Below are 72,089 nucleotides of genomic sequence, written 5' to 3'. Positions count from 1 at the left end.
TAATTCACTGCTGTCGCGATTGGTTATGGATAAAAATTACGTGCAATAAACAAAAAAAAATGTATATAAACCGGTCTAATTATTTCACAGATTTTGATTTCTGTCACCTGTAGTAACATATGATATTCGGAATTTCGGTTCGATGGGAGATTAATAGTTTGAGTTTACATAATTTGAACTCGGTGAACTCGGATTCTTATCTCACCATACAAAGAACTATCCCTTCCATGAGCATCGCTAGGGAACCGCGCTATAGAGGCGACCCCTCGGACCGCGAATATCATACTAACATTCCTTCCCTTCTTTTGTGTGACTGTTAGGACGTGGCCGGCGTCGTTATTGACTATTTAAAGCTCGGATAACTGAAACTTGCACAATGAAAATGGTTTGCTACGCCCAAGAATCATTCAGTGTGTTCTTTTTGCAATTTCGCTGGTTCAGGTCAATCACGGAGAGCAAGTACGAAGTGTATAGTCTACCCAAACTCAAGCTCAAGTACCAAGTTCCGAAAAAAATCGTAGAAAGTCGGATCAACCGGCCGCTGTTGATTTGACATGGGATTGCTCCATATTTTTCGCGTGTACACTTCACACTTCCGCCACAACCGACTGGTGGCATGTGTTGTCGGGGTTGGTTTCTACTGGTGCTCAAGCGCGGCGAGGGGTTCTTTTGAAGGTGACATCCCGTATCGGATTGCTCCGTCGGGAGGGGGGAACACACTCGTGTTCTGGGGCAGCGTCTTATCGGTGACGTCGTGATTTGTTGTTCTTTTATTCCTCCACCTATCTCAAATTGTTACCGCCACTGAGACACTCACTAAAACACTATTTACACCAGATTTCATTTGCGTGAAATCTCATCTTTATCTTGATCTCATTAGATGGATGGGTGTGAAACGGAGCTAGACATGGTAAATGGGTCGTTGATCGAGCCAACAGCTGCGGCGGGGCCGATTAGGGGAAAATTGAATCTAAAATGTAAACGGCTCGGGTGGTTACGTGAACTGAATCCAGAACGGATCGATAACGGAAGCCGACGCGCGGAAAACGCGAGCGTTTGCATATAGAGTGTTATATTAGTTTGATTTGCCAGGATGGCGTTAATAATTTAATCTACTATTAAAATATATATCGTTCTGTTTTCGTCGTTGGGAATAGCACTCCCGTAGCCTCCTAGCCCTGGGCGGAAACAGGAAATATTCCGTTTTATCTTTCATTAAATCACAAACTTAATTATGTTCCGTTTGATTCCAATTGGAGTTAAGGGCCCTTCGTGCAAAGTCCATTGATTTCGTGTCCCTCCGAAAAACAAAAGCATGAAAAATCTTGGAAAAAAGTTGCTCTTTTGTACGTCAACTTTCCGCCGGTACAAAAGAGAAGGATCTCTGGGACTGGATGATGAATTTCCTTCTTGGAAATTTTCACAGCAGATAACATACACACTCGATTTGTCCGTGTTATGCTTCTTTTCTCCCCGACAAAACCCGCATTTGCCTTCGAGGAAAACTGAGGGACAAGCCAGCCTAAAAACTTTCCACTTCTCTAATCTTGCCAGCCTAACGATTGAGCACTCTTTCCAAACTCAATGATGAAGGTGATTTATTCGGGCACAGTACATTTTCAAAGTCATTTCGAGTTGAAACTTGAAATACATTCGGAATGGGGGTTGAAAAAGAACGGCAAACAATTTATACGAGATAATTTCTTGGGTGCCTTTTTGTGGGGTGGTGATTCTATTTGGCAAAAAAAATAACCCACCTCCGAGAGCGCTCCGTGGTGCCAAATTTTTTAAACCTCAAACGGATATCCGCTGCCACGCTTCGCTACTGCTCATTTGCTTCTCGGCGGTTCCGACTCCAAACGATTTCGTACGCTCTTAAATTACCAAGCACTTCGATAAAGCAACTTTTACGGCCGTGTTACCTGCCGTCATTTACTCCGCACTGTGAATGGGGAACATTGGTACTGTATATTGCGAAACTCAGCCGCCGGAACGGGGGCGGCACATCATTCATCTTCTCCTTGTCAGGCGCAGAGAATTAACCGCATAAAATATGAGCCGTTCGACGGAGCGTCATTTTAATCATAAATAAAATAAAAATGATGCCGCTTTTCTCAAACTCCTATTAGGGATCGCGCATCTCTGTGTCGAGATTTTTTTTTCTGAGGATAGAATAAAAAAGACACACAAATTTGCCCTCTTTCTGTTCGCGCGTTCAGGCTTTCATTTTCATTAGAATGACTGAGAGTGTATGTGCGCTTACATCAGGAAATGTGGGTGCCGATTTCGCAGGAAGAAATGCTGTAGTAATGGGAAAATGTAGGCCTGGAAAAATAGCTTCGGAGAAGACTCGGTACACTCCAGCGGAAGAGGATTCCTCTAATCTGCTTTATTTATGCCAAGCGTAATTTGTTTCGGAAATTCTGTCGAAAATGGTTACCGCTTTAATGAATTACTGTAACGGTCACGTGGGTACGAGTCAGGCCGCGGATGATGCGGACCCTGCAGAGACCGGCTCGTTGGTCTAGGGGTATGATTCTCGCTTCGGGTGCGAGAGGTCCCGGGTTCAATTCCCGGACGAGCCCAGTTGTATTTTACTACATTAAAAAAAAAGACAAGAAAAAGCTAGATGAAGGAAAACCGCAGATCTGTTTTGAAGACGGGGTTAATATGCCACAGTTATTTGATCCGGAAGATGATCGAACAATGATTGATCGAAATTTTACATTGACTAGCAACTTATATTTTTTCATAAAAATGGTAAAATATATTCTGTGAATATAAACTATGGATCCAAGAAACATGTCAGCAGTGTTGCCACATTTTAATATGTACTAGAGGGGTTAAAAATCTTACTCATCTGTACTATTTCTTCCAAAAATCTGTGCCATCGAAAATATTCGTTGTACAGAAAAATCCATTTTATTAGCATAAAAAATACTCATTTATTTACTACAAATATCACATCTGCATTTTAACCGTCATTCGTGTGTTTGATGATGCTTATACATAGTTTTTCTGAATTTATCTTTCATACCATCATTTATTAAAAGTTTCAAGCTGCTGCACCAAGCGATACTGCGGCGTAAAAGTCGTCATGTAACTTAATGTTGCTTTGTTCGAATGTAAATAAAAACCTGTACCAATCTGTACTTTTTGACGAAAATCTGTACTCTGTACAGTAAAGAATATGTACCAAAAATAACGAAAAACTCTGTACCTTTCCAGATGAATCTGTACGCATGTACGGCAATACTACATGTCAGACTTGTTCAAATGTATTAGAGTAGCCTTAATTTTTTGTTCAAGATAACACTGTGTACACTGTGAATAAATTAATCTTCTCGAAATCCAAACTAAAGGCCGAAGCGAAAGAAATGCGTTTTAGTGAGATATGTATAAATATATATAAATATGTATAAACATCAAACTGAAATTTTCCAACTCAATTGATTCCGTTTTCCTGTTTTTCACATCTGTCAAATGGCCAGGCGAAACAAGTTTTACGCACCAGCATAGTTTCGAGGAACGCTAAATATGTCGATCTTTGATGTGATCGAAAGATACGTTTTGAAATCAGCATCAAAGACCCTGTATATTACTACACTGCGTTTCATAATTATACAGGGTCTTTCAGATTAAACGCTCATGCAAAAAAAAATCGAATAGCTCCTTATAAAAATTTTGTTTCGCTCCGTCGATGGTAACATTGCATTCCCCACTTCAAGACGATAATATTCGGCTACTCGTTCAGTCTGATCGAATGGTTTTTAGTGTCAAGATGTAAAATTTACAACAACGTGTATTTTTAGTGAAATCGTATTACTCGAGCAACCGAAGCCTTAATGAAACTTTGTCCTCTTATGGTAAGCATTTCAACATTTCTCGTCGTCGAAGTCGTACGTCGTACTGAAGGATCGTTGCTGTTTTTTTATCCCATTTTATCTATTTATTAGGCTCATTTGCATTTCAGCTGTAACAGAGCTGGGTTTTAATCGTATACATGTACATATGTTTATGTTTCTATAAATTGTAAATTACACAGTAGTTAGTAGTAGAAAATGGCGTTAAGTTTTCTTTTCCATTACATTATGGTAAATTGGGGGCCTCCGTAGCCACATTGGTCGCGCGTTCGCTTAGTAAGCGATCGATCGTGAGTTCGAAACTCAGGGCCCTCATTGACCATCTTTGTGTTGTTACAGAATAACTACGTCCACGCAACAATCATCAGCGATGGAGATCGATCCACGGTCGAAATATGATCGATTCATCCATACAACTGCTCTGCTCTGCCAGGACACATTGGGCTGCTGTTCTATAAATAACTCAACAATGATCAATCAACTGTCTCCGCTGTCCGGTCTAACTGAATAATGGAAGAACAGATAGAAAACTCTTACGCCTAAATGGCTGCTACTGTGTACATGTGTGTACCATATGGAATGGTATAGAAGGGAATATTCTAACGCCGAAAAATGGCAACTGTGTAATGTGCTAATCATAGATATGATAAATATGTGACATGTACACGATTAAAATTCGGCTCTGTTACAGCTAAAATGCCAATGAGCCTGAAATAAATAAATGGGGCAAAAAAAAATTATGGTAAATTACACTGTAGTAGCCATTTAGGCGTAAGGGTATTCTTTCTGTTCTTCCTTTGTTCAGAACCGGACAGCAGAGACAGATGATATTGAACATTGTTGGGTTATTTATAGAACAGCAGCCCGATGTTTCTTGCAGAGCAGAGCAGTTGTATGGATGAATCGATCTTATTTTGACCGTGGATCGTTCTCCATCGCTAATAATTGTTGCGTGGACGTAGTTATTCTATAATAACACAAAGATGATCAATTGAGGGCCCTGAGTTTGAACCCACGATCGATCGCGTAACCAAATGGCTACGGAGACCCCCAAAGTTGCTATGTTAATAAGCCACAAAATTTGGAGGAACTTAAAGAAGAAATAATTTGGATTTTCAACACCATCGAAGTCGTAATGTTAGAGTTGTGCATGAAGAATATTGTTCACCGTTTAAAATGCGTTATCGAAAAAAGGGGTGGTCACATCGAAAATGTCCTAAAATGAGATTTATTTTCGTTTTTTGAAAGAACAAAATCGGTTCACTTTTGTAGAAGTTATTAAAATTTGTTGCGTGAGCGTTTAATCTGAAAGACCCTGTAGAACAGCTCCATTTTTTTGAATTTCCATAGATATGTAATAAGTCGGTTGAATTGCAGTATATGATGTAGGATATAATAACTTCATTTGAAATCCTGACCACTTGAGTTTTATTGTTGTGTTCAGACGCGAAACATTCAAAAAACTAAAATTCCAGTGTTTCATCACTATAGAACCAGATGGAAAAACTCTCACTCATATACAAAAATAACGTCAATTTCACATGAATTACAATAAGTTACTAATTCGTAGGTCATCTTTAGTTCTCAATCGGATCAAATATCCCATTCGGGGTGGTTTCGATCCAGCTGCGCCATGTTGTAATGTGTATTTCGCTCTACGCAGAAGATACTGCTCGTTTAAGCTCTTCAAATCATTCATACTGCTAATAAGCTGCATCTATTATTCGTACGATCACTCCCCATAAGTTTTGAAGCTCCTATTCATCAAACCATGCCCTGACTTTCTGAATCTCATGAATTGATGCCAAATTAACCAATTATCACATTGTTTTTGATGCAAAAACGGCAGTAAATGATTCTGAAGTACTTCGTTGCATTTCTGACTGTTTATTCGTGTTGATAATAAGCTATCTGAACCAGGCATTTTTGAGAAAAATCTCCCCAAACCATAAAAATTGCATCTCCAAAACTGTGGATCCAAAAACTAATGTGGCAGCTAATTGCATGAGTTTCACTATTTCAAGAGATCTTGTCTGATGAAAAGAAATTCAACTTGGATAAAAGAAAGTTCATACTAGAAGGACTTAAGGAACGTGTCATGTAATTTTTCAACTTGTAACTTTGCAGGCGGCAGTTTGATGGTTTGAGGGAAATATTTTCAAAAAGGTCTGGTTCAGATAGCTTTTCATCAACACGAATGTACAGTCAGAAGTGCAATGAAGCACTTCAGAATCATTTACTGTTGTTTTTGCATCAAAAACAATGTGATAATTGGTTAATTTGGTATCAACTCATAAAATCCAGAAGGTCAGGGCATGGTTTAATGGATAGGGGCTTCAGATTCTGGACTTGTCTTCTTGTTTACCAAAACAAAACGCTGTCAAGAACCCATGAGGGGTGATGTGATGTGATGTGATCATACGAATAGTAAATGCAGCTTACAAGCAGTATGAGTGATTTGAAGAGCTTAACTGAAAAAAAAGAGTTTACTGTAGAATCCGATAGATGAGGTTCTGATCTATCTTCCACATTGTCAAATACAGCTGGGAATGTGTTTGTCGCTAAGTTATGACCAAAAGAGAGAGGCTATGTAGAAAAATCGATGAATTTCAATAAAATTTTCTTCTCCATCACCTCCTCAAAGATTCCGAACATGTATTTTTTTTGTATGAGGAAGATATTTTCTGAGGAGAATGGATCAAAAATTTATGTCTTCGTTTATATTAAAAAAATATGTAGTTAGGTTTATCGAGGGATTAAAAAAAAACTTTTTTTCACTTTTTTTTTTGGGTATGCACTATCGACGTCTTGTCGGTCTGGGAATTGAATTCTAACCGACTAATTCCTACCACTCTTACTATCTAACTTGCTAACAGGGCACATCCGTCCAATTGCTGCGCCAGGGATTCCGTCCGTCGGTGTGCGATGTCAACTGTCCTGCTGAGCCAGGGAAACCGCATCCGTTTCGCTGTCAGCAAGATTGTGCACGCTGTTGCCAGGAATACCACGTTGGCTTCTTCGTCGTTGGTGCTGTTGTCGGGTTGAAACAGGAGAAGAGCCCACATGTTGTGTACGTTTCATTCATAAGGTGATGGCGATGTCCATAACTATATATCTATAAAAAATAATATTTAAAAAAGTTTTTTAATTCGATTTTATACAGTGGAAAAAAATTGGAAACATAATCAAATCTAATCCACCATGTATTGATAAAACATATTTTTTGCATGGTCCATTTTGATTAAATCTTGCTGCATGTGTCTTGTTTTCAACAATTTGAGCGTCTATTTTCTATTTCCTCCCATTTTTTGCCAAATCAATCTTCATTTTTTGGACGTTCAATCTGCGGAAGGAAATCTAGAACATAAAGATACATAAAGGATCTCCAATGGTTAGGCTTGGATTTCGTTCTACATGCAATAGTGATATTGATACATCTTGTAAGATGATCCCATCAAATTACAATATATGGAAAAAACAACGTGTGATGTGTGCTGCAAAAATACAGAAGCGCTCTTCACCAGACGGTATGATATGCGATGAGGTGCCTCCACCGAACAAACTTGCACTGCTGTTGGCGTCATTCTCCGTTATTCCTTTGTATCGAGTGAAACCTCTATGTGTAATCAGCATTTGGAAAGAATTTTATCGGCATTTAATCTCCCTAATACATTAATTGCTCGTTATTAACGACACAGGAATTCACAGTATAGAAAAATGGGAATCCGTTTACCTAATGTATAAAATATTGAACAACAAATTCTAGCGTTTTACCGTTTCGATTGGTATGCAAATTATTAAAATTCGTTTGTATTGAAAATTGTTATTAATTTTAAAATTATTTCATAAAAACATCACCTGTTGTCTGATTTGGATCCTTTATTGAGAGACGTAACCCTACGTCAAGAATCATAGCTTAAAATTTAAGGCAGTCTGCATTCTGACTAAATACGACGAAGTTTCTGGAAATTTCTTGGAAAAATTAAAAATTAAACTTGTAGCACTAGTTTTGTCACCTGTCATTAAAAAGACAAAAGCGGTATAATATTATCCAGCATACTAAGCATACTGCTCCTGGCCCGACTGGCTCAGTACTTTTTATTTCATCTTATGTTTACAATTACAATTTCTTATTTACTAACTTAATTTTTCGGGTCGCGCTAGAATCGTACGCACACGTTTCCGTGGTGCTGACTCTGCGCGAACCCCCGTTGTACAATCAAAACCGCTATGTTGAACTTGCCCCTGGAAATTTGACGAATAAACTAAACTAAAGTGGGGCCGGTTCGACATAAGCGGGACTTATAAATTAAATAAGGGCGCTACAAAAGAATATTTACACTGAGAATACTTACTCGAAATTCGAATTCAATATTTTTTTTTACATTTTCATACATTTAACCAAACACCTCCTCTTTGATAGTTTTTATATATTTTTATTAGAATACTGGTGCAATGGTATACAGTTTGACTGCTAATGCTGCTACTGTATACTAGTGTTCCATGAGCAATTCCACGCCAAATCAGCTAACCGCTGATCTGACCCTCTTCGATCAAAAATCGAAACTTGGCACTTCTGATGGAAACTATTTAAAATAACAATTTTAATTATTATATGACCAATTACATTACGACTGATTTTTTAGAAGGGCGTATGCAATACCATTGAACTTTTTTTCAAAAAATCTTAACTCAAAATCCAGATGTCTGATTGAAATATGATGTTCAACAAATGTGTTAGAAAATCATTTTACTATTTAGGAATAATAACATTTTCAATGCACTTTAAAAAACTGTTACTCAAAAATAAAATTATTATTAAAGGCTTTTATATCTCAAAACACCCCCTTCGATATTTTTTTACATACTTTTATTGCACGACTCTTCTGATTTAACAAAGTTTGACGTATATTGTTGCCATGTCGAACTAGCTAAAATGGAAATACGAATTTTTGAAAATTTATAAAATTTCAATGCTCTGTTAAATCGTAAAAATATAAGAAAAGTAACATGAAAAATATAATATACATGCGATTCAATATGAAAAACTATGCATAATATTTTATCCTAGGACTAACCTTTCGCGGTTTATGACCAATTCAATATAATTAAAATCATGTTTGTGAAATATTATTAAAAGCAGACTGCTACTAGACACTATGACTGAGGTTACGACATCTTACTATTTAACAAACAATTTGGACGGAATGTCGATTCAACATGCACTGTTAATTCCTCACTGTCGAGACCGACACTGAAATCCATTCAATATCCATGTATTGGGTGTGCAACTTAATTCGTTTCGTTTCCACAAGATGGCCCAAGATGCAATAAACAGCCAATGGCGACCGCTGATTTATGCTAAATCGTGAAGTGTCGTCATCTGTCACCCAAATGTTGCTTACAAATCCTCGAGTTTTGCACAACATGTTAAATTTTTACCACGTTGAAATTGTAGAGCTTCGTTTGCCGGAAGTTTTGATTTTTTGTATCCATTGGAAGGTACAGATGAAGCGCATCGAATGTTTGTGGAAGTTTATGATAACTCTGCACCGTCCGACAGAATTTGTAGCGAATGTTGAAGACAGAAAGTATTCGGGTCAACCGAAAAAGTTTGAAGACAAGTTTGGCAGAATAATTGGAAGTAACGCGACAAGCTTTTCTAAACAACTAAGAGCCGAAGGATACATTCAAAAGCAAGGAAATTATGTTCCATACTAATTTAAAACGAGATATGAGGAACGGTGAGTCTTTGTGCATCGAATCATTACCGGGGATGAAAAATGTATTCATTATGACAATAAAAAGCTCAAAAGATCGTATGTAGAGCCCAACCAACCAGGAACATCAACACCGAAGCCGAATATCTACAGTGCCAAAGTAATATTCTGTGTTTGGTGGGATAAAAAGGCTGTGATCCACTATGAGCTGCTAAAACCTGGCTCATAATAGATTATTCCTCTATTGGACGACCAATAGACAAACGATGCGTTCAAAATTGGAATTATCATGATCATACAAGCATTGTTTGCTGAAAGAAGAAATAGAACATTGTGGCTAAAAGAGCTCGGAAGATGAAGTAAGACGGTCATTTTGGGTTTACGTAAACAAGTCTGATATTCCGGATGAGAATTCCAAGTTTACGTTACGTAACGTTTTCGAGCCTGTGGATTCGAAGATATTCAGATACGAGTGTCAAAATTTCATTTTAGAAAGTGAATATATGATTGTTCTTAACTACCCAAATTTTTTAAAACAAATCAACACAATCCCGAAAATAATCTGATTTTTTAATTCCAAAATCTTACTGAGTATTCAATTTCAATTGCATTCGAATAGTTGGTTTACATTTAAGAAATGCGGCTGTTAATTGTATTAATTTATGTGCCGAGATTTTCTGAAAATTTTGTAAAAAATGTGGGTGTGAGCATCCAGATTAGGTAAATAGGAAGCCGACAATTCAAAATTTCATAATACTTTCCTATGCTCAATAAATCATTACCCAACACAGGTATATGATTTAATCAAGTCACATTCCAATTGTTTTAGTATCTAAGAATTTATGTTTTGAATTTAAAAACGAACCTAAGTTAGAAGGAGGTGTCGTACAAATCTTTCTCTTTTCTGGAAACGTTACCATGCCCATGCAGTTTTAATATGCCCAGTTCACTTGGAAATAATTAGAAACACATGTTTCATCTCTAATTTTGATGGGATATGATTCCATAAATGCGTAACACTGCTATGGTGGTACTATAGTGTTGGTTAGGTACTCTTGTTCGACCAGAAGAAATATCCAATTTGAGATGTAATTTCTTGCTGCTGCTCAATTTGGAATAATAAGAACTGATTCCGTGAACCACAACTTTGATGTAACAAGGATGAGAAGCATACTTAAGGAATCTCCCTGACAGACCGAGTTTCGAATACTCTTATTAGTATTAGTTATCAAGATTTTTATCTTGCTTCCAGCGTTATATTTTCTAGAAGTTCGATCCAATTCTTATGAAAATTCGTTCGCCGCATTATGTCCAACAGAAAATTCTGATCAACGCTACCAAAGGTGTACTCTAAATCTCTAAATTTCTAAAAAGAACAAAGTTTTCCTGGTTTTCTTCTGCAGTTTAATTGAACTATTATGTCTTTGATAGAGTTATCAGCCCGAAAAATATTATTTCTGTTATTGATGCAATTTTGACTGTTGTTAAATATCCATCCTTTTACATATCTGAAATATCAAAATTTATGTCAAATATTTATAGTCATGGTCAGGGCTTGGAAATATTAAGCTTGTTAAGTAATACTGAAAATATATTTTTAACAGTCTAACGCGTTTATTTTGATTGTCGATGTCGCTGTCATTCATTCGATGGCTGTGTTCATTCATATTCATTCTGTGCTATCTGAACTTTCCTTAAAGTTCAAGTCATGAGAATTCATTCACATTTATTCATTACCATTGAATTGTCAGGAATGTTGTGACTGTTCATTTTCAATACCCCGATATGTGTGTGATTTTCTCATTGAGTCAGTGCATTGCTTATTCAGTTATTTTTTAAGTTACTCCGAAAGGGCAACGCAAATCCCAACAATGCCAACAAAAGAGCAAGATCTGCATGCACACTCACAGCTAAGGATTGCATAGGCTTTGATGGCGAGCAGGCATTCTGCAGAATCGATCCGGGTAGCGAACGCAAACTCTGTCAGCCAAAGCTGGATGTTGGCAATTTCATCCGCTAATCCTATATCACAGTTTGATCTGTTTGCAAAAGGAAGCTCGAAATATTCCCATTGCGGTCGTGTCTTGGACACCACCATTTGATGTTCGTCTGTTCGGAATTTGGCTCAAAAAACTAAACGTTTGAAATTTGAGTCAAGACGGTATTTTTTTACATCGGTCTTTTGAAGCATTTCTGACAAATGGAATAAGAATTGCATCTTCACACTCTATATATATATATATATGTCTGATTCTTATGGACTCAGAAACTACTAAACCGATCGACAAAAAAAATGGTTTGTATGGGTTTTTGGGGCCGGGGAGGTTTTCATGTTAGTTTGAGAACCCTTCCTCCCTCTCTAAGGGGGGGGGGGTCTGCCATACAAATGAAACACAAATTTCTACATTACTCGAGAATTAATCAAGCAGATGAAACCAAATTAGGCATATGGAGGTTTTAGAGTGCAATAAATGTTTCTGTGGTGGTTAGACACTCCACCTCCCTCTCTAAGGGGGGCTTCCATACAAATGATACACAAATTTCTGCATAACTCGAGAACTAATCAAGTAAACGAAACCAACTGTGGCATGTAGAGGTTTTAGGATGCAATTATAGTTTCTATTGTGGTTCGACACTCATCCCTCTTTCTTAGGGTGGGCTATCATAAAAATGAAAAACAAATTTCTGCATAACTCAAAAACTAATCAAGCAAATGGAGCCAAATTTGGCATGTGAAGGTTTTAGGGGGCACGAAACGTTCCTATGGTGAAAAGACACTCCTCCCCCTCTATATGGGGAGAAGATGTGAGGGGTCTTTCTTATTCTATCATATTTCCTGTATCAAACATTTATTCCATGTAACGGAGGAACATGTCATTTGTAAGTGGTTGAAAAATCAGACACAACGAGAATTGTGTCTGAAAATAATCTGATATATTATAATGATGAGTTTTGGTAGAAGTACTAGGAATTTTATAGTAAAAGGTAAATTCAACGGGGTCGATTAGAAGGTCAATCAATGAACAGTTCTGCGATTGGACCCATGAACTTGCTCATAGTAAGAAAACGTGAATGTTTGAAGGTATTTATTACAAAAAACTAAATTTAGGCAGGACGAAGTTTGCCGGGTCAGCTAGTGTAAAATGAAAGCAATTCAACTGAAACGGAGACCTTGCATGCTTGAACAATTTAATTTATTGTTACTATTATGAGCATTCTGTACTTCGTTATCTTCCTCAACGAATTTATCCGTTTCGTCAGTGTCCGAGAACGATGCTGATAGTGAGTGAACTGGTATATTAATATCAATGAATGATAAAACTAGGGATATTTTCTTTTGCTCACATTCTGTGAACGCAGAACTGAACGAAAAAGAGAATGAACATAACTGGATGAATCAACTATGAGGAGCTCGCTGTGATTGTGAGGTTTGGCGTTGGTTCATTTTCGGAATCCCGAATGCAATGGTATAATGATCGAATCTGGTCGGAAATTCAGCTGAAAAGATTGATGTGATACAGATATTTCCAAGCACTGGTCATGGTAAATTTATTCATCATCAAATTTTGTCGGTCTATAATAAGTTAAAATGTTTTATCATGAAATGCTTTAGCATATTTATCAAAACCATGAGATTTTCATAACGCATATGACTTGATACAGTAGAACACGGATTATTCGGGACAACGAGTCCCGCAATAAATCTATAGCCCTTTAAATAAATCTATAGCCTTTTTAAACAGAATGATAAAACATACTAGAAAAAAAAATCTTTGCAGAATAGTGATTCGAGCTCGATAAAGCATGAACGATGAATATTTCTATACAACCACTAATTGTTTCGGTAATCACTTTTGTGTCCTGCACATACAAATAGATAAATTGTGATTTTATAGTTTAAGTTAAGTTTTTATAGTACCTCTATTGGATTCAGATATAACATTCGTTATATCAGTGTATCCCCGAAACGAAAGAGTTGGTTTGTGAACATCTTATAAAAGAATTTATGTAAATAAAAATGATTTGGTGTCCGTTCCTCACGATTTAACTCGGAGCAACGGAGCAACGGATTTGGAAGTCAGTATCAGGTTCGATGTGTCTTAGTCTGCGTCAGGCTTAAATGCCAAATACAGAAATTAGATACTGCGAATATAGATTGCGTATAAAAAATATCAATATCAATTGTGGGCGCGACGAAGTTCGCCGGGTCAGCTAGTAATATCTTAAACCATGAGACATACGATTGAACAAAGCGATTGAACATTGTAGCTATAACTACGTTAGAACTTGCAATGTTCTGGTTGGAGAAAAACAATAGGAAAAAAAAACAAAAAACAATATTCAGGTTAGTCCTTTGAACCATAAACCGTTGAAGCAATTTTTTTAACTCATTGATGCCATAACTCAAGGTTCATATTTATTGTTTTTACTGTATTGGAGAAATACATATGGTGGTGAATTTCAATGACTCGGTCAAACATAAGCTTCTGAAGATGCAAAAGAGATTACCTTCTTTGGTCTCTCGCGAGGCATTCAAGGAAAACCAAAAAACTGTAGAACCAGACGTTACTCTTCCTTTAAAAATATAACTACTTCACAAAAATATGCTCCTCCTTGCTCCTCGCGGTGAAACACCCGATTGAGATTTTTTTTTGGAACTTATCGCGCCGGACCAAAATAGTTAGGATTGTAAAGCTAGTGTTATAGGCGAAGATAGTTACTATTTCCCACTCTAAACACATCATTTCAATCGAGCTTTATGTATCGCTGGAAACTCAATAAAATTGAGTGGTTCTAACGTCTTGAAACGTGCTGCATATAAGCCACGATGAGAACTGTTTATCATCCAATGGTAATTTAAGAAAACAAATCATACTGTGGAATGTGATTGCTATTATTGTATTTTAGGTTCAATGAATGCTTTCTATAAATATAACCCATTTGTTCCGACTCGTCAATGATTTTTTAATTGTGTTTATCAAAACTCAACCCGACAATATGACGTCAAATCAACCCGCGCTAATCCGATCGGAAAAGCGCAATGAACGCCGGGAAAAATAAAAACAGTCCCAATAGCATACGAATCCAGAAATAACAAACCAGAATGAAATTAATTACATCCGCGGTCAATGTTTGTTCAACTTTCCACGCGAGAAGAAAACTACCTCGAGTACTTTTGCACCGATCTAACTAATCCCGAACAAAACCGGGTGATGGCCGTATTTGCTCTCGCTCCTATTTCTCGATTCTCGATTCTTGTTTTTAACATCCAATTAACTTTGTCCGCGCGGCGAGGTGGAAAAATCAATTTAGTGTGAAAAAATAGAACCCGAGAAGCTGCTGCGTCATGAGAGAGTGAGGATGAAACATTCTGTTTTTCACCGATCAGCAGTTTTCCATTCCACCTACTCACCTGCCCAGCCCTCCCACGCGCATATACACTTCATTCAGTCGAGGAAGTCAACGAAAGAGTGGACAGAGTTCATCGTTCTCCGCAAACCGAAGGAATACATTCACTCGCTTTTCCCGAACCAAACTGTGAGAGCAGTTCGGTATCGAGAGAATGTCAACTGGTTGTGGAAATGTGGTGGGCTCGTCAGGCGCTCAGCTGTTTTCCACCTCTGCTCTCACTCTATCTCACTTGCTCCTTGGTGCATCACTTTTCCTTTCCGTTTTCATTCAACGCCTGCACAGCTGCTCCCGTCGTCAGCTGATCTGCGCCACAGAGGAAGACGTGACATCCTGCTGCATCGCACTCAGTGGCCCCATCTCGCTCGCTCTCGGTTTATTTTCACCTGTGCGGGAAGGTGAGAAAAAGAAAGTGAACCGCAATAGGGTGAATGTCCCACGCTGATGGCTTCTGACACTCATGCGGATGCACTTTCCCAGGATGCCGGCTATCGTTGTGTGTGCGAGGCTGTACATGACACTGTTGATCATGCGCACGGTGGAAAACATCGCGAAGGAAACATAGAATACTCTGAGGTGTTGTTGGAGACAGTGTGTTCAGTTCAATTGGGTTTGTGCAAAACTGTGTGTTCGAACCATTTATGGGAACATCCACATGATTCCTGAATCAGGATTGGATTAGTCTTGGGGAATTTATTTTGATAATTTGTTTGCCCGATTGGGATCGGATGCAGTACTCTAAAATTCTTGATAATTCTTGATTTTTCTCAATATTCATAGCTGATAGTGCTCGAACACAAATTAGGAAAATTCAAACACTCGAAAATTAATTAGCACAGCAGTTTTTATTTTCATAATTTGTTCTGCGCTGAGAATTATAAGAAATACACTCGACAAAAAAATTAGCGGAACAGAGTGCGAAGTCGGAAATTTTAAGTGATTTTTGACATGCTGTAACTTGTGATTAAACAAAATAATGTACTAAAAGCTTAAAAATAATTAGGCAAGTAGCAGTTAGCAGTTATCACACCTCTCCTTAATTAGTCTAGGGCATTGATTAGACAAAAATAAAATCGTGTGACATATGATGAAGTCGCTAATTGTGGATAATGGAAATCCAACGTGCCCCACGATTTTATTTTAGTCTTATCAATGCCCTAGACTAATGAAGGAGAGGTGTGATAACTGCTAACTGCTACTTGCCTAATTATTTTTAAGCTTTTAGTACATTATTATGTTTAATCACAATTAAACCGTTTAACTTAAACGGTTTTTTTACTTATTTTGTTTCCTAGTTTTTAGTACATTATCTGTTTCATTAGAATATTGCATTTTTCATGAATAACTGTGTTCTACTAGTCAAGCCCCTTTCATTTGATACCCATTGTTGCCGCAAGTCTACCGATCCACAATAGAGACGGTGGCTCTAGTCACCCGGTACCTAAAAGCGACGCTTCAACGGAAACGTTACCCGCTGTCAGGGAGAATGATCGTGACGCAGACTCGATCGATCTGTCAATCGACCAGATCCGGCTGAATCATACGATCGACCACATTGATCGCGGCGTTAAGTGGAGCGGAGTGAATTGATTAATATTATTATTACTACCTAAAGATTTGTTACTACCGTATGAATTTATATAATTCGGAACGGAAGTGGGATCTAGAATAATAAATTATATAATAGAATTATAAATAATGTACACTACACTAGTTGAATACCTAGTGTAGTGTACATTATTTATAATTCTATTATATAATTTATTATTCTAGATCCCACTTCCGTGGCGATAATTAATTATTTACGTTGTGCGGTTTCTAACCCCAAAAATGAACTAAATGCACTAAATTGTTAGATGTGAATGGAATACCCTGAATTGTTAAAAAAAACCTATTAAAATTCTTTCGCAGCTTTGAAGCAGATAAATACACGCTATTAAACATTAGTGAACGGGATTTTACTTCCGCCAACACCCGGGGTTTTGACATAATATGTAATCCACCATTTTGTAGTGACAACCATCTTGGATTTGCATTTTTCATAAATAACCGTGTTCTACTAGTCAAGCCCTTTCATTTGATACCCATATTAATGAGGTTTTGAGAAAATATGTAGCCCGCCATTTTGTAGTGGCAGCCATCTTGGATTTGCATTTTTCATAAATAAAAGTCATCTTGGATTTGCATTTTCCATAAATAACTGTGTTCTACAAGTCAAGCGCTTTCATTTGATAGCCATATTGATGGGGTTTTGAAAAACCCATATCGATGAGGTTTTGAGAAAATATGTTATCCGCCATTTTGTAGCGGCCGCCATCTTGAATTTTCAAGATCATAAAATACGCAGTTTTATAATGACTACAGAGATAAAGGTGTGTTCCAAATTTCAGATCAATCGGTCAACAGAAAGGAGGTTAAATTTCTATAATTGTGTGTCAGCGCTACAGACAAACACGTTACAAAGTTACAAACATACGAAGAGATTACAGGGCAAGCTAAATAAAACCGTTTAATTACCCCTTCGTATTTGATAATGAATAATTCAATAAACCACAAACCGAAAGGCAGTTTTGAAAACTACAATAAATTCTGCACAAGAATAATTTATTACTTTGACAAAAAAAAATATATTTAAATTTTTGCATCGATTTAAAAAAATGCCAAAAACGGGATTCTTATAGTGCTTTTCAAAATTTACTGTAATTCTGCAAATATCCCAGTAAGTTCTAATGTTTCCAGGCAAGTTTTTAGTCTAGTGTATTCCCTAAACATCTGTGAACGTTTCATATTGATACGTTAAGCCATTTTTTCTAGAAAGTTTTTCAAAGTTTGGAGTAAATTTGAGGAGCATTTAATCGCAAATCGTATCAGAAGTACAAAATCCTTCGCGACTCTCAGAATGAACGGTAAATTGGATTTGCTATTGAGTTGGTTAGCAAAAAATTGTGTTAGTCCAGAATATTCTTGAAAAAACTAAGAAAAATCGATTGTTCATTTCCTCTCGATATTGTTGCGCACTACACTTACACACACTAAGCGTGGAAACACACTAGACGGCTCTCCCGCGCGATTCTCGCAATGACAAGTCGCAGCAGGAGCTCGATGAAAAACACATTCAGCGGCTTTCGACGGCTTCACTAGCGGCCATTATCATATTTTTATAGACGGATGCAAGACGAGTCTATGGTACAAGGTACAACTGTTTGGACAGTAAGCGGATTAGAGGGGAGGTATATAAAGACAGAATGGTGGAAAACGGAAGAGGGATGTTTACCTGAGCGAGAGGGAGAAAGAAGTTGATCGCACACGTCTGAAATATTGCATTTCTCGATAATTTGGGTAGTATTCGAGAATCCGCAGCTACATGACCGCAGAGTGATTTTCACGTATTGGCTCACCGATAGTACATTAACTATTACCTTGCTTCATGTGCACCGCATAAACACTAATACTATCACAAAACCGTTGCGGCGCATCATCTCCATCGAGCCACCGCAGAGAATGAGGAACCTTACAACAGTGACTTTAGAACCGGCCGTACCCGCTCCGCCTTGTGTGTTTTATCTCATTCACATTCCATTATCGAGGCCCCGCGGCGGTCTGTCATTGCAAAATCCGCGCGGGGAAGCCGTCCAGTGTGTTCTTACGCTAAGATAAAAATACGTACGTAAAATATTCTAATACCTCAAAGGGTTAGCTTCAAAATGATGCGCATCGCATCGATATGCGTTGATTTTTCACGAAGTTACAGCATGTCAAAAATCACTTAAAATTTCCGACTTCGCACTCTGTTTCGCTATTTTTTTTTGTCGAGTGTATTTTAAAATAGCATTTGGGAAGGTCTATTTTTAATGGTCAAAATAAAGTACGTTTTATAAATATTCATAGTTAAAACTACTGAACCTTATATAATAAACGGCGTGACTAATCTTCCCCGAGATTTTTAATATGTTGGTTTTTACTATTTATACAGGCCTTTGTCAAAGCATCAAAAGTTTCATCTGTTCGTTAACGCTCTGCGTGCGTGCAATTAACAATAAGAAAACAGATTGCGGCAGATAACCAGCTTGTGTATTGTTCACGCGAGGACCTAAGCCCCTTTTAAGGGCATTAAAACCTTGACTAAAATTTCAATCATTCCAAAATCCATGTAAAGGGCGAACACGAAATTATTGCAACACCGAAAATGTCATGCCAATTTTCTTATAATGTTTAGAATCAAACCAAAATTTTAGGGTAGTTTTATACATATATTTACTTCAAAAATCAAAAGAAAAGTTAATCGATGGAGCCTTGAGTGTAAAATTGAACGCATTTTCGCTTGGTGCCCTCCATCAAAGTCTTTACAGTGTCATCCGGTACCAGTTTCTCAGTTTTTTCCATTTTCTTACCATGTCCTTCTCGTCTTTGACTGTCTTCTTGCTCTTTCGAAGTTCCCGCTTCATTATTGCCCAGTTTCACTACGATATATCAAACTAATGGTCGCAGTGGTACAATGCTCCTACAGAAGATTGCCCAGTACTGCTCCACCGGGCGCAGCTCCGGATAGTTTGGCGGGTTCATGTCCTTTGGAACAAAATGGACAGAATTGGCCTCATACCACTCCACACTTTTAGAATAGTGGCATGATGCCAAATCTGGCCAAAATAGCGGAGCTCACTCCTCAGTCCGCAAGAGCAGATGGCTTGCCAAACGAGATATTTGGAGGCGAACTGCGACATTTTCTTCTTCTTAAATTTGTCGTCCACATCGAACTTGCTCTTGCCGGTGAAAAACTCCATCCACGGAATTTGCTTAAAATCGGCTTTTATATACGTTTCGTCGTCCATCACAAAGCAGCCATATTTTATCAGCATCTTCTCATAGAGCTTCCGTGCCCGAGTTTTAGCCGTCGATTGCTGCCGTTAATCGCGGTTTAGGAAGTTCTGTACCTTGTATTTATGTAGTCCAGTTCTCTTCTTTGCATTCTGGACGTAGCTCTGCGACATGCCGATCTTTTTAGCCAAATCACGGCTTGAGACGTTGGGATTTGCTTTAATCTACCGTTTCACCTTTCCCACCGTCGTTTTGTTCTCCGGTCCCGGTTTTCTTCCAGCTCCTTTGCTGTGGTCCAACGTCAACCGCTCCTGGAACCGCTTCAACACTCTGGAGACGGTTGAATGGTGAATGTTCAACATTTTTCCCAACTGCCGGTGCGACAGGTCAGGAAATTCCAGGTGTTTGGAAAGAATTTGTTCTCCGACTCGCGTTGGTTCACCTCCATTTTCGTTGAATCGAAAAACACGACTTCGAGTTTGACAGCATGTAAACAATACACATCAATGAGAAAGTGTGCAAAATTTGGTTGATTTTTACCCAATGGTAAAAAAGTTATGCCCTGTTGAATGTGTCGCAATAATTTCGTGTTCACCCTTTATACCACGCTGTATAATAATGTGACTTCTGCATGAAGTAAACTACTTGGAAAATTACTCAAATCAATTTTCTTTGGATTTGGATCCCTCGAGTCAACGAGACGAACCACGCTAGATGTGGAGTGTACACTAGGGTCCAACATTTTCGAAGACGAAACATGAAAATCGACTCTCCTTTCAGTCGTTTCGCTTCAAGTAGGACTACTTCGGCAATCGCCATCAGCATGACTAGTTCATCAGTCATCCTCGCTACTAACGCTTGCCAATTCATTTCTAGCTAATTCAATTCTAGTAAATGGTTATTCTAATTGACGTGAATGAATACAAATTTGCCTCTTCGTTCAACCTGATTTCAATCCACCAGTACTACTTCACCCTGACATGTATCCCATTTCCCGCGTAAATAATCTTAATTTGACGTCCATATGAAGTGAAACAAATACTTGATTTCTGATGCAAAATAGTAGTTACACCATTAATGGGCGGCTCCATTATTTACTCACCGCGAACTGAAACTTCGATACATGCATACATGATACATGAGAGAGAGAAATTAATTCAGTCTGAGGGGAGTCACTTCAATATGCCGTGAAGTCCATTTGACGGTGAAGAATGAAATGAGTTCGGAGTCTCGTAGAGGAGAAGGCAACGAAAACGCCCGAATGACTGTCGATTCAGGTTGACAGGGAAACTGCTGGAAGAAGCAAAAACTCATTCCCAATTGAATGCGAAGGCCGAGGGCTTCATAGTCCCCTGACTATCCTCAGTTGAATATAACTTTGCCGAGCCCTGGTATAGACTAGGGTGGCGTTGCTGATTGATGGTCAGCTGCATCCCAATTAAAAGTATCCCGCATCGGCTACGCACAGAAAAACCTATAAAACATTGTAATTCCAACCGAGAATCAACCGCGAGTAATCGGTTATGTAAGTTACAATTTCAGCTGGTGGAGTTTCTTTTTAAAAAAGGGAATCACACCTGCTGTCAAGGGAGTCTAAATCAGAACTGACTTTATTTGTTGCTCGAAATGAATTTACAATAAAATGCTTATTCTACAAAAACCTACACCTGGCGACAAGTCGATCGGACGATCGATTGCGCTTGCCTAACTCAGCACTAAATGTGTACTTTGGTGCACTCGTGCGATGAGTTAATCGGGTCAGCAATATTATTTTTGGTGCCATGTGTATCTGCGTGTAACTGCCCTCCTCCTAAGTGTTGATCCTCCTGGTTCAACGGTCCGAAGGGTCAATGGTCAGACTCCTAACGACTGGGGTTGGAATAAAAAAGTAGGTTTATTGTTGCTAGCCATCTCCGGTTCGTCTGCTCTGGTTTCTGTTATGATAACTGTAGCTGACTGACGTCTGATCCTGAATAAGACATAAAAAGTAAACAGAAGCATTATTGTTGATGAGGAGGTTAATCCTCCAATGAGTGTCCAATGATGTGTCTCCGATGTCAATTGCAGCTTTTCCAAACGTTCCAAATTCTTGTGGTGCAACTTGTTCAATGTATGAATATCCATGGGATAATCGATGTGGTGCTGAGAGATTTCTAAACCTATAGAGGGTAGGTAGATCGGTTGGTTTATTGTTTCGATCACTTGGTTTGTGAACGAATAGTTTCTTATTGATACCGAACAATTCTGATAAGTGATCAAAAATGATCCTGTTAGGTTTCTGTTCGATATTCCACAAGTGTTTCGTAATGTGTCATTCACCTCATTCAATAACAGAGTTGTTTGACTCATTTCGGTTACTATTGGATGATGTAAAATTTGTTCGTAATTGCATCTGCTGTTTTTGCCAGATATTATGTTAAAAATGCAACTGTTTTCTGGGACGTCTTCAAGATCAGACAGATTACATAGGCTCCAATTGCCTAATTTACGACAAATATCAGTTTTAATGTAGAGTTTATCGTCACCGTAGAGGTATTCGTTGCCATCCAGTTTTATGCGTTTCGAGTTGGATATTACGGGTTCAATTTTAAGATGTTGGTACGTTAGGTTTCCAAAGTGGGGGATGTTGATGATGTACAAGATGATCTCTCCGTTGGTTCCAATGGTGGTGGTCGCAAAGCCGAGTGCCTCATCCAAAAGTACTGGGGAGATTCCCTGCTTGCTAAGAATCTGACCTATCAAATCGATCTCTTTAGAGTTGAGCAGTTTTCTGTTTATTATTTCTAGTCTTGCTAGTAGTATTGCATCGTGAATGTTACTGATTTCTTCATTTAGAATGTCTAAATTCATTATAATGTTCAAAAGATCTATTGCTGTATTCGTTTTTTCGTTAGAAATAATCAATTTGTTGATGCTATCCGTTATATTATCTACCCCTTGGTACAGTTCGTCATTTATATTGATTTGTTTGTTGTTGTTGTCCGAGATATCACTTAAATCTTTATTTATAATGTTGAGGTCGTCAGCGTCTGGGGAGCCGGACATCCATTTCCAGGCTCTGCCAAGTGCATCCCAGCGTTTCATTCGTCCGGGTTTGATTTGTTTCAGGTTGTTCTCGAGTTCGAGGATTTTTCGTCTTAGTATGGTTGTTATCTCGTTATCATTGTCTTGTCGAATAAGTACTTGGTCTTTTATGTCCAGTAGTGTTTGTTGTATGAAAGTGGTATTTATCTCATGAACTATCTTCTTATAGCCCTCTATAATCTTGCAATTTTCTAGATGGACAACAGCTACATGGTCTTGATTTACATTCCTGATAATAATATTTCCAAGCGCAGCTTGAACCCTGAAAGATTAAGATTTCAAACTAATATTTTTTACATTCGTTTTGTGTAATTTGGAGTTTCTCTCATTTTTGAAGGTGACTTCGTTATTTTCTTGCACATGGGTTTTTTAAACAATTTTTTTATGTTTCGGCTTTATAATTTTATCCTTAGTGTAAACCATTTGACCTACTTCTAACTGTGGGGCGGATTTTCTATTTTTATTGAACTTTTCTAATTGTTTTGTTTGGGCTTCTTTGATTTTTACTATAGTTTCGTCGTACATTTTCTGTCTAATTTGTTCTAGTCGATCTGGGTCGATTGGTACGTCTGAGTCTTGTCTTTTTCCAAATAGAATTTTTTTAGGTTTCTTTAAAGTAACTGAGTGGATCGTGTTATTATACTTTTCCACAACTATGTGAATTATGTTACGGGGAGGTAGACGGGGGGTTAGTTGTTTTTGGATTCTGTAAAGTTCGATGATGGTAGAATGAAATCTTTCTACCGGTCCGTTTACTTCGGATTTACTATTGGGAGTTAGGTATACCCTTACATTTAAATCTATCAATTTTCCACGAATATCGGGTGATTGGAAAGCACGTTCGTTGTCAACAACGATTGCATTTGGGACTATGAAGGTTGTTACTGTTTCCCATATTGCTTGACCAATATGGACAGCGTGTCGGGATTTGATGGGGATCATTCGTCCAAACTTACTAAATTTATCAAGGCTTGATAAAAAGTAGTTGGATTCGATTTGGAAAACGTCTATGTGAAGAATTTCATATGGAAGATTAGGTGTTGGTGTTTCTTGAAGTGGAATCACAAGAGGCTGTCTGTCATATTTGGTTTCATTGCAGAGATCGCAAACACGCACATACTGACGAATTTTATCAGTTAATTTCGGAAAATAATATTTCCTCAAAATTTGTTGTTTATTTTCGTCGATACCACGGTGTGCTCTCTCATGTGTCTCCTGTATTATTCTCTGTTGTACGTCCGGGTCGGTTATGTCTTGAAGAATGTTTTGCGTGAATCGAATTTTCAAAAGGCCGGATCGGCTGAAAAACTTTTTGTAAATTTCTTGTAGTTGGCCTAAGATTGCTTCGGTTGTGTGTAAACCAATCAGTTTTGAAGGTGCAAAAAATTCTTTCATTAAAGCTGTTAAAATTGGTTCGTCGTATCTAGTCCTTTTTATCGTTATTCTTGTGAAACCGGGAAAGGGGTTAGTGATTATTACGTCGGGTGCTGTGTCTGTTGTTTCTAAAATTATTTGTAGGCGAAAGGCATTCAAAGGGGCTTCTGTTGAGATGATATAATTATTATCATCATCATCGGCAGAGTGTTGCGTCGGTGTTAATGAGTTGACCTGCAAACGACTCAATGCATCAGCTAATAATTTTGAAATCTGTTTATCAACCTCTTCTCTATAAGCTGCTGGATAGAGATAGGATTTCTGATATACGGGTATATCATCTTGTGTTCTTATAGTGCATTCGACATTCGTAGTACATGTTAGAGAATTATCAGGGCAGTGAAATACCTCTGGACATGAATTAATGATGGAAAACAATGATTGTTTTTCAGTCGGTGTTAGATGTGATGTTCTAACAACTGTACTCAAATTGTTGACATTGTTTAATCTTCTTTGTGAAGGAGTTGGGGAATAAAAGTATAGAGGAATTTTCAAATTTTGTTTTTCTCCTGAAACATATAAATTTTTTTTATTTGTCATGAGGTTAAAACTCTCATTGAAGATTATTTCGGTTCCGATTAAACCATCGAAGAAGGGATGAAAATCGAAGACTAGAAATTCAAATTTGTTGTCTACGATAGGTTGAAAAATGTCTAATTTAACTACTTCGGAAACGTAATCTTTACCTGTTACACCCTTTACTGGTTCATTTGGAATTTTATGTACGATTTTTCCAGAATTGTAAGCCCATTTTCTAGAGATTAAATTTATGTTAGCGCCACTATCGACGAGAAGTTTAATTTCACCTCTTGTCGTGGGCACTTTTATGTAAGGTAGTGGAGAAACTTGTGTTCTTAATCGCACCATTTGCTCATCCATTTCATGTCTCTTTCTAAAAAATTGACAGTGTTTTCATCTTCTGATTCGTTGGAAACTTCTTCTTGATCATAATCAGTTTTCACATCTTCAGTTTGAAGAAGATATTCTTCTTCTGTTGGTAATTCTTCTAATTGATGCGCTACTCGTTTTGGTTCCGGTAACTGATATTGCATCGAGGCCGATGAGGGCCTAGAAAATTTTTGCCGATTACCGTAATCAACCATTCTAGAGCGTATGGACTGATCAACGTCCATCGGTTCTACTTTCTGCTGTTGGGTGTTGTATTTGTTGGGAAAGTTTAACTTGGGAGGAAGATTTGGCTTTTGTTGAAAGTTTCCTTGATTAGTGGGATGTTGGAAATTCCTTTGGTTCATAGGTTGTTGAAAGTTTCTTTGGTTTATTATTTGGAATGGCTTTGAAGGCCGTGGTGGTGGAAGCGGTTGCGGAATATTAGATCTGGGAGCAGGAGCCGGTGCGTAATTATGTCCTTTGAAAGGAACATTTCTTGCGTCTAAATTTTGATAGTCTATACAATAGTGATATGCTCTTGCGAGGCTTTCTGGTTTAAAATTTTTGCAGAACATCGAAAGAGGTTCCCCTAGACCTCTTATAAACGTGTCTAGGGCGATCATATTGTACAGTTTTATTAGAGTTGACTCGTGGCCTTTCCATGCTTCGTCCATGACAATTGCTGAACTGATCAGCGTTACAATTTCGGTGATCTTGCTGTAGTAAGATTCGATTGATTCACCTCGAGATCTGGAAGTAGATTTTAGTTGGTGATCTAATGTCATCAGATCACGTTTATCAGAGTAATAAAGGCGAAGAACTTCCTTTATACTCCTCCAATCATTTGGGGTGTTGTTCGTGATCAAAATATCACTAGCTTCACCTTTAATTTTTCGTCGAATAGTTTTTAAAATGAGATAATATTGGAAGGAATCTTGTTTGTCTTGGAAAAGTTCCAAGATTTCTTCCACATCAAGAATGAACTGGGATAGATTTCTGGGGTTTCCCACAAAATCTGGCAGATCGGACACGATAGCAGGAATTTTGCCTCTCTCGTGGAATGACAAGGAGGTATCGACCACGAACCGTGGAGAAAAATTTGAGGTTGAGGGAATTGGTTCGGGATCCGGGATCGGGTTTGCCATTGTGGTTGTTAAATGGAGGGAATTTAATGAATTAATCAATTCGTCTATTTTTAAAGTTTGTTTAATTAGTGTTAGTTGAGCACTTTTGTGATATTCAGCGTTTCGATTACGGGTGCACCCAGGTGCTCCGGTCTAGACGCTCGTAATTAGTAAAGCGAGTCGCGTTTAAAGTTTAGTTTTTAAATGATTGGGATTTCACACTTCTTAAAATTAATTTCTTTCTGTTCTTTTTATTGTACTCACAATAATATCAGGAAACGTCTCATTGAACGTCGCGGGACAACGCCTTGGTCCTTGGTCCTATTTTGTTGCTCCGGGTAGGTTCCTTAAATTGGTGCACTGCTTCGCGCCTTCACCCTCAAATCCTCTGGTTGACAGTGGACGGCTCTTGGTCCGGAATGAAAGGTTCCTTCCTCAGGATGCTCAGCGTGGCTTCGTTCAGCTCGAACTTATACTTTTACCAAATATAAAGGTCCCGTGTGAGGGCGCCAGTTACAATTTCAGCTGGTGGAGTTTCTTTTTAAAAAAGGGAATCACACCTGCTGTCAAGGGAGTCTAAATCAGAACTGACTTTATTTGTTGCTCGAAATGAATTTACAATAAAATGCTTATTCTACAAAAACCTACACCTGGCGACAAGTCGATCGGACGATCGATTGCGCTTGCCTAACTCAGCACTAAATGTGTACTTTGGTGCACTCGTGCGATGAGTTAATCGGGTCAGCAATATTATTTTTGGTGCCATGTGTATCTGCGTGTAACTTGTATTATTAATATAATTTATAATTTCAAATGTTAAAAATATCACTCTCGGCTCTGTGAGGCTAACGCCAAAAGAGTCTAAATAAATACACACATGGGAAAAAATATAATTTTTATTATTTTGGACATTACTTTAGATTGCATCGAACTGTTGCATTGAATTGCATTAAAGTAACTCAATAATTTAATGAAGGCAGCAAAAGATGCTTGAATAATGGATTCGTTCTTCCTCTCGCGCGAACAAGCCGGTCATACATCGATATTTGTGTCTTTATTACCAATGTACGTAAGGCATCGCTTCTTCTAACAATGCACAATGGTCCAGAAGATGCATTTTAGTGGAAATTAGCATTTAGACCTCGACAGTTATTCCCTAGACAAAAACTGTCTTCGACAAAGGTGTTATATATAATAGAACGCTCATTTTTATGTTATCATAAATAGGGTGACCAAAATTGTTGATGAAATAAAAAGTCTAACTTTCTTATCTTTGTAGATAGAGATAAACATAGTTCGACAATATTATAGCACCAGTTATTTCAAACAACTTTGTTGAACAAAGCTTTTTTTTTATCTTTCAGTATAATCGATTTAGAGCTTTTTTTTCTAAGTTGCATTAGGGTGACCATGAAAAAACGTTTTTTTTTTTTGCTTTATCTTTAATATTTCAAATTCTACATCAAAACTGTCTTCGTACGACTTTTAGAGCTTAGCAATACCAACATTTTGCGATGCTCAACTTGTCAATATCTTAATCCTACTCAAAGTTATTGATGGTTTTTTACCCAAAAACTCATGATTTAAATTTTAATTTACTCGAACACGAAAAATAACATAGTTTTGAAAATAGCACATCATGTAGAGTGAAATATGCTCTTTCAAATGCCGCCAATACACTTTGTTTGTGCTTTTCCCAGAAAGAATGACAATCTATTGAAGAGAGCGTATTTTTTGGGAACAAATATCAATAACTTTGAGTGAAGTTGAGATATTGACAAGTTCTGCATCCCAAAATGTTGGTATTAGTAAGCGCTAAAAGTTTTTTGAAGACAGTTCGTATGAAGAATTTGAAATATAAAAATCAGAGGAAGAAACAGTTTTTTTCATGGTGACCCTAACGTAACTTAGAAAAAGGCGCTATATCGATTATATCAAGAGATAGAATAAAAACTTTGTTCTACAAAGATGCCTCAAATTACAGGGACTACAACATTGTCAAACTATGTCTATCTATAAAGGTAAGAAAGTTACATTTTACAATTTTGGTCACCCTATTTTTGGTAACATAAAAATGAGCGCTCTATCATATGTAACAACTTTGTCTAGGACAGTTTTTGTCTAGGAAATAACTGTCGAGCTCTAAATGCTAATTTCCACTTAAATGCACTTCCTGGACCATTGTGCAATGAATACAGTCACAGTCGTTCCTACAGCTGTACCAACCTCACCATCACTGTTTGTGTTGAAGCGATAATAAGAAAGCGATAGGTCACTGTTCTCCTCTGGATGCCAGAAAAATTGAAACCTGTTTGTTGCTGCTTGTACTGTTACTGAAACCTATGTTGTTGCTACTTTGCTACCGCTTCTGTTGCTGATATACACTGCTTCCTAGGTGGAAAAAAAATGATCGCTTCTGTGTGGAGCAGCGAATTTTATCTGTATTGACTGGCTAGAGTATGCAACAGGGGTGGAGCTTGCGACACAATGTTTCTCTTTTTTACAAGCAGATAACAGCTCGCGAGCAGGTGCGTTCGATAGTACCGTTGACTTATTTGTCGTATTGAATAATATGCACGGTGGATAGCTATGATAATTATTGCAGTGGTATTGATGTATTCAAATTGTATTTCGCTCCTTTTGGTCGGTAGAATTTGAGAAGCATAAATTGGACCAATCAAAACGTAGCACTTAGCACGTTTAGATAATGCTCGTCTTTTCACACATCTTTACGATCTATTAAGAAATAGACGAGTTATAAGTGTTCGATTTTTTTTTCATTATTTCCTTCATGGTCAGTGTTTAGATTTTACGATTTTACTTGGAGACCCTTTCGAAGAGCATAGTAGACACACCTGTCGGATTTGAGACATCGAGATAAATTTGTCGTGCTTACTGGCGAATCCCAATCATGAGTTGAAATTCGTGGCCATTCGTGTAAACCAGATGTCCGGATCCTCTTAGAACATGAGAAACACGCCTTTCCTTTATGAGTGGATCAAATCTCTGTGCATTATTCCCGAGACGTTAAGCTTTTTTGTATTTCCTAGCTGTATGATGCAGCTTCGATTCCAATATGAAATTTTGGAATAAGAAGTATTTCCCCTAATGCCATCGCTATCGTCTTTTTTCGAAAAAAAAAGTCGCACCAATATTTCTCCTATATCTTGCTCGACCCGATATCTATCTCGATTGAATATATTGTCGAAACGCACAAATTGCAGTTATCACTACCGATTAAATCTATTTTCATTTATGTAGATCACGCTTGACATAGCTTTACCGCCAGAATAGTGTTATTGGATAGCGTATTCAAACAAATGCACAGCGAAACGTTTGCCTCTGAGAAAAATTACAGAGGTTGATGTCCAAGATACAACCACACTGGTTGACGTAGGACTACGAATTTATTTATTTGTATACAATTTTAGAATGTAACGAAATTCAAGAATAAACTCAGAAAGATTTTTTCACGCAGTGGATTCGCGTTCACGTCATTGGGATTTTCAGATGGAAACTTTTTTTTGTAAATTAACATTATAAATGTAAACCATGTTTTTCGTCCCGAATATGTATACTATGTAATTGAGTAACACATTTTATACGGATAGTGTGTATAGTAGGGGGTCTTCCTAACCACATTGGTTGTGCGATCGTGAGTTCAAAACTCAGGGCCTTCAATTGACCATCATTGTGTTGTTATAAAAGAACTGAATCCCTCGCAACCATCATCAGCGATGGAGATCGATTCATCCATACTTCTGCTCTTTGCTCTACAAGATACATCGCGCTGTTATGCTATTAACCCTTTAACGGCTACTAGCAACTATATTGCTACAAAAAAAAATTCTTTACGCTGCCCTTGGAATATTATTTCAATACAGTAGAACCCCGATTATCCGCGAAATAGTTGGGCTAGGCCATCGCGTATAACGAAAATCGCAGATAATGCAATACAAGACTAAAAATGAGGTACAAACACGAAAAATATATATTTTAGCATGAAAACTCATCAATACAGAAATTATTGAATCTGTAAGGTCGTGTACATCAGTGATCAAATACTGTGAAGGCCATGACCAAAACAAAAAAGCAAGACTCTACCACTCACTGACAAATTTCGGGGAGGGTTTATAGATTTACTAGGGAACTCACTTTCGCGGATCAACCGCTCGCGGATAATCGAGGTTCTACTGTATTTTACTTAGCCAGAACGACGATTCGATGCCTAGTTTACACGGCCCGTTAACCCTCCAACTTCAGAGAACATAATCCTTACATGAGGAATAAAGCATATCTACCTTTAAATTTTTTTTTAACTATGGTGGCAATTGCCACTGCTTGTTAACCCCAAAAACACTGCCTTGAAAATTCACTTGTTTGCGCCTTCGATTATGCAAAAATCAAAGCGATATTTCTAGTGCAGCGATACCGATTGTTTCAGCGATTTACAATATTTCTAGTTCAGCGAAAACCCTGTTTCTTTATATAGAGTTTCAGAGAAAAAATAAAAATTTCAAATTTTTGTCAAATATACCATTTATTTTATTGAAAAAACTGCATGATCTTACACAGTAGATCCAAAATAGTAAGTTTACTGCGAAAAACTTTTCAACTTGTTGCATCTTCAACGAATTTGAACAGAATTTCCTGCCGGCGCTCTAATATCGTGGATTTGTTACATAAAAATGACTCCCAAATTAATATCGTACATTTTCAGCAGCCAAAAAAAAATTTGAGTATTGCCAGATAGCTTTAGAAGGTTCTGGCTAAGTAAAATATTGAAATAATATTCCAAGTGCAGTGAAAGGAATATTTTTTTGGTGGCAATATAGATGCCAGTACCCGTTAAAGAGTTAATAACACAACGATGATCATATTAACTGTATCCGCTGTCCGGTGGTCTCACTGAACAATGGAAGAACAGAAGAAATACTCTTACGCCTGAATGACTACTGTGTGATGTACAATTTATAAATACGATAAAACATATAAAGGGTACACGATTTTATCCGGCTCTGTTAGTGCCAAAATGCTAATGAGCCTTAATAAATAAACAAATTGAATGACAAAAATATTTATATGATAATGATTTTATTGATGAAATTTTAGCTGAAATTTCAGGAAATATATAGCTTATTAAGGGTCAAGACGGTCAAATTTTATCATAAAACATGTTTCATTCAATTTTAACTGTTTAAAACTGTGCACATCATGGAACGATTCATTTTATTATATTCGACCGTCGCAAAAAATGCTAACGGGCGACGCTTATGTTGCAATAGTACCCTTCAGCTCAGTGCGAAATACGTCTATAGCGTGTCTATGACTTCACTATTCTTTTCCATGGAAGGCAAACCCCGAGACTTGTTGCCAAAAAATAAAAATAAAAACATTCACCTCATTCCGGAATCCGAACGAATTTGAAATTAGCACAATGTTTTATCCGGTAGTCCAATCAAGTCAAATCCAATCGGGTTGTGCAAATGTGACAACCTCGTTCCACAATCTTAGATTGACGACTTTGAGCTTGCATTTCTTCGAAGTAAAAATGGTAATGGATTTTCGGGTGGAATAAACTGGCTTTTAAAATGAAAATATGAATGGATTTTTTGTTTCAAATATATGTTGCTTGTGACAAAGTAACACATTTTGTGAAAGCATCAAACCAAAATTGTGCCTGATATTGTGATATATTGTAACGATAAATATCTGGTCAATGGTCAAAACGTAGTATTTAAGGTATTCAAATAACATCAATTAATAACTTCCATTCAAAAAATAATTTCTTTATTTCTTTATTTATTTATTTCGTCAAACTATAGTAGACAACAAATTACATACATTACATTACAATTACAATACACATCAATTACATTACTGTACTTATTGTACGTTCTCATCATTCTATTAAGTGGACCATTCATAACATATAAAGTTCGAAATGAAGTTGGTTTGAACAAATTCCGTGCACGCAAGGCTCGTGTTGGTGCATAGTAATTTAGATTTTTAAGTAAGTTTTCAGAGCTAATCCTGTGTTGAAACTAAGTCAATTAAACATTAAATTGTGGCATTTTCTCTGCGTTTCTCAAGTGTTTCAATATTTATTAACATACAACGAGCTTCATATGGGGGAAGGGGATATGTTGTCCGGCCTATCTTTCTCAGGGCAAATAATAAAAATTGTTTTTGTACTGATTCTATTCGATTGGAGTGCAGTTCTTGATAGGGTGCCCATACAACACTACAATATTCTAAAATAGATCTTACAAAACTTATATACAATGTTTTTATTATGTATGGATCACTGAAATTGTAACTAAACCTTTTTATGAAACCGAGCATACTATTTGCTTTATTGATCATTGTATTGTAATGTTCGCCAAAAGTAAGTTTCGAATCAAGAATTATACCTAAATATCTAATTTTGACGCGTCTCTCTACAGTTTCAAATCCTAGAGAACATATGAAGTCATAAGTTTCATGTTTTCGAGTATACGATATAATATTATATTTTTTCACATTAATATCTAAAAGACTTTTCACGCACCATTCGAATAAAACATCTACTTCTAGTTGGAAAATCATAAGGTCACTACATTTGGTTACTTCCATGTACAATTTCATTTCATCAGCATATATTAGAATGTTGAGGTTAGTTAATACTAGTGACACATCATTTACGAAAAGGATGAAAGGTAAAGGCCCTAAGTGAGAACCTTGTGGAACTCCGGATGTGACATGCACTGAACTAAAGATTTTTCCTCTAAAGCGAACAAACTGTGTTCTATTGGTGAGGTAAGATTCTGCCCACTTCAATAAAGTTCCAGTTACTCCCATACGTTTGAGCTTGAAAATAAGCATTGGAATATCTACTCTGTCGAAAGCCTTGCTGAAGTCTGTATAAAGAGTCTCGACAACGTTGCCTCTATCCATTACCGCAAGAGAATAGGATACAAATTCTAACAGATTTGTGGCAGTGGATCTTCCTTTATAAAAACCATGTTGATTCGGTGAAATATAATGTTTTAACTGATTGAACATTTTAGTATTGACAATAGATTCAAAAAATTTGGGAATACAAGATAATATGGCGATGCCACGATAGTTATTTATGTCAGAACGGTTACCCGATTTGAATATGGGTAGTAGGAATGATTTTTTCCAGACAGAAGGAAATGTTGCCAATTTTAGCGATAAATTGAAAAGCAAGGACAAAGGATGAACGAAAGCCGATGCCAACTTTTTCAACAACATTGGAGGGATACCATCCGGCCCGGGACCTTTAGATGAATCTAGACCCTCCAGCGCGATAAGAAGTTCATTAGCGGTAATATTATTGATTGAGACCGAGTTTGCACACTCGGGTAAAAACGAAAAATAATCGTAATCTCGAACCACGTTATTTGTTGTGTAGTTACCTTGGAAAAAACGGGCGAATTGATTACTAATATCATTATTATTTGATCCAACGTATTCTCCAAATTTCATACTTGATGGAAAATTATTATCTTATCGCTGGCAAAATTATAAAATTTCTTAGGATCGGATTTAATATTATTTTCTATACTTAAAATTAAAATCCTTATTTGAAATTCCCTTCGTGCCTACTTTACTGATATATTGAATAGCTTCACGAATATCGATTAATTATTATGATATTTGTTTTGTGCAATGCTGCCTGTTCTGCATATGTCGAATAGGTTTAAATCTCGAACGGATTGCAGAATGCAAAAGGTCGATCTTGATCGGATTGCGAAATTTCAAATTTTCGTGTTTCAGGAATAATTATGATTAGCTTGGATTAAATTCAATAAATGATTGAGCACCATATGAATCTCTGAGTCACTCGTTTGAAGGTCTGTTGTTAGTTAGTCATTATTCATTTACATTTCCATGAAATTTAAGGGTCACAGACGGCGAGATGTGGGTTTCTGAGTACGATATGCAGTGTTGACATCAAGCGTACAATTAACGATCGGCCAAAGATCCCAAAAACCGAACAAAACATAATTTTTAGTAGAGAAACAGTCCTATTCTCGAGTTCATATATTTAAACGGTTCAGTCTATCAGGAGTATTTCTCCTAAAGACCAGACAGTTAAATAGAAGTACAATTTGGCCATTCTAGGACGTTAGCGTAAAACAATTTGTCAAGAAACCATTGTTCTAACTGGTTTGTAGATATGGAGTGCATGGTCGAATGGTGGAAATGGTGGACAAAATATCCAAGAGATAAAGATTAAGGAGAAACCAACCGACCACCATTCGCAAGTGACTTTTTTAGGGATTCGCTGTGGCCACCCTGTGGCTCGATGCTTACTGCCGATTGGAGCTAAGCCAAAGACAAATCCGACCATATCAACGAGCAATGCACGAATTCAAAAATGATATGGAACTTATAATACCATCAATACGCCGAAACAGAGATCGCTACAGCAAACCTTGAACAAGTAATAGGGAAAACCAGGAACACAACCAGGAATCGTTCATGGTTTCCGAGGTGCCAAGGACTTGGGGTGGATCCCTCCGGAACGCCTCGCTCATCAAAGAGAACAATATGTATCGATTCATCAGTCAAGAAATTTTTTTATTGATTACAGATGTAAATACATTACCATTTGGTTCTTTTCTATTCTTTGTTTTTAAGAGGCTTTAAACTTTATAGTTCATTCGCCTCTAACCATTTGATACTTTTGGTTTTTTCCTAAAACAATACGAATCAACATGCGACTAAGATTGAATTCTTATACCATTTATTTATCCAAATTATGAGATCAACAAAGCTACAATAGTGCTCAATTCAATTGAACAAATTACTTAAAAATATAGTAAGACACGCTTCGCGCTTCAATCTTCTTCATCGGCAATCGGTTGCTTCATGAGTTCGCTGAACAAAAACTGCTGCATCTGGAGACGCACCTTCAGTTTCACCGGCAGAGGTAACTGTTTCAAGTAGGGATGAATGCTCATCAGAAAGTGATAATCGTCGTCATACGCAGCGCCACAGGACCGGGATGGAACTACCCGCGCCGGCAATATGCAGGGCTGTTGGCGATTCGTTGCGGCGGTAGCTATGGTCGGGGTGATCGTTACTTCCGGAAGTTTATTCGACCTTTTGACAATTTCTTCCGGTTCGTGGAAGTGATTGAAGCTAAACTCCACATCGTTGGATGCCTCGTGTTCTTCTTTGACGGCCATGAATTCACGAGGATCTATGTCGCTGTTGGCGTAGGCATGTTCTTCACTGTTCCGTCTCTCCCCATCCGTAGGTTCCTCCTGCGTGACGCTCTGCACAAACTGCATAATGTTGACTTCATCATTGTTATCACTGTCCGATCTCTGATCCAATGTAAGCAAAACTTGTTCCTTGAGGAAGGACATCTTCTTATAGTGCACCCACTTGGACACATAGCGATTATCCGGCGGAGAGTAGAATTCCTTCTTCAACTCCACCCTAAAATTGTCCCGCAATCCTTTCCATTTCATCATCAAAAATTTCTCTGTGAAACAAAGTCGAATCAGTCTAACAAACAAGCAACCGATAGCACCACATAAAACTCACTCGGCGTTTTCAGTATGGCTTCCAGCCGATCCCACGTATCGGCATACTCCTGCTTGTTGTGCTTATCAAGCCGATTGTAAATGATGGGATAGCGTCTGACGAGACTGATAAAATCGTCGATGCCGAAGCTGGTTATCGGTCCCGGACTAATCCGGGGCATACGCATCCACAGCTTCTCGGCGATTTCGCTTCTCGTTTCAGCACTTATCGAATCCATTACCGATTCGCAACTAGACGCGCGGTAAGGCGACGTGAAAACTGAACTAAAAATGCTAAAATTAGAAGCCCCTTTTTGTGTGTCGGATGTGCAGATATTCGCGACCTGGGGGACTGCTTAATGTTCATTCAACTAGCGCAACGGCACGCACACTTCTGCCACCCGATCCGTGACAAGCCTCCTCTGTGTCAAAGGTTCCTTAAATCGAGCGTGGACCAGAGGGATGTGAGGGGAAAGGGTGCAATGTTACAATGTGTTGGTAAGCCGGTCTTGATGGTATGCAGCAAACGGCGCGTATAAGCCGGCTCGGTTCGGCAAGCGTAAGCGACAGTATGAACAAATGCCCAAACTGCAAACCAGCAGTAAGTAGCTAGCGATATCAAATGCTTATTCTCTTGTTAACATAGCAGTGTCAAAAGATACGTGAATTATTGGCAGTGTGTGAGTGCAGCAAGGAAGCACCAACATCATGCCGTGGCATAAAAACGCGGATACGAAGCGAGAATAAGTTTTTAAGCTCCTCTCGTGTAGTTTCAGTCGTCTCAGTTCCGGACAGAGAAGCGTTGGAAACACACAAAAAATGTTCAACAGTGTTGTTACTAACACCGGCAACAGTGGTGGATTCTGCGCTCAGCGGCCCCTATGGACTCGCTATGAGAAGCAACAGAATGTATGCCGGCTGCTGTGGGGATGTTCTAATTGTGTTCTCTACCATTAGAACAATGCTTGTACAAACGGAAATGCGTTTTAATGACACTTATCGATACATAGAGCTAGATGTAAAATAAACCTAACGAAAGCGTTGAAAAAGGACTCAAAACTAACAGCATTTGCCCAAGTCAGTCTAGCTCCATTTCGTAATTTCAAACTCCACAATCATAAATTCTTCTTCATCGGTTTCAGTTGTCTTTGTCATCACTAATTACTATCAACCCCATCCCGTATTATTTAATACGTCACACATCAAGTGATTTCACTACTCTGCTGAGCGTTCTAGCGCCTTATGTTATGCAAGTACCCACGAGTGAGACTCGATGTTGTACGGGAAAGGGTTAATCGAATGCAAAATATTCTCATCCCCTCAGATTTTTTTTTTTGCACTATCTTTAGATCCACGCTCTACCGTTTGCAAAAATGTATTACGGGTCGGACTCGATTATCCGGATTATTGATTTTTTTTTCACTCCGGATAATCGAATTCTCCGGATAATCGAGTCAAAAAAAATTTTTTTTTATTCGTTTTTTTATGTATTTTTTGTTTTTTGAATATAAAAGAGGAATTTGATTTTGATTCATCCCCTTAAAGTCAGAAAACACCTTTCTCACATGAAAAAAATAAATTTATCCAGATTCTCTCAGGAGGTGATAGGCGATCATATTTGATGAAAAAAATCCTTCTACGCATATGTTCGAATTTCAACAATGACAGAGTTATAGAATTTTTTTTTCTGTTTCGGACTCTGCTGCCTCTACATTAAAAAGTACCTACGGAAGACAACTCTGTTGCCTTCATTTGAAAGATGAGAAAATTTAGTATAGGATATAGTAGTGAAACATCTAAATTAGTGTATTTTAATAACATTTTGGAAGTGAAAAACTTAAAGTTAATAATTTTTAATGTGTTATTATTACTTTTATCCTAAAAATTGTACTAATTTTTATTGTTCCTATCAATTAAATTGAAGCTCTCAAATCGCTCTACAATTTGTTCTTTGACACCCAGTTTCTATCTTTCTTAATTTGGCTGCAATATCGATATAAAGAAAATCAAGCAAAATTTCAAAAAATCACTATTTTTACCCCACTGTAGATGTAATAGCCACTCAAATTTCACCTTAACGTTGAAATGTTACATTTCTTCTTGAAATAAGTCATATTTGAAGTATAAAAACAAAATATTTTTTTCATAAACGGTATATAATCAAGTCCAAAATTATATTAGGCTGTCAAAAAAGTCCTGCGGTATTTCCGCGAGGTGTCGTTGTAAGCGCGTAGTTCTAGTTGTATTCATTATATCGAGTCATACTATAGCTTGTTTGAAAGGTATTATTGCGCGCTATAATAGTCCTTGACAGTGTTTTGTTTGGTTAAGTCTTTCTTGAGTTATAGTGTCGCAAATATGGAGCAAAATAAAGGGAAGATCCGACATATTTTACAGTACTACTATGACAAAGGCAAAAACGCATCTCAAGCTGCCAATAAAATTTGTGCAATTTATGGACCTGATACAGTTTCCATTTCCACCGCACAACGATGGTTTCAACGTTTTCGTTCTGGTGTAGAGGTCGTCGAACATGCGCCATGCTCCGGAAGGCCTGTCGTCGAAAATTGCGACAAAATCGTTGAATTAGCCGAGAAAGACCGGCATAGTAGCAGCCGTAGCATCGGCCAAGAGCTGGGGATAAGTCATCAAACCGTTATTAACCATTTGAAGAAGCTTGGATTCACAAAGAAGCTCGATGTATGGTTGCCACACACGTTGACGCAAAAAAACATCTTTGACCGTATCGACGCATGTGAATCGCTGCTGAATCGCAACAAAATCGACCCGTTTCTGAAGTGGATGGTGACTGGCGATGAAAAGTGGGTCACTTACGACAACGTGAAGCGCAAACGGTCGTGGTCGAAGCCCGCTGAAGCGGCTCAGACGGTGGCCAAGCCCTCATTAACGGCCAGGAAGGTTCTGCTGTGTGTTTGGTGGGATTGTCAAGGAATAATCTATTATGAGCTGCTTCCCTATGGCCAAACGCTCAATTCGGACCTGTACTGCCAACAACTGGACCGCTTGAAGGTAGCACTCATGAAGAAGAGGCCATCTTTGATAAACAGAGGCCGCATTGTCTTCCATCAGGACAACGCCAGACCACACACTTCTTTGCGCCAGAAGCTCCGGGAGCTCGGATGGGAGGTTCTTTTGCATCCGCCGTATAGTCCGGACCTTGCACCAAGTGACTACCACCTGTTTTTGTCCATGGCGAACGAGCTAGGTAGTCAGAAGTTAGCCACAAAAGAGGCCTGTGAAAATTGGCTATCCGAGTTTTTTGCCAATAAGGAAGCGAGCTTCTATAACAGGGGTATTATGAAGTTGGCATCTCGTTGAGAACAATTCATCGAACAAAACGGCGCATATTTGACTTAAAACAGATGATTGTAACTAATTTTATAAAGAAATGAAAATTCAAAAAAAATACCGCAGAATTTTTTGACAGCCTAATATATAATCGAATCACCTATAATCGAGTCTGTATATAATCGAGTCTGACCTGTATCAAATGAAACGGATTGACTAGTAGAACACAGTTGTTTATTTAAAAATGCAAATCCAAAATGGACGCCACCACAAAGTGGCGCCAAATATATATATTTTTTTTCAAAACCACATCAATATGGGTATCAAATGAAAGTGCTCAACTAGTAGAACAAAGCAGATCATGAAAAATTCAAATCCAAGATGACCACAGTCCGCAAATAACTGATTACTTTTTAATGGTTTCATTCAGCTTGCCCTGTTTGTATGTATGTTTGAGTGTTTGTAGGATAGCCCCACATTAATTTAAATTTGACCCCGTTCCTGATCACTGATTGTTCTGAAATTTGGAACATACCTTTAATTATACTGCCATTATAAAACTGCTTGAAAATTCAATTTGGCCGCCCCTAAAAAATGGCTGAATGGCTTGACGTGGAGAATTGACTACATTATGAACAACATAAATTCGAAAAGGTAACCGCCACTAAATAGTCGACTATGTATTTTTTGCATTCCCCTCAATACAGGGAAACTTCGATGTAGCGTACCCTCGTTATAACGTACACATTTTAAAAGTCCATAGGAATAATTTTTTGAATAGTATTTTTCTGAAAGAACAATGAATTATCTGTATTTTGATACTAAAGCTTGATTTGTACTTTTAACCAATCCCGAATTACAATCGAGTTCGACCTGTATTTTCATCATTCGAGGAATATGATTTTAACCCATTAACGACAAAGCTATGAGAAAAACAAAATTTTAACAATTCAATTTGCTGATGGTTATATTTCGGTTTGTGAGTTAACAGAGAAGCGATATTAGGTATGTACGGAAAAGTAATCTCTAAGTTTGAGTGGAAAACATAAATTATTGAAATAATTGTACTGGTGGGGTAAAACGAACAGTTGCCAGTGGGAATGAGATAGACTGTGAAAATTATGTTTATTCTATTCCTAAGGAATGCGTTCATAAACGAAAATCAAATCGCCAAATGTGGACTGTTTAGAAGCTGACTGGAACCAAAAGCAAAATAGTTGAGGGTATTTCCGTTTGTACTGCTGAAAAGCACGATATCACTTCTAGGTGGTTTAATTCGTTTTTTTAATCATTTAACGGACATTCGTGATGAGTTCAGACCTTGGTTGATTAAAATCATTCCTTTCGTGATCGATAAACCTCTACGCTTCATATATTACAAACCTGTTCATATTACCCCCACTATATGTCCATATTACCCGCATCGAAAAAAAATGTAGTACTTTTCAGTGTGTTTTAATTTCAGTAAAAAATATTGAAAACCCCTTTTCTATAAAATATTTTGCCAATTAGGTAGAAAAACAGTATGTCGAATTGCAAGAAACTGCATCAATGTTTTGGGAAACATGAGTTTCCAAAGATACAATTGAAATTCTTCTTAACATGTTCGTTTTATCCCCACCTCTATGTCCTTTTGATCCAATGAGAAACAGAAGTAACAAACCCGACCCTCCCGCTCTCCAATAACTCGTTTCAATTCCGTAGGATGTGTTCCAGCTAGAGATGGGCGAGCGCACACGAGCCGCTCATTTGGGCCGGTTCGTCAGAAAGAGCGTACGTATCTACGGTTGTTTGAAAATGAGCCGCGGCTCTCAAATGAACGGCTTTTAAATGAACGGCTCATAAAAGAACTGTGGGTCTTTTTCGAACCGTGGTTCATTTAAGAGGCGTTCATTTGAAAACCACAGTTCAAAAACGAACTTCGGTTCATAAAAGAAACGTGTTTCTTTTAAGAGCCGACTAATTGGTAAATAACCGTGGATCGTACGCTCGTTCTGACGAACCGTGTCCTGCGGCAGTGCGGAAGAAATATATATTTTTTTCAATCGTTTATTTTTACAGGCTCAGTTACATAAGTTTAAAGGAACCAAACTCCTCACTGTATTGTTACGAGTATATATTAACATTTTTCCTTTATTCTAATGTTAGTGATGTAGAAAACCGATTACTCGCGGTCTACTCGACTTTAGAAGGGTGACATATTTTCTTCAGGAAAAGGAAGGGATATAAGGATATGTTGGCAATGTTCACACTCACATCCATCACACTCAATTCTTATGCCTATCTTATATGTAATATGTATTTACATTTCACCTTATTCTATTGTTAGTAAGAAGGGATTTGATTGGAAGAAATATATGTTTCCCATGCTACTTTTTCAGCGGTTTTATTTAGCTGTTTGTATGTTTGTGAATTTTGACGGATTACATATTTTCTCGAAACCCCATAAATATGGGTATTCAATGAAAGAATTTGACTAGTAGGACACAGTTATTTGGAATTATACATGCAAGTATGGGATATTTTTATTCCCACGGAGCTGTTTTTCCCTAACACGGACTTCAAAATCAATGTGCCTGGAGGAATACGCTTTGCAAATATATGCAAGCTGCGAGTACTGTTGTATTCGCTTGACTTTGTGCAGCCCGGGACATGTTTCTCTAAAACGTACTTCTAAACTGAGAAGCCTGGGAAAATCGACATTATAGATACTAGAGGTGAATGAACTCTCGCGGTTTGAGAACTACCTGAACATGAGAGATGCAATAATTTCAGAGGAAAATGTAAAATACAATGACCATTTGACAATTCTTTCGTTCACATATTTGATAGCGCTAGCCATCACATCAAACGCAAAAGTACGGTCATCGAATTTACTTGTTACGAAGAACCTAATTTATCGATTTTTTGACGTAGGACTACGTCTTTCATTTCTATATCGGGGTGTAAAATCAAAGTTTCGAAAACGAAAGCGTTACGCCGGAGACCGAGATTTTGAGTGTTAATAGCTCCTAAACAACTGAACGAAATGGTATGATAAACACTTCATTCGAAAGATAAAATGTCTACGCGTTCTATACTTGTTACTTTCTGATCCAAAAACTTGTTTCAATAGTCTTAAATTTGCTTTCAAAATAGGCTATTGAAATCACCAATCGGTATATAAGCGAGCGCCGCTCGGAAATCCACTCAGTTCTAATTAAACAGCGATTGGAGCATGTTGTCGCTGTTGTGGTGAAGCTCTTCATTTATCATGAAAGCGCGGATGAACGGTGTCACCAAGAGCCTGTTTGTGCACCTTAGGCCAGAAGGGAATCCATCAGGAGGAGAGTGATGCTACAAACGGTTCCCCAGGAAGATCTCGAAGCAGCCGCTACACACACACACATACACGCACGGAATTCTTTCCGTTTGGATCGAGAAAGATCCGGAAAATAATCTGCCAGTTCCTCTAGGAATTTAAAAATACATTCATGTGAAAGAGTTTATTTGAATGTTTTCTATCCATGTAACCATGTGACCAAATATGTTTCAATCAAGTGCTATTAACAGATGGTTATCGAGTTAGCATTAACCACTGGTGGGCTTCCAGTATCGAGGAAAATGTAGAAATATCTAATCGTTACTGAAAATAATCTGCCAGTTCCTCTGGGAATTTAAAATTACATTCATATGAAAGAGTTTATTTTAATGTTTTCTATCCATGTAACACTGTGACCAAATACATTAGGTTTTGTGATTTTTCAATCAATCGCAATCAACAGGATAGCTTCTGAAGATTATTCTTCCCCATCAGTAGGATATTTCTATATCCAATATTGGATGCATAAAACCTTGTGCCTCCAACGTAACGCTCTCGTTTTCGCAGTTCTCCAAATATTCATTCATTCAGACTGAATTCAGATTCAACTTCATACAAATGATCTCTAAATCAACGATAGTCCTACGTCACCCTTGCGGTTATACCATAGATATAACCCACTTCCTGTTTTTACTTACAAAGCAAATATGTTGAATTCAATTGAATTCGAAAATTGTTTCATTCAATCGTTAATGTAATCAATACAGTACAGATGCTCACTACGACAACGGTAGTCCAGCGCCAACCTTGCGGTTGTATGATAGATATAATCCACTAATTTTTTTTTACCGTGAAGAAGCAAAGGACGGGTTGGTAATGTCGTGGATATTACCGGAGAATCATAGGATAACACCTTCTCACTTTCTTTTGATTATTCCTCTTCCCGGTTTGTTTTATTGAGGCTTTGACTGAAACTTTTCATTTGCGCGAAAATATTTTAATGCGAATGATGATAAATACCATCGCCGCCGCCACAGCCTGGTTGTTAGCTGGGTAGCTGCCGAATCGTAATTGCTACTAACGATTTAAACCGCAGAACGGACAATGTATACATCTGTTACTCTAGATGCAACGTGATATGTGTTAAACATACTCTCATATCAGGACAGAAGCAGCAAACGTATCCATTGGCACAGTCCCGTATTCTATTTTAGTCCACCATTATTAGTGTTTATTTGTTGACATATTGGATGCCTACGCTTGAGATCGTGTTGTTGGTGAAATCTTTAGAAAAACGATTTATACATTTCCCATCTGCAAGGCGATAAAAGTTTCAGAATACCGCATAGGCTATGAACCATGCATCTGGTAGCCGAATCGAACTATCATTCATATTCCGGAGTCTGATAGATTTGAAACTCTATTGAAATTTACGATTCGATTGGAATCGACTATTGCATCCTTAAATCCGTTCGTCCTAAATTCATTCGTTCTATGTAAATCTGGCAACCTTCCCTTGTCGCAGAACAAACGTGGAGCAATTTACTCTCTATCAGATTGACAGACTCGGAAACAAATTCAAATTGTAGAAATTTTAATGAAAATCATTGCTTGATGTCGTTTAAATACATAGAAGACACAGTCTTGACCCTAACATACCTTTTTTTCTATGAATTTCTTTGCACTTCCATCCAAGCATTTCACTAAGGATACATTCATAGAAATCTCAACCAAGTAATACTAAAAATAATGCAAATAATACTACGATGAGAAGGCGAACGTTGTGAACGATAGTGCTATTGAAGAAGAGCATGGAGAGTGTCGTATGAACGATGTGCGTCTACGATGAATTCCAGATTATTGTTTTGACGTGGGGCTACTTCTAACCGGAGTATATGGGGGTGAAATGAAAACCTAAACACAGAACATGCAGGAAAAAATTAAAGATTTCGAATGCTTATAACTCGAACATTTCTTAATGGATCGGAAAAATGTTTGCAACAATTGATAGGAAATATTTCCATGCGGCTATCACAATTGAGGGGCTCAGAAAGCAAGGGGTGTATGTGACTTGATCGATTTCTCTTCATCAACTTTTTCTTTAGTTAATAACTCAACTGCAAAAACGTTCCAATTTAAGTTTGCTATAGAGTCCGATAGATGAGGTTCTGACCTATCTTCCACATTGCCAAATACAGTACGGAATGTATTTGCAGCTAAGTTATGACCAAAAGAGAGAGTCGATGTAGAGAAATCGATCAAATCACTTACACCCCTTTCATTCTAAGCCCCTCAATTAATAAAATGTTATCTTTCATGAGATAAACAATTGAATAACTGTAAAATGTCAAACGTTATCTAAACGCCCTAACTACCAAGTTTTGATTGGCCCGATTTACGGTTTCCCCAGACTTCAAAATCAATGTACCTGCGTGAATCCGCTTGGCAAGTATACATGCAAGTAGGGGATATTTTTGTTCCCACCGAAATGTGTTTCCCTAAGATGATGCAATTCTTTCGTTCACATATTTTGGTAGTCCTAGGTATTATTTCAAACGAAAAAGGACAGTTATCAAATTTACTTGTAACGAAGAACATAATCTATTACAATGCATGAATTGATCTTACATGGCAACTGAGCAAATATGTTGAATTCAATTGAATTCGAAAATTGTTTCATTCTTTTTTTTTATCCCATTTATTTATTTAAGGCTCATTAGCATTTTAGCTGTAACAGAGCCGAATTTTAATCGTGTACATGTCACATGGTTATCATATCTATAATTAGCACATTACAAAGTTGCCATTCGCCAGTATTCCTTCTATACCATTACATATGGTACATTCACACAGTAGCCATTTAGGCGTAAGAGTTATTCTTTCTGTTCTTCCATTATCCAGTTGGACCACCGGACAGCGGAGACAGTTGATTGATCATTGTTGAGTCATTTATAGAACACAGTAGCCCGATGTGTCTGACAGAGCAGAGCAGTTGTATGGATGAATCGATCTTATTTCGACCGTGGATCGATCTCCATCGCTGTTGATTGTTGCGTGGACGTAGTTATTCTGTAACAACACAAAGATGGTCAATGAGGGCCCTGAGTTATGAACTCACGATCGATCGCTCACTAAGCGAACGCGCAACCAATGTGGCTACGGAGACCCCCTAATTGTTTCATTCAATCGATAATTTAATCAATACAATACAAACGCTTACTAAGACAACGGTAGTCCCACGTCAACCTTGCGGTTATGTCAGAGATATTACCCACCCATTTTTTTCATGCCACTCCCGCATATGGATATCGAATTAAATGATTTAACTAATATAATACAGTTAATCATGAAAACATTCCATTCGGAACATTTCAAAAATGTTTGGGATTTAAAGCGGGGAGAAAACTGTGTCGTTATCGAAATCTGCTATACTCTCCCGACTACTAATTCGACATTATCAACATTATATGGATCAAGAGAAATCAGTTCTAGTGATTATAAAAAAAAGCACGGTCGGTACTGAATCGGTGAAGTGTGCGCATATGCACATCACCCCATACTGATTAAGTCGTCCGACCAATCTATCGGCCGACAAAAGTCTGTAGTCTCCGGGGCTCTAACACAGATTTCAAAAACATGGAGCTTGAGGAATTGGCATTGCAAAATAGATGCAAACTACGGGTACTTTTGTACTCGCTTGCATTTTTGCAAACCGGAATGTGTTTTCCCAATACAGATTCCGAAACCAAGAAGTTGGGAAAATCGGCATTGCAGACACATTCAAGTCGGCAATACTTTTATACCCCCAAGCATTTTTACACTCCGGAATTCGTTTTGCTATCACGGTCTACAGAAGCGGGTACAAACGCAACGCTTTGGCTCGATTATTCAAGACTGCATCGAAAGATATCTCTTCATGTCGCCAACTCACTAAACTTCTACGCATGCCGTTTGATGATTAGACAAAATGTTGATAACTATTTGTTGCGATAACTACTACCATAATGCATGAATTGATTTAAATTGGGATTTGTTTGCAATTGAATTCGTAAATATTTTCATTCATTCACTAGTTTAATCAATAATTTGATCAATACATACAAAATATAGCGCTGCGCAGCGGCGATATCGTACCCAATGAGGAACATCCGAGGTGGGATTATTGCTTATTAATGAAATACAATTGATTACTAAGCCAATAGTTTCCATCCATAGTTTTTCGCACGATAAAACGCCTATTCATACCGTGTGCATTACAGGTAGAACAACGAAACTGGTTTTGACAAAGTGGACCCGGTTCGAATGGTCCACATCAGAATACCAGCGGCAACTTTTTATGTGAATGAATATTTGGATGTTATCAATATAGAACACCTGAATTTCTGTTAAATGCATTTTCTCCCTATTCAAAAACATCCATTGCATCCATTCTCAACTCCAATACGGGCTACTGGTTTGGGGCTATGCATGCAAAACAAGACTTAAAAAAATACAAACATTGCAGAACAGGTGTCTTAAAATAATTTATAGGCTACCGAGTTTGTACTCAACTCTAGACCTGTATCAAAATGAGACTCACAGTATCTTGCCTCTTATTGGATTGCGGGAACTTCAGTCTTTGAAACTTATACATAACATATTACACAATAACAACATACACCATAACATGACAATCCCCACCGCGAGTCATCATTACGTTACACGACAAGCACAACACTTATTACGAACTCGAGCAACATCTAGCATTGGTCAACAGCGTTTTCTTTTTAATGGACCGTCGCTATTCAACAGTTTACCTTCGCATATCAGGTCGATAACCAGTATAGACTTATTCAGGGCAAAGCTGCGATTGCTCCTGAAGACGAAAATTAACTCTTTTTTAATATAGATATTTCAATTTTTTATGTAGACAGACTGACAGACAGACATAATTGTAGACATACAGTAGTCTGATCTTAATAATTAGTTTAATTGTGCACTCTTTTTGGATCCCTTAAAAGAATATCATTTCACTGGGATCCAACAGGTACTAATTGTTATGTATTGTACAATTACCTCTAAGTGTTGTAGCGTCCTGTGAAACAAAAAAAAAGGAGACCAACTCTAGGAAGCTCGAGTATGAGTTTCTTAGAGATGGGGGTGAGAGGAGGAAAAAAAAAAAAAAAAAAAAAAAAAAAAACATTTGGTTCTCAAATGGGGATCAACATAGGGTAGGAGCCTGCCTGTTGGTCTCAAATGTTCCTATCTCACGCCTCCACGAAGATCATATGACGACATTTTTAGATCGGGCGTGAACTGGAAACACACACCTGGTCTTGGCTCCGAGAACGGGTGTCGAAAGTGGCTAAGTGAGGGGGTGCGAGCGAGTCAGAGCGCTATATCTCTCCCGGGGAAGGCCTCCCGGGTCATGGAGGCCTTGCCAACCCGCTGTCTCCCGGGCAAAGGAGATACACCCAATAACATGGAGCTACGATCACGAAGATTAATTAGAATGCGATCACCCGAGGAGGGTCCCCGAACTGGAGCTGGTCCTGGAACGGGTGTAAGAGCGAGCGGCCAGCGGCTGGAGGGCGATGTGCAAGAGCGGGCCACCAGCCGGGTTCAACCCGAAGAGCTACCGCCACACGGAAACAGCAGCCATCGACATCACCCAAGAAACGCTGCGCATACGAGACGTGTTGCGACTGCCAGACGACAGTCGTCCACACTTGTGGGTACCACTAGGTGCCGGATCATGTGGACACACGAAATGAATGAATTCGTGATCCGCGCCTATTACATCTGCACTGCTTTGGAGACGGACATGAGCGGTCGCCCTCGAATACTAACAATGTTCGAGGAAGCGTATCCAGAGTTCGTCGGGAGGCTTGATCAGAACGCGATGAACGCGAGGCGTAGAGCGATAGTACGCAATAACATGCTCTCCCAAACGCAAATCGACGAGATCAAGCAGCAGGTGCAGAGAGAAATAAGCACCAGGAACAACAGAGCAAGCGATGTGTCGAGACGAAGTTCAGTACGGCTGAGCAATTCATTCGCGAGTGGGGCACGCGAATCAGCACCAGTGGAGGCCACAGTACAACAACCCCCTGAGCCGGAAGACCCACAGCCAGATCAACAACTACTACGCGATCTGGTCTTCCACTACGACGAGGCGATCTCACAGTTCCGCGACACAGACCCATTGTCGCGCCCCAGGATCCCGAAGTTGCAGCATTCCCGCAGGCTGACAAGTGCAGTAAAGCTCATGAACGAGCACGTTCTTCCGCTGCACTTGGTTGATGCTGAGAACATGGAGGAGCTGCAACTGAAAGTTTACTGTGCTGCTGTGGCGACCGCCAAAAGTTTAGGATACCGTATTAGGCCAAGAGGCGGACTGCTCCAACATCTCCGTGAAAGGCATGAGCCTCCATGGCGAAGGAGATTGGAGCAACGGATCCTAAACAAGCGCGCCGCAATTGGAAGACTGATGGCGTACTTATGTCGCCAAGTTGCTGTGATCGTGCGGCCTACTGAACTTCGCCAGCTGGGAGCTCACCAGCTGACGGAAAAACTCGACACACTGGTACAGCAACTGAGCGTCCTTACAAAACGGCTGAAACGTTACTCTGACTCTGCAAAGCGCCAGGAACAAAATCGGATGTTCAGAGATAACGAGAAAGCGTTCTACGACCACATTAGCGACGAGAAGCCCGACTACCGCGAAGGTTTGCCAGATATTAGCGATGTGACGAACTTCTGGGCTGGTATTTGGGAGACCCCAGTAGAACATCGCGACGGGCAAATGTGGTTAAGACGGGAGGAGGAGAGTTGTGGTGAAATTGGAGAGATGCCAGCTATCATCGTCGGAGAGAACGATGTCCGCGAAGCCTCGCGGTACCTGAGGAACTGGGCAGCACCGGGCCCCGATGGTGTCCAGAACTTTTGGCACAAGAAGCTGACCGTCGCACATCCAAAGATAGCTGAGTGCTTCAACAAGGTGCTACGTGACCCACACAACCTTCCTGAATTCGCCACCCGTGGCGTCACCTTCCTCCTCCCGAAAGACAGCAACACATTGAACCCATCAAAGTACAGACCGATAACGTGCCTATCGAGTCTGTACAAAATACTGAGCAGCATAATTACCGCCAAAGTTTCTGCTCACTGCGAACAGCATCACATCATCGCAGAAGAGCAGAAAGGATGCAGGAAAAATACGCATGGCTGCAAAGACCAGGCCATCATCGACGCAGCCATAGTCGGCCAGGCGGTATATAACCAGCGGAACCTAAGTATGGCCTACATCGATTACAGGAAGGCTTATGACTCCATACCTCACTCGTTTCTCGTCCGGGTATTGGAGCTCTACAAGATTGATCCCGTCGTCGTTAGGTTCCTGCAGCATGCGATGAGGCAGTGGAGCACGTCTCTGCACCTCAGTGATGGGGAAAATGTGTTGCAGTATAGAACGCTGCAGATAAAGAGGGGGATATTCCAAGGCGACTCTTTCAACCCGCTTTGGTTTTGTCTGGCACTGAACCCCCTCAGTCGGACGCTCAATAGAAACGGTCATGGCTATAAAATAAGGTATGGCGACGGCGCTCACGAAGAAGTGACCCATACCTTCTACATGGATGATCTCAAGGTCTACGCTGATTCACGTCAGCGTCTAGGTGTAGCTATCCGGGTTGTCGAAGACATAAGCAGGGACATCTGCATGGAGTTCGGCCTCGACAAGTGCCGCTGTGTCCATCTGCTGAAAGGGCAGCTTACCGAATCCGGAGGTTACGAGGTCTATGACGGCGAGTTCATAAGAGACATGGTTCGTGGCGAATCCTATAAATATCTTGGATTCCGACAGCTCACCGGGATTCGCCACTCCGACATCAAGACGGAGCTGCGAGACAAGTTCTTGAGTCGAGTGAACTGTGTCCTGAGGACTTTCCTCAACGCGGGGAACAAGGTACGCGCGATCAACACATTCGCGGTTCCCCTGCTGACCTTCAGTTTTGGTGTAGTCAAATGGAGCAAAACTGACCTAGAGGACCTTGAGAGGAGGATGAGGAAAGCATTTAAAGAGGCCGGAATGCACCATCCTCAATCGGCACTGGAGAGAGTTTCACTACCACGCAAAGAAGGGGGACTTGGAATAGTCGACATATCTGCACTGTGTGTTGCCCAGGTACGACAACTGCGCGAGTACTTCGCAGAACGCGCCAACCAAAACGCGCTATACCGGGCTGTCTGCGCCGCCGACAGAGGATACAGCGCTCTGCACTTGGCGCAAGCGGAGTACCAACTCAACTGCAATCTGCAGACAGTGGAGGAGAAGATTGCAGCTTGGAAGCAGAAGGCAGTGCATGGTGCCCACCCCCATCAACTGGACCGGCCACACGTCGACAAGGCCGCATCTAATCTGTGGCTAACGCGTGGTGAACTCTCTTCAGTAGTAGAAGCCGACATGATAGCCATCCAGGACAGGATAATGCCGACGAGAAACTGCAGGCGGTACGTCTGGCATCAAGACGTTGATGACATTTGCCGGATGTGCCATCAACCAGGTGAAAACATAGAGCACATTATGGGAGGCTGTCCCGTTTTGGCCAACGCAGCCTACACCGAGCGCCACAACAACGTGGCCCGTATTGTTCATCGTCAACTGGCGCTCCAATGTGCTCTACTGGAAGACAACGTACCAAACTACCGGTACCTGCCTGCACCTGTCCTGGAAAATGACCGTTTCAAGCTGTACTGGGATCGCACTGTTCTGACCGACCTCTCGATCCACCACAACCGGCCAGATATAATGGTTTACGACAAGAGCGACCGCAAAGTCACCATCATCGATGTCGCTATTCCACTGAACCAGAATCTGGAGGAGACCCACGGTCGCAAAATCTGCAAGTACCGACCATTGGCCGTGGATTTCAAGGAACTGTGGGGGCTAAGGGAGGTCCCAAGAATTGTTCCAGTCGTTCTCTCTGGAACTGGAATTGTCCCGAAGACACTTCTGGAAGCGCTCAAGGTGTTGAACATGGAAAAGGAATTGGCCGGCATCCAAAAGTCGGTCATCCTTAGCACCTGCGCGATTGTCCGACAATTCCTCGGTCAGGACTAAAACAGCACGAGCATGCAGATACGTGCATTCCGCAGAGCCTAGTCCCCCTTTGGCATTCAGAAGCCCGGGGGCAGGTGAAAATTCTGGCTAGGTTCGCCTAGTTAAGAAGTGAGATAAGTCTGCCAAAACAAATCAATGTATTTACATGATTATAGATTCATTTCGGATTCCGATGTTTTTATTTAACAAAAAAGGATAAAATCAACCCATTCCAAAAAAAAAAATCAGCCTTTATTCAACGATTTTTTAACAGTATTTTTTGAGTTCATTAGTTTAAATTCATCAATTAAAATTATTTTTAAATACCAGCAGATTAACACCTAAACCAATTATTCCTCTTCCATTGCTTCAGCAATTAATTGCTGTATTTTGATTCTCACAGATAAATTTTTCTTTCCAGACAATTTTTTCATAAACGGATGCAAACTCATTAAAAAACTATAGTCCGAATCCGACTCACAGCTGATTTCTGGTTTTGGTTCAGGTTTCGGTTCTGCTCTCGTCCTCGCTCGAAGTTTATTCTTGAAGGTAACTTCACCATAAATGAGTGGAGGTACTTCCATCAGGTCAGGATCGTGTGCAGCTTCGTGCTGACTATTGTCGTCCACCACAGCAACCGGCAATGGCTCGAAAGCGGTCAAATCCTCAGGATCACTGTCGGCGATCAACGACCCACCGCTAAATCCGCTGCCATGTAATGCTCCATATTCCGACCCAATCACGTCACCATCGCTGTCGATCATCGCAGCAACCGAGTGATCTTCCTCACTCAGCGAGTCCTGTTTATACTTCCACGATTCGTCCCCGGCCTTGCCCGGATCTGACGACAGTGACCCACGCTTGTAGTATCGGGCGGTTCGGAAATGTCCAATCAGAAACGACATTCGGTCAAACAGTGGCCAGCTGGAGGAACTGATTTCTCCGTCCTCGAGGCGTTTGACTTCGCGCCGAAAGCTGTCCCGGATTGTCTTCCATCGGACCTTGAGTGATTTTACTGGAACGATAATTAACCAACTAAAGATTAGTTAAAACAAAAATAAGCTGTTTTTCAAAGAACGCTTTTTCTAAATCTACTTTGCGTGGGAATTTTTTACGCATGGGCCAACGCGTGGACCAGACACTCAAATCATTTGTAGCAGCTCACGAGGGCGAAGGAATGAAACAACGCAATGAATAGTAGTAATAAATATTACAATGTGTGAGAAAAAAATCATAGCATACAAATGCGCGTCACAAAAAAACGTGTCGTAATAAAAGGCGCTCCCCCTCAGGCGCTCACTCACCATCGGTGGCCTTGAACGCTTGGCGAATTTCTTCCCAACCACGATGCGCAACTTGTACGCGCTGTCGCAAATGCTTGCGGTGCCAAAGAGCCGGCCGGGCTTTTACGCAGTCAATCAACCTAAGCGTGTCCTCGTTGAAGTGGTATCCTTTGCCGGTAGGGCACCCACTACTGACCGTTGTTGAAACACTATTGAAATCCGCCCTCGAAAATGCCATCGCTACGGGAAACGTCGCAGCCGGTACCGGAGGCGCCATCTTGAAAAACTCGTTCTAATTCGTTTCCTATTGTCACTTGCGCAAGGTCAAACTTGTGCGATTCTCAATAGAACTTTTCCACCACGATTTACGCTTCGTCAATAACAATAATGTTCACTAATCATCCGTTGTCACGCACTCTACGCAGATAACTGACAACACAGATTTCCGTAAGAATATCCGTCCGGCGTTTTGCGACGAGGCGCAAGAGTTTCAAAAACACGTACTTGTTCGTAAACGGACTTTTTTTCCGCCTCGACACTGCACTTAGCAGTTGGATTTGAAGCGGCCGGCTCTCGCGCAGCAGGCAGATGGAAATCGAAACCGAAACGCACACACTAAAACACGCCCGAACTCTGAGGCGTTCTTTTAGCGCGCCAAACAACGGGCCGATCGTCGGCCAGAAACTCTTGCGCCACAGCACAGGCATGCAGCCGAGGAAGCACAAAACTGCTTACGCTTGTCAAATCGTTCGCCAATTGCGTTGATGGGGTAAACGGCGCAATAAGTGACAAAAGACGATTAAATATTTTGAGCAACAAGATTTAATATTATTTATGGTATTGACAAATTTAGATTAGTTTTGTTTTTTTATATGGTATTTGTTTGATTTTTTTAGAATGATCTAAAATTTCCCGATTTCACTCTTAGAAAAATCCTCGGTAGCAAACTACCAAATACCTTCGTTAATGCAACCATTAGTAGAATGAACAAATGTTGTGTACATATTGCCAACAGTCCCATATCCGTACCAGAGGTTAATATATTTCACTCGATAACATAAGGGTGCTCGCACACTGTTTGACCGAAGCCAATTATTTGACTATTTTTGACAGATAATATTTGATCAACGTGTGCTGATCAAATATTTTGGACACAAAACTCGACGAGCAAATATTTAGTACTTGTTTGCTTAAACTTTTTTAGACCAATTTGTCGATCAATGTACTGACGTACGTGAAATATTTCAGTCAAATTTTTTGTATTTTAATGTTTGGCATTGTTTGCCAATGTTTATAATTGAAGAGTGGCAAGTGGCAAATAAAACTGCCAAAAGAGATGCCAGATCTTTTGTATTGTAATTTTTATTCATTAATTTTCAAATCGTTGAAAATCGGTGTAATATGTATTTTCCATCTAAATTGTTCAACTGAGTATGTCATTCTTTTTATTTCATAAAATTAAAATAAAGTGCTGGGACAAATATTCGAAAGAAGTACTGTCTCATCTAGTCGCGAGAAACCTGGATTTTACTGCGATAACTGATAATTTGGATTTGACAGCTCTCACTAATGTATTGAACGTGTGAACGAATAGCTTCGTTTTTGAAAAACAAATCAATTTGAAGAATTCGAACAGCTGGTACTCTTTATCACTTTTGCGTCTCAAGCGTAAACGAGATGAACAGTACGTAAAGTTTCGGAGAAGCAATTTAAAAAACGACTGGAATAGGTACACTGCATTGCGGAACATGTATTCACAAGCCTTGAAAAATACTAGATGTGAATATATTCAGAGGAAAATCGATCAACACCAGAATAACAGCAAGGAGTTATGGAAAATTTTGAAAAGTTTGCTTAACACTAAGAGTAACTTATCGCGGTCCATAACTTTCGATGGTTCAGAAGAACATTCAGAACAAATAATAGCGGAAAAACTCAACAGTTATTTTGTGAACAGTGTTCAACTGATTAATCAAAGTATTGAATTGGTCAGTGCACCTCACGAAATAATACAGCCGATGAATAACAATTGTAGATTAGAATGTTTTCTACCCATCAGATTTGCAGAGTTGAAAGATATTTGTTTTTCCTTGCAGAAATCGGCTGGTATCGATGTGAACGCAAAAGTGATTCAAGATTGCTTTCATGTTATTGGACACGAGTTGCTGAGTCTGATAAATGAATCATTGCAAACTGGGCACGTGCCTAAATTTTGGAAGGAATCTTTCGTGATTCCTATCCCCAAAGTTAATGGGACGGATAAAGCCGAAGAGTACCGTCCTATTATCATCTTGCACACAACAGAAAAAAAACTAGAACTTGCAGTAAAAGGCCAGCTGATGAAATTTATTAACAACAATAACTTGCTGATACCAGAACAGTCGGGATATCGAGAGAGACACTCTTGTGAGACAGCTCTGAATTTGGTGTTAGCAAAGTCGAAAGAGAATATCGAGGCTAAAGAAACTATTTTTGCGGTGCTATTGGATTTGAAACGCGCCTTTGAAACAATTTCTAGGGCCTTATTGTTACAAAAATTGAAGCACAATGGAATTTTAGGGACATCACACAAATGGTTTGAAAGCTATTTGTGTGATCGAACTCAAAGGACTCGTTTCAACGATTTTATTATGCTCCTATAGGTAACACACTTGGTGTACCACAGGGGAGCGTGTTAGGGCCCATTTTATTCATTTTATATATCAATGATATGCGGCGAGTCTTACGTTTTTGTGATGTTAATTTGTTCGCGGATGATGTTCTGTTCATCGCATCTAAGGAGTTAGATGAAACCGTGGCACATTTAAACGAAGATCTTCTTCGCTCTGTGGTTGAAATCAATTGAAATTGAATGTTAGTAAGACCTAATACATGCTCATTTCTTCATCAAACTCCAGATTCGATAGTCATTTTGAAATTGATGATGAGACAATTGAACGGGTTACAGAAATCAAATATCTAGGAGTAGTAATTGATGACAAAATAGCCTTCAAGTGTCACATTGAGAATGTCATCAAAAAGATTGCTAAAAAGTATGGCATCATATGCTGATTGAAGAATGAATTAACTATAACTAGTAAAATCAGGTTGTATAAATCACTCGTTTCACCTCACATAGACTTCTGTTCATCCATCTTGTTCCTTGCAAATAGCACACAAGTATTGAGATTGCAGCGATTACAAAATAAGATTATGCGGTTAATATTAAGATGCCATAGATACACTTCCTCTAATTTAATGTTGGGCGCGCTACAGTGGTTATCTGTTAAGAAAAGAATTTATTACTTGACAATGGTGTTCATCTATAAAATTTTGAATGATATGTTGCTTCGATACTTGTGTGATCGAATAGAACGAGGAAGTGATTTGCGTAGATATAATACAAGAAATGTGAATGATGCAAGAACACCGAACTTTTTATTTAGTAGGTCGCAAAACTCACTATTATATAAAGGAGTACATTTCTTTAATTCGATGCCCAGAAAGATTAAGCAAGCGGCAACAATGGCTGAGTTCAAAAAGTTGTGTATCGTACATGTGAAATCTGTGTTATGAATTATTTGCGTGTACATAAGCTACTATGTTCGTACTGATGATGATGGATTTTTTGCATTATTTTTGCTTTTAAATTAGATTTAAAAAAGATATATACATGAGTAGCCTACAAACGTTTGAGCCACGCGCGCTTTTTAGTAGACATAAATAACCTAGATTTTGGATATTGGCGAAAACCGACATACAATGAAAGTTTATAGGGTCTACAGTGGAAACCGGATTCGAACGTGGGATAGCCCCGACGGAATACTCATAAGCTATCGTATTAGCAGATGGTTATAACGAGGTTTTTTCGGTGCTGTGGCAGATCTCAGAGTAAGTAAGAATCCACATCTAGTGGAAACTTCAAGACACTGGGTTCAATTCCCGATCGGTCAAGGATCTTCCCGGGTTGGAAATTTTCTTGACATGCCTTGGGATAATTTTTTTTTTGCCTTGGGATAATTTAGAACAAGCGTGGGATGCACGCATCATTCCGCTGTTGGTAATTCAGTTCGAGGAAGTCGACGATATTAACACTAAACCTACCAATGTTTCATGTATACCTATTCCGAGCACAGCGGGTCAAGTGACCTTTCATAAATAGTTAGTGAACAATGACTCGATTTATATAGTTTTGTTGAGAAACGTGGCATATCATATTTCTCTTGTATATTTCGTGATTTGGCGATAACAATTATTAGCAAAATATTGAAATTACAATTTTTGAAACGCAAAATAGCACTGTAGCTTGGATAGTCAGCAATGCAATTAATTCTGATCATTAACTATTCATTCATAAATGGAACAAAATAAATAAAGCAATAGCAAAAAATGTGTAATGCAATGGTTTTGTATCACAACCACACATACAAATCATTCTGATATCATACGAATGTTTGCACGAGTCATATGATTCGTTGCGGTAGTTAGGGCAGATTACATATATTTCTCAGTAAAATGAATAACAAGAGAGGTGTAAAAACTGAAAAAAACATTCGATGTATGTTTTAGGAAAAGTAGTGTGTGCGAATGATGGTGTGACAATGTAATTTGCAAGAAAATTTTGACTAAAAGATTAAAATGAGTCATTTGATCCCTCGTGGTAGGTTTAGTGTTTAGGAGCTGATCAAGATGCTGAAGCCGTTTCTGTTGGCGGTCGCACATGATACCGCCGCCTCGCCTAACGTCCGGCCCGAGTGCTGTATGGCTTTGGTTTTGTTCAATATCCTTGGTTCGGATGATATTGACGAGGAACTTTCCGATTTGATCGAAGTCACTAAGATGCTGTCCACCGCAGCCCATAAGTATCGCGCCAAACGTGACCACAAGGTGCAGTTTGGTGCGATACTTGTGTTATGTTATGGTTAAAATTTTGAAATCTTTGAAAAGCTTTGAGAGACAGTTTACGTTTGCTGGATTAAGCTTTGTACTTCGTTGGTGGGAAGCGAAAATGGCAATAAATTCTCAGGTGCGCTTTACGCATTTAAAATAAAAATTATGAATAAAAATTTACTTTGCTCTTTCAAACATGTATTTCATGCAACGGAGAAACATGTTATTTGCAAGTGAATCAAGAGGTCAATTAGAGAATCAGTCAATGGCTAGTTCTGCAATTGAACCTACGAGCGTCCGCTTAATAAGAAAACGTTTATGTTCGAAAGAATTCATATCGAAAAATTATTTTGAGCGAGACGAAGTTCGTCGGGTCAGGTAGTATTTCATGAAAAACGCGTTTTTTATGAAAATAGCACCTTTCCAAAAATACGTGGTTCTTAGTCGAAAAACTATTGAAACTGCGATATACAGCAACACATAATAATAATTTCAATCTTATTTTATGTCCCAAAATAATATATTCATGTCGTAGCTTTTTTGACGTAGAACTACATCTAACAGGACTATATGGTTGGATAAAATGAGAATCTAAACACTGAACATGTAGGGAGAAATGAAAAATGTCGAATACTTATAACTCGAGCACCACTTAAAAGATCACAAAGATGTTGGAATCATTTGATAGCAAATATTTCTACGCATATATCACAATGAATAATATTCTGCACAGAATAACTGCTGCACAGTGAATTGTGCTCGCCGTATATTATGAGATTTATACTGTAAACCTAGAGGAGCATTAACCGGTCAGAACGATGGATTTTCGTTCAGTTTGATATTTCACAATTATTCAATGTTTTGTTCCAAAAAGTATATAACTTGAAATCACAAAATGTGAACATTGATACTGACGCACGGAGCAATGTCCCATGTGGATGACCGAAATACACATCATCAGAAATATGAACTCTTCAGTAAAATTATCGTACGCAATGAATTATTCCCGGGCGAATATTAGGCAACTGCATATCGCGAGTCCATAATTGTACATGAAGCATAAACCGGGGATTGGGGAAAAAGAAATGTCGTATTTCTGATCTAAATTTGACACTTTATTGAACATACTTAAAATTATCCAATTTAACTCAAATATGCGCCGTTTTGTTCGCAAATTTGTTGCCATTTAGAATTTCAACGATTTTATCGGTTTCCACGACGATTGGCCTACCAGTACGGGGTGTATCTTCGACACCCTGTACACTAGAATGAAATCGATCAACGCTGTGCTGTGCGAATCGTTACAGTATCGGGTCCATAAACTACACGAATTTTTTCGGCCGCCTTCGTTGCAGTTTTACCTCACAGGTAGTAACAACGTAAAATATGGCAAATTTCTTGCTTGGTGGACTCCATCTTTGATGCGCTATAACTTGAGACAACACTTGTAGCACAGATTATCGTTTTCGAATAGCCGTATAGTATGACCCGATGCGATAAGTACAACACAAGATATGTTTAAGTGTTGCTATATATTGACAATATACGATATTTCTTTTTCCCCAGCCCAATACTTCGGATAACAAAAGTCGCGAATAACGCAATAAATAAATGACAACAAACGAAGTGCAAACACGAAAAAAAAAATCTCAGCGTGAAAACTATGTTTTATGAGTACAGAAATCATTGAACCATCCATCTATAAGGTCGTGCATATCAGTGGTCGGATAGTGTGAAAGCCGTTACTAAAACCAGTGAGCAAGAACCATGGATCATCTGCTCGCGGATAATCGGGGTAGTACTGTATTGACGTAGTCACACTAGTCGAGTGCTCAACCCGCAATCGTCAAGTGAATTGTGGTTTTAATGATGTCCACTTACCCTATAGGTAAACCAATGATCGTGTGTGAGCTTTATCTCCTCGTGTTTCATATTTCGCATACTCGGCAGTAGCAGCAGCAGCAGCAGATACGCTACGCAAAGCATCACGCTTCGGGTTAGCTTCATAGGCCACGATCCACACGATGCATCTTTTGTTTATTTGTTGCTGTAAGCACATGTGCCGGCCTTTGCTTCACACTCATCCTACTATGAACTTCTTTTCAATGGATTCATTGGAGGAGTGAAAAGTATGCCATTAAGTGGTGTTGGTGTGTTAATCGCCGGTGCAGTGAGGTGATAACGCGAGTAAATAGTGGGAAAGTTTGTAATCAAGTATGTGTTACTGAAAAAATTACATTTCTCAAGTAACAGAAACGTTACAAATTATGTTAGCTAAATATTGGAACATTGTTTGTTTTTGAACTCACGTGTTCCCTAAATATTCACGGGAAACGTGAATGTCTCTCGGCAGTGAAACTATTAGGAATCGTTATCTGGAATCAAAACTACAGTTATGCAATGACTCCGATGCATGGAAAACACACTCCATCATATATGTATGCAATGCGATTATGCAAAAAAAAAGGAAACACGTACGATTACCCACACGGAGCGACCAATTTTTCACTGATGGCGCGCTGGCGTAGATTTTCAATTGAATTTAGGGTTGCTTCCAACTGCTGGTTGACAGCGGCGCTGGCAAAAAATGATATATGTCGTGTGTGCTCCCTCAAAGGGAAAATCTCTTTCCTTCCTTCCGTAAGTTGGGCCGGTTGGGACGGGGAATAATGACGAGCCTTCGAGAAAAGTTTGTCCCGCAGAACAGCTAGTTCCAACAGCAAAGTTCTCGCGTGCGCCTGGATACATCGTTGAAACAAGTATTGTTTTAGGGAAAATTATTCAGCAAAGTAATTATGGCACTTCGGAAGCGTTTTGTTCCCAACAAGCAGGGAAAGTTTACGAGAACAGTACAGTGTCTGCCAAGCACATACCAACATATATACGCCATCAGTTCGCGAGTAGCAAATCAAGCTGACGACAACGACGAACATTCACCAACAAGCAAAAAAAAAAATAAGCGCTGGGGGAAAACTTGCTGCGAACATTTTCAGTTCGAGTGGCAAAATGTTGCGCACAGTTGGTAGGAAAATTATATAGGCGTCGCTGGTAGAGTCTAACTTTTAATAAATACCATTCATCTGGGAAACTTCACAATGATTCGTTTTGAGCCCCACTCTCCCTTCGGTGAGGGGCGAAAGCGAGCAGTGCTCAACTGAGAATTAGATTTGCTTTGTTTAGAAACTTGTGGAGTTCGTTTGCTTCTTTGATTCCTTGGGATTGTCGCCGAAGAAGTTGAAGCGATGATAACGACTTACACAATTGGCAGGAGAATCGAAGAAGTTTTAAAGAAAAGCTGCGATTTAATAAAGCTGCTTAAATCCACCAAGTATACGGGGGAAAATTTGAAGGCAAGATGCGAATGACGAAAGAATATTATTACTGGAAATAGAATACATCCCGATCAATCTCGAGTCAAGTTTCAGGCTGTTTTTTTAGCTTTCGATGTAGGGTATATATCTCTGCGTTTAACCGCGAAGATTGGTCCAGAAATAACGCTGCAAAATATTCTATTTCATTATCAATAAATATGAAATTATAACTTCTAATATATTAGAATGGGGAAAAAGTTATTAAAAAACCGACAGATCTAGATCAACACCAAGGGCCGATAGGAGCACCGGATCGGCCTTCATGCCGTCTGATGAGAGTGCTGCTTTATTTACGCATGACACGCACATTTTGTTATTTTATGCGCTACTAGATGTTAATTTACCAAATATATTATTACATGCCTGCTACATATGGAACGGTACGCATAATATATACACAAACATCACAGCAACTGAAGCATAGTTTCAATTAAATATTTTCAGATATCGGAAGTTGGAGTACTTGTCCTGCACATATATGATACAGGCTTGGGGAATATCTAAAACCCAAAAAAACAAAACATGGGGAGCCAAACGTGTAGCAGATTTATGTTGCGTCAAGAATCCGAGAGAAGTGTATAGTGGAAGTGACGATACACAGAAATAACAGGCAGATTCTTATAAAAGAATTCTTAGTGGTATAGACCATTTGATGTTTGAAAGTTGCCAGTGGATCCACCTTAGCAAAATATATAAGTGGAAAATTCATGAATCCTCTAAAACTGCATCCGAACAGGGGACCTGCAACTTGATAGTGAATGCGAACCCGATAGCTATTGCTCGACAAAAGAAGTGTCTGAATGCATGACGAGAAAAACATGTTACTTTCAAACAGAACCTGTTCAGTTTGGGTCACAATTGGAAGCAGAATATTTCAAGGAGCACGTAGAGATCAACTTGGATAAATCCATCGCTATAGTTTTTGCCACAAAGAAACAAAATACGAATGAATGGAAAATGGAACGATCAGTTAGAATAACTGCCAGCAACTGCTACTCGTTGTTCACGTACATGAAAAACAAATCGCCAAACTGGGATAAGAAAATAAATCAGTAATCAGGAGCATGCGGTCTTTAAACGTCACATCCACTAGGTATGGCAAAGAAACTGAATTTTTGGCGTTTAACTGTTACAAAAGAAAAAGGAATCACCGGATGGAATAGATGCTCTTGGGAATGTGGTGCTTGAAATAAAATGTCCAGGAACCCCGGACATGTCACTGGATGAGATCCTTGGCACACCGAATGTTAGGAAATATATCAAGCAGCAAGGCAACATTTTTACACTATGTCAAAATCATCAATATTATTGCCAGGTTCAATTGAACATGTGGATCTTGAATTGTAGAATCGCAGATTTAGTCATTTATTCGAAAAAAGACGACGATTTTCCTGAAATTGAAGTCCCCTTCGATCATACGTTTGTTGAAAATGTGATTAAAAACTTAAAAAGCTTGTATTTTGATAAAGTGATCAAAAAGTTGTTATCTTGAATAAATAAATATTAAATATGTGCAAGTAGTATTTCATTCTATTGAAACTGTAAACCGTTCCGTTAATACTCCTGCCCCTTGTAATTCAAGCCCTTCACTTTGTGGTTGGAAATTAGCGCCCACTGAATAGATGGAAAGATTTCCTTTAATAAGATGTGGTTCGATGGAAAATCAATGCTTTTGGATGGTTGGTTGTAGATGGAGATTTAGATGTGTCGCTCTCTCTTGGGGTTGACGGAATGAATGCACTTATTTTCGTAACTAAAATATTGTTGAAAATACAATTACTTTTTATTTTCAGAAATAACAACGTTGAAATGAAATGGAAGCTAGTAACATTTATTTTAAAATTTATCATCTTTCAGTACAGGTGGGGTTAGGTTCACAATACCACAAATGATAACCATTATATCATCGATAAATGCCAGAATATTAGTGGTAATAGTATCACGCAGAATACCAAACAGTTTGATACGCTGGATGACTCGTTCAACGTGTATACGGGCTCGTGCGATTGCTTCGTTTCTGCTTGCTTCTAATGGAGATAGCCTCCCACCTCTCATGAATGGCGGCATATGAAGTTTAATGCATTTCGCTGAACACTGTTTCTATAGACACTCCCTTGTCGACCATGATTTCATCCACATGTGGCATCAACCGATCTACTAACCTTTCGCTGTTGAAAAAAAATTTATCGGAAGTTTTTCCGGTATATGCCTTGCTTGCGAAGGATATGAAACCAGCCGGTGTTACTCCCACTAAAAACTTGACCGTTCGTCAACATTTGTAGTTAGAATAAGATGATATCCTGCAGTTTAAACAATTTAGAGAGGCTACCGGCACCTCTGTGCAATCAAGTACTACTGTTGCATTAGGAAAGTGCTCTCTGGAGCACATTGGTACATTCTCCTTTATCTCTTCTTTAGTGGGCCAGTGTATGAACTGTCTACCATAAGTATTTCGAAGCCGTTACACCTGATATCCTGAATAAACTTCCAATTGCCTCGAAAGAAATGTTTTGTATGATCTTTGTCAGTGTGAAAATCACTCGATCTATTGTAGGCATAGAGAATTTTCGTTGTTCCCCAGCACTCTTCAACCTTCTCACGACAAAACAAATTTCCTCAAGTAAAGTTAGTGACGGCAATCCGGTCCATGTATTAACTTTTTTGTCCGTCAAAAGGAGGTCTTAAAAAAGACATTCCGAACAGCCAATTCGGTCGTCTGTGTTTTGATAATTAAAAATTGATGATTCCACTTTGATCATTTGATTCTGAACATTAGCCGAACCACGGGTGTCATTCAAAATTCATCCAGTGCTTCGTTAATATTGGCGGGAGAAGTTAAACATGTAATTGGTGACGATTCATTGACTTCAATCTTCGTTTCATCCGGCGCTTCTAGCAAAGTGGGTTCTGCGTCATCAATTGATTTCTTCGGAGAAGAAAAATATAATTCATTTGCATGATCGACTATATAGGGCAATCTCAAAGTAGGCACAACGTTCTTAAGATGTTTACCTCCTAAAAATTCATTTGATTCAAATTAATTTTTTCAATTGAGAATTCCAATCGATACAAATTATCTGGTACGTAGCATGTTTTGGCAAAATTCAATCTACAAACTTTTGAATTTTTCGTCGGAACACCGTAAATAACTGATCCAAATCTTGAAGCGGCTGTCAGACCGCGGAGGAAACTTATGCAAAGTAATCCTTGCCGTTATCCTTGACCGGCAACCTGCCACATAACATAATCGATTACTTAGTGAATGGCCTACTACACAATTACAATGTGATATTGTAAGTGTTCAGGTCTCTCTCCTGCGAGGAAACGTCTTTTTTGGATCCGTATCAATGGTTTATTCTTCTTAGATGAAACTGTATTTGGTTCGAGGTACGTTGAAGTTGCTGTCAAAATACACCATCATTAATGTCTTATTTGCTACTTATGAAATGTGATAAATATACTTTTTTTAAAGTCAGTTTTCATGAAGTGATGGTGGCAAATCATCCAGCCCACCGTACTTGAAGAGACTGTTATCCCAAGCGCGCGTTTCCAACCTTTGAACAATACCTTATCAACTGGAAATGTTTCCAAACACCTTCGTCTTCTAGTATGACAACCGGCTACACAGCATACTCTCCCAAGTTTCACTTCGTGGTTACAAGACGTAAGCTTCACAGAAGGAACTACATGATTCTTCAGTTTCAGTCGGGTATCTGTTGAATACAAATTTCTTGCGGTGCATGTTTTAATCCAAATCGAATCATTTACTTACATTTAATAAAATCCGCATCGCAGAAATGATCACTGCAAATCCTTTCTGTTCGATTTCCCGAAAGGTGTACAAAACGGGTCCATTTTTGACACACCGTACAATTAGTGGGTGGAACACGGAAGAAAATCTTATTTTCGGGCATTCCAGTGTAATTTTTGCATGCAGGAACTATGCATTTTGTAGCTTTCTCTCGAGTATTCTTCCGAACATGCTTCATTGGATCAGCCATTCCTAATACTGACATCTTCTACACAACTGAAAGAGAAAAAACAGTAATATGTTATATATAAAAATGTTCAGAATAAAATTTCTTACAATCTAATCATAACCACGCCGAAAGAACTATTAACATTTACAATTTTACTACCAGTTTGACATTATGAAACGTAAACCAGCATCACTTTCACCGCAGCACCGCAGAGTTCGCAATGAATAGTAGGGGAGCCGCGGGTAAGACGGACAGTGGGGGTATAATGGACAGGTGGTTGATTTGTATTTGTGGTTGAGTTGCATTATGAATTTCAAATTTCTGTTGATGGGAAACCCTTCTTCATGCTTTTCTATAATATTTCAACCATCATATGACAATGAATACTGATCAAAAGAGGAATAGAGAAACAAAAACCGATAATCGAACATGATTCCGCGTGTGGATGTAACTTTTGCGGCTTCGATATTAATCATTTTGGGTGGTTTAATTGCAAAACTGAATTCGCTGATGGTATTAAAATAATTGCACTGGGGGGGTTGAATGGACAGTCACTTCCATAATCACATCCAATGTATGATGGAAAGTGAAGGGAAGAATATTGAACTATTTTTTATATTGCTTTCTCTTTTTGTTCTATTTCAGTTACTGGACGCACAAACACTGAGAGAGAGCGAAATTATTCCCTTCGCGAGCGATAAACTTCTACGCTTCATATATTATGAACCTGTCCATATCCCCCCCACTACATGTCCATTATACCCGCACCGATAAAAATGTTCTACTTTTCGGCTTGTTTTATTTTCAGTGAAAAACATGAAGAATCACATTTTTATAAAATATTTGGCCAGTTATTTCTAAAACCAGTATATTGAACTGTAAGAAACTGCTTTTAAATTTTTGAAAACATGAGTTTCCAATGATACAATTGAAGTTTTGCTTAACATGTCCGTCTTACCCCCATCTTCCCTACATTGCTGCATTACTATAAGGAAACAAATCTCTTGCATATATCTCTCGCGAAGGCAAAAATGAATCATCAATCAATCATCTTCACCTGTTTCTACAAATCCATCGGTCCTTTTAAAGACCCTCAAACTTGATTTGAATTATTTGAAAATTTTCGGTGCATTCTAAAATAATATTCAACATAATAAAAAGCGAATTGATTATTATAACTATTTTGTCAAAAAGAGTTTTTGTGAGTCCGGGGACTTATTGGTGACTTTTTCCGATCGATCATTCAATTTCCGTGTTAAAAGTGGCGTCATAGTGAGGTGTTGCTTTTGGCAACCGGCTCTCGCATGTGCTGTATTGGGAATTTTGTCGAGAGGAGTCTCAGTGCTATCGCTGTTGCTTTGCACTCCAAATACGATCATGCTAGGGATGCAGAAGAAGAGGCTCAAACTACGGTAGGCAACACTTTTAACTTCTCGAATTTGGAAGAAATTTTCGAAGCTTCAGACAGAACCGGTATAAATCGTGTGTTTTTCGGCCAAAACTGAAGTTGAAAATTAGTTTCGCATCCGTTGTCCTCGCCGGCAATATTTTTATAGTCCTACGTTAACAACGCGGTCGAGCCTCGGACAGTATTGGAGTCTTGGAGTCTTTTTCGAAAAAAAACATTACTCGAAACTGTTGGGAAATCAATTAACTATTTATATATAACATTTTAAATACAACGTTAAAAAATCTTACTCAAAAATTGAGTTCAATATTAAAAAAGTTTTAAGAACAGTTTGCACCCACGCTAATCGAAAATTCTTCCCTCACCTAACGTTGAAGAATTCTAATAATTTGATCATAAAAAGACGGGTGGGTAATGTCGGGGACATAACCGGAGTGACGTAGGACTATACAAAGGGGACAGCTTTTGTTAAATATATATTTTAAATATATTGTTTTATTTTCTTCTCCTACGTGAATACCTACCTATCTACCTGAAAAATGGATTAGTTTACTGTTTACTCTTTATGAATATGTTGATGGTTCTGAAAAGAACCTTTGGTGTTGTGTTTTTGTTATCACTCGATATCCCCATCTTGTTCGGTTAAACCTTCCTGTTTAGTTATTGCGTTTGCCACTCGCCACAGCTTTCACAGTTGGAAAATTTCTTCCCATCCAGCTTGTGACATGTTGTAAATTAATTACATTACATTTAATGCGACGTGCCGGAGAAACATTTTGCCACTCACTGAAACTAATTGTTGCCTTGATGAGCGCCGAACCGAAGCTTCTCTGTTCTTGATGCGGGGTATCTGATTGTCGTGAGCAGCTTTGCAAGCCAACTCGAGCACTCCGACGGCTTGAACTCTATAATCGCTGTTAGGTATACTGGTGCTCCGGCACCAATCCGTTCGGCCTAGTTATCCTTGCGGAGCAATTGGCGGATACACCTACGGGAAACTGCACACCTGCACGATTCGAGTGGGACTTTGCCTTTCCCTTAACTTGTCCTCCTTTGTTACGTCCACGATGCCGATGCCGTACAACCACACGGGTTTACGGTTTGAAAGAAAATAAGATATTTTTTTGGGGTCCGCGTGTTTTATACTCTAGCGGTACACACTCACAGGATAGAGACAAATCGGCAGACTCAGCCAGAGGGGCGAGTCCAACGAGACGAACGAATGAGCGTTAAAAGGGAGCGATGGCAAAAAAATACATTCATTACCTTTTGTTCGCTCGTTGGATTCACATGCAGGCTAAAAAGGGTCCTTTTCAGGATCACAAAATTATCTTCAATCTAAAGAGTTTATTGTTTTGTTATCACTCAATATCCCCATCTTGTTCGACTAAACCTTTCCGTTTAGCGATTGCATTTGCCACTCGCCACAGCTTTCACAGTTGGAAAATTTCTTCCCATCCAGCTTGTGACATATTTTACAGTAAATTACATTCAATGGCACGTTTACAAAAATGTCCTACTAAATAAGTCGCATTACATGTCCGTCCAATTAGCTAAATGTCGAACTAATTGTAAATTACTGTACCTTCAATCTGGAAACAATTTAAGAATTGGTGAAAATTGAATAATCAGGAAAGTCCCCAACTATCAATAAGCTCAGAACAACTGCCAAATTCACATACTCATCAGATCCTGGCAAACAAATGATGAAAAAATCTATTTGTGTTTTATTATTATTTTGGATAATGTTTTAGAAAGCATTGAACTGTATTTCCTAAACTCTTTTTTGGAAGGTTTAATGGCCCTGAAAAGCGCCTTGATTTATGGAATGGTTCCAATTTAGAAAACTCGTGGTTTTGAAAAAAAAGCATTTCGAACGCCCTCGATGCCGCCTTGTTCTGGATTTGCCACCAAAGCAGTTTGTATAAAGAACAAACTTTTTTCTTCTGCTACCTGATGCCGTTTTGCGATTGCGTTTGCCGCTCGCCACTCGCTGCAACTGCCTGTTGTCTTGATGTGTTTTGTTCTGAATGCGGTTCTTCTTATTGTCGCGAGCAGCTTTGCCAGCTAACTCGATCACTTCGGCGGCCGAAACTATATAACGCCGGCTAGGTGGACTGGTGCACTGGTACTAACGCGCTCGGCCTAGCTACCCTTGCGGGGAACTCCAGATCAACACGGTTCGAGCGGGATTTTGCCTTTCCCTTCACTTTTCCTCCTTTACCATGTCCAGACATGGCTGCTTGGGTTGGTTTGTTGATGTGTTGTGATGCGAACCGATGTGGTGTACGGTTTGGATGAGAATGATCGTTACGGCAGCGGAGCGGGAATTTTTAAGCTGACTGGCTGGCTCGAGAATTACGCATGTGTGAGACTGCGACCAATGTTTCGTTCATTTTTTTCTTTTTCCTTTCCAATCGTGCTTCATTCTATTTCGCTGCTGCTCTGGCTGCCCGTTTTGGTCGGTACGATTTGAGGAGCACAAAATGGACCAATCAAAAATGGGCACATAGGGCATTTTGACAATGCTTGATATTTCACAATTATTCAATTATTTATCTCATGAAAAATGAAATGTTATTCGTTATGATAGATGCGTAGATATATTTCCTATCAATTGATGCAAAAACCTTTGCGATCTATTGAGAAATGCTCGAGTTATAAGCGTTCCAAATCTTGCATTTTTTCCTACTTGTTCAGTGCCTAGATTTCCATTTCACCCCCTATATCTTCCGGTTAGACGTAGTCCTACGTCAATAAAAACAACTTCAGCAACGTAGCAACCATAATTTGCGGCACGTGTTTTCGAACAAATCGCGTAGTACAAGAGGACATATTTTTTTCTTTTGACGTAGGACTATGTCTTTGATTTCTGTATAGGGGTAACGCTACGAAAAATGTAACGATTCATTAAGAGTTTTCAAACGCATATTACTCAAAATCGTTATTGCGACATACGTTGTGTTCTATACCATTCGACAGGAAATTTATCCAGCAATTTTTTTGCATAAAACATGAGAAGTGAATATAATAAAAAAAAAAGTTAACAATTTGACAATTAAAATGGGTATGTTTTCTTTCATTTGCACTAACCACTCGCTTTTCTCCCCGACGCAACGAGCAATCTTTTTGGCTGAATTCGGGCGTTAGCACTCAATGTTGATGCGTATAATGAATTATTCTCCGTTTACCGATAATAGGCATTTATAGGCATCACTTATTGTATTGTATGTTGTGCAATCAATTCGTGCTCAAATCACGTTCTTATCGTATAGGTCTTGCTACTGAAAATTTATGTAATTTTTGGTTATGTTTGTTTGGTTTTGGTTATGTTTGTTTGGTTATGTAAAAATGCAAATATAGAACATTTCCGAACAGAATGTGGTTCCGGGTTTTATCACGTAATCTCATCTAATCCGTTTAAAGGACACAAGTTCATATAAGAAACAGTTCTTTTAGGGCTTCCATTTGATGTATCTAAAGAGAAACAAATACAGATTTTGATCAATGAAACAAATCAATCCAATCGCAATTACTACACACAATCACAGTCCTATGTCCAGATCCCGTCCGTGCCCCTAGGCTCAAACCCATCCACTTTTTTCCATTCATAATACGGTACTGATTGATAAAAAAACGGGACAATAAAAAATTATCGAAAAAACGGAACTGTCCCGTTAAAAACGGTGCGTTTGGTCAGCCTAACTATAAAAGATGCCGAAAGGAAATGAGATATGTTCGAAACTCTGTGACCCCGGATGACATGGTTCCTGCGCTCTGTGCGGATAAAACAATAGAAAATATATATGGAGGGTGAATGAATAGCTTCTCTTTTGTTTTTTCGATTCAAACCAACGGAAAACGAAACTGAATGCATCAACGCGAATTTCAATTGGACTAATACAACAAAATAGACAGCTCGAAACGGACGATCCGTTCTCGAACGATCCGCGAACAGACTATTGTGGCGATGCATTTTAACTCTTTGTGGTCGTATGTCTGCTCTCAGCCACCACAGCAAGGAACTATATTAATTTTATTATCAACAATGTATCAGTTTACACTTTTTCTAAAAGAAATTGAATGTCGTGTGAAACTATTCACTAATCAAAACGGTGCTTCTTTGAATAAAATATAACGGTACTCAGCATAAACAAAAGGGTTACTACCAGGCTACAGAATAATCTGTATAGATTTTTCAAACTTTTTGAAACCAAGAAACTGTAAATTTGTAAGTTCAACCACAGACTAAAATATGTATCATTGCTCTGAATTTAATACGACCACATCGGGTTAATATTCGAATATTCAGCCATTCCATGCCAAACCGATATAGTGATTCTCAGATTTTCGTGAAAGCTGGTAGTTTTGTTTCTTGTCGCAAATTATTGATTTAATTATTTAGTGCGGGCATCAATTCATAAATTGAATTTATGTAACATCTGCTATTATTAGCTATTCGAACAAGTAATAACATTGAATAGAGCGTGGCGGGATGTTTAGTTACCCACATAAAAATACCAAGAACAGGTGTAAATTTTCCTGAAAACTTGAATCTGAAACATATTTTTGGGTATTTATTTATTTATTTGACCAACATTTGTATCACGTCGCCCCGTTGTGCAGTCGGTTCCCCAGATTTCAATTGGCAACATGCACGAATAAAAAATTCTCATAGAAAGCTTCTTTCTATCCAGAGAATGTTTTTTTTTCACGAGAAAAAAAGTAAGGATTATTTAATCAACTTGCAAAATGTGCATGTTATTACAGCCTCTGAGTTCACGCAATTTTTGTAATCCGAACGTAATACGGTTAGTTTCTGTGAGAAAATATTCTACAAAAAAAATTTTTTAGGGGGAATAATTTTTCTTCGTGCATGAAAGGAAACGAAAAGCAATGAATACTGCGGCAACGGATGGTATGTTTTGTACATGATGTGCTTGAAATATAAACATCGTGTTTGACACGCGTGTCATTTCTATTCACATGTTTATGTTTGTGTATCATTGCTTGGGATAAACATTGAACACTAGCGAAAAGCATATTCGTGTAAAGGGTGTGTCACATCAAATTGCATCACGGAAAAAACGCTGTAGAAATTTAATTTTTAGGAATTATATCTTCAGCTTTCGCTAATAATCTGATAAGAGTGTATAGATCACGTTGGCCATGCTTCACTGTCAATGTTTCGTAAATTTGGAAAAATGTCGTTGAACGAAAAAGAGCGTCGTGAATTAATCCTGCGCACTCATTTCGAGAATCCGATAACTCCGGATATCGGGACATCGGTAAGATAATGGGAATTGTCCAATCCACGGTCAGCAGAATACTAAAACGATACTTCGAGAACCTAACCATCGACCGGAAGGTGAAGAACGGCAAAAATGGATGCTCAGTCAGTGAAAAAGATCACAAGCGCGTAGTTAAGCAGTTTAGACGTGATTCGAGAAGTTCGGTCCGGGATGTCGCCAATAAGCTGAATTTGTCAAGTTCATTCGTCCAGCGGACCAAGCAGCGGGATGGCCTGCGTACATACAAAGTTTAGAAGGTTCCTAACCGCGACGAAAGGCAAAACATGGTGGGGAAGACGCGAGCCCGGAAGCTGTACAC

At 38.8% G+C, this 72,089-nt stretch overlaps 2 protein-coding genes and 1 non-coding gene across 3 annotated transcripts; 1 reads left to right on the top strand and 2 right to left on the bottom strand.

Moving 5' to 3' along the window:
* The first annotated feature begins 2,513 nt into the window (after positions 1-2,513).
* Trnap-cgg (transfer RNA proline (anticodon CGG)) lies at positions 2,514-2,585 on the top strand. Its single transcript has one exon. It is a non-coding gene; the product is annotated as a tRNA-Pro (tRNA).
* A 32,483-nt stretch (positions 2,586-35,068) lies between these two features.
* Positions 35,069-36,262, bottom strand: LOC129769740 (uncharacterized). The gene is made up of 2 exons (XM_055772189.1): positions 35,902-36,262; positions 35,069-35,839 (listed from the first exon to the last, which is right to left on the bottom strand). Exons 1-2 carry the CDS (start codon positions 36,116-36,118, stop codon positions 35,187-35,189), a joined length of 870 nt encoding a protein of 289 aa, XP_055628164.1. The 5' UTR covers positions 36,119-36,262; the 3' UTR covers positions 35,069-35,186.
* A 15,536-nt stretch (positions 36,263-51,798) lies between these two features.
* LOC129768489 (uncharacterized) lies at positions 51,799-53,580 on the bottom strand. The gene is made up of 2 exons (XM_055770177.1): positions 52,873-53,580; positions 51,799-52,583 (listed from the first exon to the last, which is right to left on the bottom strand). Exons 1-2 carry the CDS (start codon positions 53,126-53,128, stop codon positions 51,919-51,921), a joined length of 921 nt encoding a protein of 306 aa, XP_055626152.1. The 5' UTR covers positions 53,129-53,580; the 3' UTR covers positions 51,799-51,918.
* Positions 53,581-72,089: the final 18,509 nt, after the last annotated feature.

This window comes from Toxorhynchites rutilus, chromosome 2, assembly GCF_029784135.1.
Source record: "Toxorhynchites rutilus septentrionalis strain SRP chromosome 2, ASM2978413v1, whole genome shotgun sequence".
In the NCBI taxonomy this organism is placed as follows: Eukaryota; Metazoa; Arthropoda; class Insecta; order Diptera; family Culicidae; genus Toxorhynchites; species Toxorhynchites rutilus.
Note: the sequence above shows the minus strand (reverse complement) of the source record. Positions and strands in the feature narration are given on the sequence as shown.

Bases quoted from the DNA above. Each gene is read 5' to 3' on its own strand.
- LOC129769740 (XM_055772189.1), bottom strand. From the start codon at position 36,118: ATGGATTCGATAAGTGCTGAAACGAGAAGCGAAATCGCCGAGAAGCTG. The intron at 35,840-35,901 runs GTGAGTTTTATG...TTTGTTTCACAG, and splicing joins AGCCATACTGAAAACGCCGA to AGAAATTTTTGATGATGAAA.
- LOC129768489 (XM_055770177.1), bottom strand. From the start codon at position 53,128: ATGGCGCCTCCGGTACCGGCTGCGACGTTTCCCGTAGCGATGGCATTT. The intron at 52,584-52,872 runs GTGAGTGAGCGC...TTATCGTTCCAG, and splicing joins AGCGTTCAAGGCCACCGATG to TAAAATCACTCAAGGTCCGA.